The following is a 67607-nucleotide window of genomic DNA, read 5'->3' as shown; positions in this document are numbered from 1 at the left end:
CGGTTAGCAGGGATATTTTTTTCTTTTTTATTTTGCTGTTTTTGCTTTTTTCTATTTTTTCATATTTTGGAAATGATTTGTAGGGGGCAGGTGACCCGCCCCTGCCCAGGTCTTTTGCCATGTGCCGAAGGCACACGGCAAAGGCCGTAATACACACGGCAAATGGCTCACGGTAAACAGCGGCCGGCAAAGCCTGCCTTTGCCGAGAGCCGGATTTCGGGCACATGGCAAAAATTTTGCCGAGTGCATAATCTGGGTCACAGCAAAATAAAGTAAGGCGACATAAAACTGAACGGAACGGGAATTTTTGCCGTGTGTCGGCCGTAAAGCACACGGCAAAAATAAACGTAACAGCGGCTCTTTGCCGTGTGCCCTGTCGTGGCACACGGCAAAGACGGACTCTTTGCCGTGTGCCCTGGGCTGTGGCACACGGCAAATAGAGGCCACGGCCCAGCCTTCTTTGCCTCTTTGCCGTGTGCGCTGGTCCTGGCACACAGCAAAGAATGGCTCCTTTGCCGTGTGCCGGGACGTGGCACACGGCAAAGAATGGCAGTGGGCGCCCAGAATGGCACCTTTGCCGTGTGCCCTGGTCCTGGCACACGGCAAAGCTGCCATTCTTTTTCTGTTTTTTTTTGTTTTTGTTTTTTTACGTATATGGTACCCCAATTCAAATATACATTTCAGGCAATTCATATATACATTTCAGGCAAATGAAATATACATTTTAGGCAATTCATATATATACCAGATAGTCCATATATCACAATAAAGTTCCATACAAGCCATATATCACCATAAAGTTCCATACAAGTCCATAGAAGCCATACAAGTCCATACAAACCATATAGTCCATACAAGTTCATAGAAGTTCAAATGCAACACGATACAAGTCCATACAAGTGTAAATCAGATCCATGCAACTCACGGGGCAGGTGGCGGCAGCGGGGGAGGCGGCCACGTGGGGTTCCGCGCGTACTGCTGAAGGAAAGGTATCCAGGCAGGAGGCGGCCACACCGGTTGTGGCGGGATCGGCGGCGACATGTCTGGATTGACTGGCCCATCATTTGATGCTGCCGATTGAGGCTGCACATATAATTGAAGATATTGTATGCGTTAGACAAGATTTCACTCATTTTTTGCCTAACATTAGTTCTAAAATTGCTAAGTCGTTGTAGTTGTATCCTAGGTCAAGTCATTATTTCTAAAATTGCTAAATCAGTATGACAAATGAAACTAGAAGAATGTCAAGTCACTCACAGGCTTAGGTGTAGATGCATGATGAGGAATAGGAGTCGTAGTGAAGGGCGGCGGAGAAAGACCCATGACCGATCCTATAGTATGCATGAACTGAAGAGCCTGGTCCACCTTATGGCGTTCGGCCTCTTGTGACTACTGAAACTCTCACTGCATCATCTCCTTCTCGGCATGCCACTTCGCCTCCGCCTCCACCTGCTGTGCTTGGAGTTGGGCTTGAAAATCAGCTTGCATTTGTTCCTACAATATTTGTTTGCATGGTTAGAATACAAAATAAACATATATAACAATCTAGGAAAGAGGGATGAAATAGAAGGAACCCTCAGTGCCGCCATCTGGATCTCCGTAGTGCTTGGCCGTGTGCGGATGACCGGGCTTGAGCTGGTGCTCCTAGCTCGGATCTGCGCGAGAGTGGGAGTACTAGCCATGTCGACGAGGCTGTCGCCAATCCAGTACCGGCCATGCTTCTTGCCTCCTCCAGCCCTCATGACGATTTCCCCGTCAATGGGCTGCGTGGTCGGATCAAACTCTAGCCCATGGACCTGCGATGCCATCGAGTTGTACTCACTGAGGCGGCTGTGGACGGTAGTGTTGCTGTAGGCTTCAGGCGGGTCTTGCGGTTTGTAGGTCACGTCAGATGTGGCCTTCCCTTTGTGCGCCATAGCCCATGCCGCGATTGGACCACACGGTTGTCCTCCATGGGACGCCGACTGTGGGAAAAAGCCAGATGATTACAAATTATGTACAATTGAGAGTTAGAATAAAGAAATGAATTCACATACCCATGTAGTCACGTAGTGTCCGAGGTGACGGTTCCCCTGATGGTGTGGTGCACCTGGCATCATCAGACGCCGCTGTCGGGCCGACTCGTGCATCTCCACCCATCCTTCCGCATACCACCGGTCGATTATCATTTCCCATCGGGTCAGCCTGAGGTTTCTCACATCCTTTTTGCCAACCTTCACCCATTCGATGCGACGTTTGTAGTCGCAGTTAGCCTGGATGCGCGCCTCGTACAGCATATCCGCCACCAGCTTGTGACAGGCCGTGTTAGCCACCTCACGCACCACGGCCTACATTCCGTCCTCGCATCTGTAGAAATCCTGCACATAAACACGAACGAAGTCAACATTTCAAAAATGTCAAATTAATGACATATGTTGACAGATGTAGTGCCTAGAAGACTTACCCACAATTCTTCCAACACCCGCTCCGCCCTGTTCGCATACCTCCTGCCTCCCCGATCGCTTCTGTCGACGTGTTTGATGTAGTGCTCCCACGACGACGCCGGCTGAAGTTGGCCGTCAACCTCAACGCACCCAGGGTAGTGATCCTTGCATAGTAGGCCCAGGATCCCATTGGGGATGCGTGAGTGAGTACCTGCAATGACGATTATAAAGTTCCTACCAAAACAACAAAGACAAATTATTTGTGTCAATGTTGAATTCAGAAACATCAATACCAAATGTAGAAACATCAATACCAAATGTAGTGAAAACATCTAAACTTACATACCTTTTCCCATCTGGTCGAATAACCGGCCGTTGCTCGAGAGGTATAGGACGCCTGGGGAGCCGCGAAGGGCCTCGCATCCAGACAGTAGGTACCGGGTTCCCTCCATCCTCCTCCTCCTCGCCCTCCTCACCAGGGGCCTCTACGTCAGGTACCCTGTCCTCCTCCTCCTCCTCCTCCTCCTCAGTAGCAGCAGCAGGTGGAGGCGACGGTGACCTCCGGCGAGACCCCCTCCTCCTCCTCGTCCTCCCCATGCCAGAGTCCTCAGCAGGTGTAGGCACCGACGAACTGGCTTCACCCCTCCTCTTCCTCGACCTCCCTCCAGCCGTCCGGGAGGACTCACCACTCCCAGTGAGGTTCACGAGCATGTCCGAGAGCGACCTCATCATACCTCCGCGCACTGGCATAATCGATCTGTCACCTAAAATTATAAAGAGAAAATGAATCAGGACATATATTAGTGCAAGTAGTAAAAAAACAAACGTAAATAGAAAATAACATAGTAATACAGCTAGTATTGTATTCTTTACAGATCTTACATGTATTAGAAATACTCTTCAAGATCGGGATTATCTGGATCGTAAGTCTCATCATTGCTATCACGTCCGTCGACATAATCAACGGCGTGCTCCAAAGGAGGAACGCTTTCATCATCACTGTCATCTCCTAAACGTAGTCGCTCAAGTAATTCTATGTCCTTCACATTATGGACCTCATCCCCAGCATCCCCATGAACAACTCTTTCATTGTCTACATCCATTCCGATTGCTTCTATTAAATCTATCTCCAACCTCCCTTGTAGCCCATCCTCTTGAAAAAACTCTCTGGCACATGTGTTTGGGTCGATATTGTAGTCGTCATTGTTCGGGACAGGTAGTTTACTGTATGGCGATACCTTATACACAACATCCCAACCCTTCAGATGGTCATCGGTCTGGCTCGGGTACGACAGATAATACACTTGCGTGGCCTGTTGAGCCACAATATAAACATCGTCACCTGAGTACATGGACGACTGCTGAATTTCGACTAGCCCAATATCCGGGGTCCGTCTCACCACTTGAGGATCAAACCAATGACATTTGAATATGACAGGAGTTAGAGGTACGGACCCATGAAACATGAGTTCGTATATTTCTTTGATTCTTCCATAGTACTCGAGCCCATTGTCTCCTACTGTAAGAACTCCGGTATTTGTGGTTCTTCGATTGGGCCGACTCTACTCGTGTTTTGTTGTGTGAAAGCGATATCCATTCACGTCATAAGCTCCAAATGACCTGACCCTATAGGCACAACCATTGGCAACCTGCCGCAACTCGGTACTCATAGACGCATCGGTTTGGGCCTGCAAGTTCGGCATATTGTGTGAACATTCGAGCAACTTATAATGCCATACTATGAACGATCAAAATTGAACATTACCTTCAGTTTGAACGAAGACATGAAATCAGGCCTTCCATTTCCCGCACCATGTCTAAGTTGGGCTTTAGTTTCATTGAGGGTAGGAGCCCTTGATGGACGCCTGAATTGCATAACAAATTCCTAGTTCGAAATATGAAGGATAAGAATAGAGGTGGCACTAAATGAACGCTGAGAACTAAATGATTACTGAGAACTTACTGTATGTACGGCTGCACTTCAGAAAGGTTGGTCAACACATATAGCATGACAGTGCGCCACTCTTGTATATTTAAGGTCTTGACGGATGAAGCACTTGCACTTCCTAGTTGCCCTCGGAAAATGCTGAGGTTCGAGTTAGCTTCCCAGCACTGTAACGAGGGGGTGGGTCATGAACGCTAGGAAGATTATCAGCATAGTATTTTATTGTGAAGTTTGACACCTCCTCCAGAATGTATGCCTCCGCGATGGAAGCTTCAATTTTGCATTTATTTTTACATTTAGTTCGAAGAACCTTTTGACACCTCTCGATTAGATAGCACCAACGGCCCTGCACGGGGGCTCCCATTCGTGCCTCGTACGGGAGGTGCAAAATCATATGCTGCATCAGATTGAAAAAGCCGGGTGGAAAGTTCTTCTCCAGCTTACATAGCAATACAGGCACCATCCTTTCCATTTCTTCAATCATAGTACGAGATAACTCCATAGCACAAAGTTGGCAGAAGAAAAACTCAACTCTGCCAGCACTCGCCACACTTGATCAGGGAGGTAGCCTTGAACCATCACCGGAAGAAGCCGCTCGAGCCATATGTGATAGTCATGACTCTTGAGTCCATTGATTCGCATAGTGGACAAGTTCACTCCCCTCTTTAGATTCGCTGCATACCCATCAGGGAACATTAAGGTTTCAAACCATTCTAGTACTTCCCTCCTCTGGGGTCTCGGCAGAACGAAATGGGCCTTGGGCTTTTTCCATGCCTTGCCTGTTCCGGGAGGCCTCATGTTTAGATTTGGCCTATCGCATAGCATTTCTTGATCTACCCTGGCCTTGACGTTGTCCTTTGTCCTATCTGGAATGTCCATGAGTGTCCCAAATAGTGCCTCGCCGATATTTTTTTCAGAGTGCATCATATTAATATTATGTGGAAGAAGAAGGTCATTCATATAGGGGAGCCTCCACAAACCTGACTTCTGCGTCCAGGAATGTTGCTAACCATATCCCATAAAACCACCACCTTCTTCATTTACCACGAGACCATCTAACTGAGCACGAATGTCAGCACTTGTCATCATCTGCGGTGCTGGGTCTCTGACTTCGACACCTTTCGTAAAGTTTTTCTTATCTCGTCGGAATAGATGGTCAAGAGGGAGGAATTGTCGATGTTTGTCGAACAAAGAATATTTACCACCCTTCCGCAACCAAATGAACATCAGAGCAGCCTTGCAGACTAGGCAAGGGAACTTCCCATGAACACACCAGCCGCAGAATGACCCATACGCCGGTAGATCATGCAGAGAATAGTGGTACCAAACATGCATTCTGAAGTTTGTCTTTGTAGCTCGATCGTATGTCCAAACCCCTTCATCCCAAGCCCGGAGCAAATCATCAATCAGGGGCTCTATGTACACACTCATATTATTCCCGGGGTGTCCAGGAATTATCAACGACAAAAATATGTTCTGTCGTTGGAACATGACGCCGGGGGGAAGATTCAGGGGGATAGCGAACACGGGCCAACAAGTGTAAGGGGCAGCCGACATTCCATAAGGATTGAAGCCATCTGTCGCCAGTGCAAGCCGTACATTACGAGCCTCCAAAGCTTTCTGACAATGAATACCGTCGAAATGGGTCCAAGATTCAGCGTCGGATGGATGAACAAGCTTCTCAGGATTATATCGAGTCCCCTTTTTGTGCCATGCCATCTGTTTCGCGGATGCCTCAGTCATGAACAGACGTTGGATCCTCGGTATGGGTGGCAGGTACCGTAGAACTTTCACGGGGCCATGAGCTGCCTCTTCTGACCATCACCACAGTCTACCTCCACGAACGTAGATGATTTGCACTTTGGACAGTACTTTGCTTCAGCATGTTCTTTCCTAAATAGGATGCATCCTTTGGGATAGGCATGTATCTGCTCATATGGCATCTTAAGTGCACGAAGAAGTTTTTGTGCCTCATACATGCTCTTTGGAAGAATGTGACCTTCCGGAAGCAAGCTGCCAATTACTGTCAATAGAACGTCAAACGCGTCTCGACTCAGGGTAAATTGGGATTTCACGGTCATTAGGCGGCTAATGGCATCCAATTGTGAAACTTTGGTATGCCCGTGAAGTGGTTGTTGTGCTGCAGCCAACATTTCATAGTACGCCTTCGCAGTTGCTTCTGGCTCCTCCTCCCTACGTCCTTCATCAAAGTGTGCATCATGAAAATCATCTAACATGTCTCCTACCCCAACATCATCATCATGATCTTCGATGCGTTGCCTAACGACCTCGTCTCTCGCACGACTAGATTCACCGTGGCAGGTCCACCGGGTATAGCCTCTCGTAAATCCATAGTTGCAAAGATGGTTTGTCATGACTTCACGTGTTTGTCGCCGCGTGTTTGCACATTTGATGCAAGGACACCAAGTAGTCTTCTGTCCTTTGAGCTTTGCAAATGCTCCATTGAAAAAAGCCTCGGTCTTCTCAATCCACTCCCCAGACAAGACACCCCCAGGCTTCCAACCAGTATACATCCACGCACGGTCATCCATTCTCTATCATATCACAGATTTAAACAAAATAAAAATCATCTTTGCATCTACACGATGCCTACACTTTCTAATAGGTCAAGATAGGTCCTAATCCCACCCAATGATGCGTAGATGGGGTCAGTTTTCATGCTCTACTCCGATTCGAGGCAGAATTTCGGCAGCACCTCCCCGCTGTTCTCCAAACACACGTCCCCAAAGGGAGGTTGTGTATCCGGAGAACAACGAGAAGATGATGCTGAGACTCCATCTCGAATCGGCGTAGACCATGAAAACTAACTCCATCTACGCATCCTCGGGCTGTCCAAAAAACATGGACAATTCGAAACAGATACGGTCATACATATGCAAAGATGTGCATATTTGCAACCGTATCTCCTTCGAACGGGAGACGCCTAACTAGTTTACGTCCTATATGAACATGAGATGGAATGAGGGGCGGTTTGCACGTCCTCACCTAGGGCTCGAAGGCAGCCGAGTCGATGTCGCGCATGTCGGTGCCGACGCCTTGTCGACGGTGTGCAATAACCTCCCCTGGTAAAATCAAAACGAAGTAGTGCCAATTGAAGTTTCTAAACCCTGCAAGAAAAAATAACCTCTACACTAGAGTCCTGCACATGCATAGCTATGGCCACGGGCAAGGGCACGGTGGGCTCACGGCCACAGGCAAGGGCACGGCGGGGCATGGGTATGCGCACGGGCAAGTCGTGGGCACGGCACGGGCGGCACGGCGGGGCGGTCCGCGACGGGGCGGGCCGTGGCGGGCCGCCGGGGCACGGCGCGCGCGGGGCCGTGGGCACCGGCGGGGCGGGCCGCCGGGGCAAGGCACGCGTGGCGCTGCACGGCGGGGCGGTCCGCGGCAGGGCGCGGCGCGGGCACCGGGGAGGGCGGGCCGCATCGGGGCGCAGGCGCCGCCGGGCCGCGGCGCGCGGGGGCTTCTGGGGGCACGGTGCGCGCACCGGCAGGCCTCGGCGAGGGTGCCGCCGGGGTGCGACGCGGCGGGGCACTGGCGGGTTGCGGGGACCGAGCGGCGGCGTGGGCGGCGAGCGGCGGCGGCGCCGGCGGGCGAGCAGCGGGGAGGCGTGCGCGGGCGAGCGGAGGCGTGCGTGGGCGGGCGCGTGTGTGAGGGTCTGGGAGGAAGAGGGAGCCGGGGCAACGGCTAAGTGCCCGGGCCCCTTATTTGCCGTGTGCCTAGATCTAGGGCACACGGCAAATAGGCCTATTTGCCGTGTGCCTCTGACATGGCACACGGCAAATAGTGTTTTTTAAAAATCCTCTACAATTACAATTTAAAAACTTGTTTCACAAAATTAGATCCGAGGAACATTGAAAGGACATTGCCAATGACACTAAAAGTTTCATGTTTCATGACTTTATGCAAAAAACTCTATTAGTTCATGCGTTTCTAAATTTTCTGTATGATTTTATTTAACTGAAAAAAGAAAATTAGTAAAAAGAAGCGAAAAATTACCAAATTTTAGAATAAAGGAATATTTCTTGGGTATTGCATATACAAAAAAGTTTAGAAGTCGAAACCCAATTGGACCATAAGTTTCATTCGAAATCAGCAATGTTACTTCTAAACTCAACGGATCTTATACGCAGATTCTCGGATATTTAACAACCATACGATGAAACTTCAACGGATCCTTCTTAAAAAAATTTCATTGACTCCTCACATGAAATTAAGATGACATGCCAAATTTTATGATTTTCTGACTTCAGATGTTATTTATATAATTTTAAAATGATTTGGCCAAAAGATCCTTGTCATGGTTCGTGGACAAGATCTTGAAACTTTTCTTTGGTTCCAGGCAGAGGTCCTCACATTGACCTCCTGAATTTGAATTTCACTTTTTGGTTCATTATATTCTATCATTCAAAACACTTCCAGTTCAATCGCAAGAAATTTGATTAAACAAATTAAATCACTAATTATAGCAAAAGTACAAATAAAAATACCAAATTTTACCAGGGAGCAACATGTACTGTATGAACATAAGAGAAAAATTTGGGATGGCAGAATCAAATTTTTTTTGAAAATTTTGCCGTGTGCCTAAGGTTCCGCACTCGGCAAAACACAAATACACACGGTAAATATATGTATTTGCCGTGTGTATTTGTGCGGCACACGGCAAAGATTCGGCAGCCGTTAGGACCGACATGGGCCGTTTCGTTTGCCGTGTGCCAAATGTAAGGCACACGGTAAACAAAGCCAATGCGTTGCTAACAGGTGCCGAGCTATTTGCCGTGTGCCGATGTTTACCGTGACCGAATTCACGCGGCACACGACAAACGAGCCCTCCGCCGTGTGTCTATACTTTGTCGTGGGCTGAAATGCTGGCACACGGCAAATAACGCCTTTGTCGTGTGCCCGATATTCAGCACACGGCAAATATCTAGGCACACGGCAACTATCCCGTTTCCGGTAGTGTACAAATGCATTTGTAGGGGCGGACACGTTACCCGCCCCCTACGAATCGATTTTTAGCTACGAAAACTAGGGACGGATATCACACCCGTCTCTAAAAATACGTTTTTACCCGTCTCTAAAATGCTTTATGTAGTAGTCTCTAAAATGCTTTATGCTAGTTTATACAAATTTGTTGTTTTCACAAGATATTATTTACGCCCTGCTGATACAATTGTGATATAATTAAATTGCTCTTTTTTGGCAACTGATTATAATTTTCTTTGTCTTCACTCAGACTACGAACATGTCCCGAATTACTCTCTGGAGTTCGTGGAGAAGCGTATGAACAGTGTTGTTTTTCCAAAATACAGTGGGCCCGAGGCAGAATCACCACCGACCATCTACACGGTACCCTACGAGCTGAAACGTGGCAAAGTGTACGCCTACCTTCCTGCCGCCGTCCAGGTCGGCCCGCTCGTCAATCGGTGGATAAGAGGTGCCAGTGAGGAGTACAGTCCCCTTCAGGATTATAAATGGTGCTGCGTGCGCTGGCTCATCAGCCGTCACGACGCCCTGGAGCGCCCTAAGTTACTGAGCCTGTGCCTGGGCTCCTTGAAAATCCTGGAGCCACGCATCCGGGCGTGCTATCAACGGGAGGTCGAACCAGTGTACCCATTTAGCGATGAGGACCGTCTTGGAATGGATAGGGAGGACCAATTGGTGCTAGCCATGCTGCTGGACGGATGCTTCATCCTGCACCGCCTGCTCAAGTACGCGCGCATCGCTAGAAGAGAGGATGATGCTGCTGCTGCTTCTCCCTCATCATCTGTTAAGCAGAACCTGCTGCCGCGAACCATCCTTACCTGCCGCGAACCTGCTTCTGCTGCTTCTGTCATCGCTAGAAGAGAGAAGGGTGATGCTCCTTCTTCCACCAGCGCTGGAGCCGAGGATGAGTATGGCGACGACTTGACGCTGGTGTTCGGGAACTGCTGGGTCTGGCAGTTCGTAACGTATGACCTGCTGCTGCTCCAGAACCAAATCCCATTCTTCGTCGTGCAGAAGCTGTTCGAGCTGCTCCGGACACCCAACGAGACCAATAACGACGACGTCCTCGTGGCCGGCGCCCTACGCCTGTTCCGCTCCCTCCAGCCGCATAGCCTGCACCCCCGCCCCACGACCATCGCCTGCGGCGACGTGCACCACATCCTGCATCTCTTTTACCTCTCCGTCCTCCCTCACCCGGCCAAGGAGAAGATGCCTAGGCATGGCGACGCCGGCCAACGGGACGTGCCGCCGTCAGAGCTAGAGCAGTGGGTGCCATGCGCCAAGGAGCTGGAGGAGGCCGGTGTCAAGTTCCGAGCGAGGAAAGGCGGCTTCAAGGATGGCGCAACAAGCTTCCTCGACGTGAAATTCAACCGCGGCGTTCTCGAGATCCCGGCACTGGAGCTGTACGACTACAGCGAGACTCTGCTCCGCAACCTGATTGCCTTCGAGCAGACCTACCCGTCCACGGCCAGCCACGTCACCGCCTACGCCATCTTCATGGACTGCCTGGTGGCCTCGCCGGAGGACGTCAGGCTGCTCCAGCTCAGCGGCGTGCTGGTGAACCATATGAATGGCGGCGACAGGGACAGGGACGCAGCAGGGTTATTCGGCCGCCTCAGCCATGGGGCCCACCTGGCATCGAACGACAACTACCTCACCAAAGTGATCATGGGGGTGAACAACTACCAGCGGGCCAGGCGGCACCAGTGGTGCGCAGCCCTGGTGCGCAACTACTTCAGCAACCCTTGGGTGGTCACGTCGCTCGCCGCTGCCGTTTTCCTGCTTGCGCTGACCATCCTGCAGAGTTTCTTTGCTGCGTATTCCTACTTCAAACCGCCCAAGCAGTAGTAGTCGTAGATGGAGTACCATTTATCTTACTGTCGTTCGTGTCATAGTTGATAGTCCTCCCGTGTTATGCTTATGCTCGGTATACGTACGTTATGCTTATGCTGTGAGCAGTACATCATGAATAAAGCTCTTGGTGTTCAATCGTGTTACTCCTTGCTCATTGTGCAGAAACCCACGACTGTACTAAAATGTAAGACTCTATTACAAGAGAGCAGGGCTTTTATTCTATATATTTATATATATTGCTTACAAAATGCAAGGATCCGACCTCAGTTGCATTTGTACGTTGTTACGTACCCATGTCAATATTATTTGCCGCCTATGCAAGGAAAGATAACAGATACAATGACTATTATGATTAGAGTTGTCGGATTAATAGCCGGATGTTTCCGATTTTTATGAGAATTTCTAGAATTTCTCTATTTTTTTTTAGAGTGCCCACATAGGATCCTAAGTGGGTGAGTTCACGTGGAGGCTTAAAAAGAACCTCCTATTAGAAGTAATAGTAAGATAGGGCCTGAGAAGTCATTGTTAGAGATGCTAAGGGAAATCAGATCTTGAATCCCTGTGATTGATTCGGGGATTGCTCCCAAGAATAGGTTGTTGGAAAGGCCTATAAATTCAAGACTACTTAAGTTTGACACTGCTGATAGAAGCCTACCTGTTATCTTGTTGCCAAATATGTTGAAACTAAGTAATTTTGCAGAGAGGTTTCCCACATGGTCAGGGAGTCCTCCGGTTATCATGAAGGAATTAGAAGATAAGTCAAGATCCTGGAGTTGTCCACAATTAGAAATGGAAGATAGGAAGTCAAGGCTCCCTGTAAAGTTGTTATCGAACAGTTTAAGAACGTTCAGAGCTCGAATGTTCGCAAGTGTTTCCGGTACTGACCCAGACAATGAATTTTTATTCGACGACAGAAAAGATAGTTTTGATAAATTTCCAAGAGAAGTTGGAAGTTGACCTGTTAGTGGATTGTTTCAAAGATGCAGATATGAGAGCTCTCGCATGAAGCCTAATTCTTTGGGAATCTCTTCTGTCAAATTGCTGTATTCAAAGTCCAGTACTGTGTAAGACGGGTGAGATTGCTCAAAAAAGATAGGACTTTTACGGCGCACAATACTACTATATACCACTGTCTGAAAAGGACTCTATATAAACATCGTACGGTCTAGATTTATTCTATACTAGTATGAGGTAGTATAAAGGTATTATGAGAAAAATCATTTATAATATCATCTCCCTTTTATTTTTTTATTTGTCTCTTATCATTCTTTTATTTTTCATTTCTTCCCCAATCTATTCTGATCCTCATCCTTTTCCCTGTCGCATCACCTAGGGTTTTTTCAGGAGGCCCAACGACCATTCCGTCGCTCACCGCCGGTGAGGCGGCTCGTGCCGCGCTCAACGCACGGCCCCGGGCAGGAGGACGGGCCATCTCCCAGACGGCCGATGTTCCCCGCTCGGGAGGCATCCACCGCGGCGGATCAGCCCCCACCCGTCGCTCGCCACCCGGTGCTTGACCCCCGCCCGATGCTCGGCACCCGCCCGTCGCAAGCCCGTCACTCGAGAGTCATCCGCAGCGGCGGATCGGTCCCTGCCCGTCGCTCACCCTACGGTCGTCCCTCCAAAGTAGCGACGGGATCCAGATGCCTTCTCATGTTGAATCACAACATGCAAATTTGAGCTCTCCCAGTAATTTTATATCTGTGTGTCATGACCCAGGTAGGTAATAGGACTGCCATGGGCCGTTGAGTATGTTCAGGCCATGGGCCGGTGGGATGTATTGGGCCTGAGGTCATCTATGTACTGCTACATATATACCTGGTCGCTTTGGTGAAAGAGGCATCGACGAGAACATAATAACTGAACCTCTGAATCCCTCTCTGTTCTTCATCGAGTTCTTGAGTTCTTGCTGAGTTCTTCCCCCTAAATCCCTCCAATTCTGCTATCCTTCCCTTTCCAACTACCCAGGTTCACAACAATTGGTATCAGAGCCTTGTTCTTCAGAATCCCCCAAATTTCCCCCAAAATTTTTCCCCAAATCGCGAGAGAATCCACCCAAATTTTTTCCCCAAATCGAATCGAGCCATGGTGGAGATGGGTCATCTCTGCGCTTCGATGTCGAGGATGGAGGAGAAGTTGCGGCGGATGAACGAGATCCTGGATCGCATGAATGGAGTCGCGCCGCCCCCATCCTCAAGCACGACATCAGCGCCCTCCACTCCGACCTCGGCGCAGGTCGCCGCCACCGACGCGTCAGCTTCCGCGACCTCCGCTCCGACCACGATGGCTACGACTCCAACTGCATCGCCCACGCCTGCAGCACCCTCGGCCATGTCCACGGCTGCGCCGCCCACGCCATCAGCGCCCTCGGCCGCGTCCACGACTACCTCGCCGAAGTCCCTCGCCCCGACGCCGGCCACAGACCCTTCTTCGGCACGCGCCACCACCGTGATGCCCACGCCATACGTGCTGACGACCATGTCGATTCAACCCACCACCGCGGTCGCCATCTCATTTCGGCTGCCGACGCCGCCGTTCCTCACCGCCAAGAAGAAGATCGACAAGACGACCTCCACTCCGGGCAGGCCTGCAACCCCCCACGCTGGTGCCCCGAAGCATGTCCGCACGGCCGTCCTCGAGGCTGTGGGTGTCTCACGGGAGGCAGGTACCGTCACCAAAGCCAGACAGGCCTGCGCGCGAGCTCATGGAGCACGGTTCGTGGCCTGCCGAGCGGGATCGTCCGTTCGTCAACTGCGCCGCCCGCACCACCGCGCTCGTCTTCGTTCACGACGACGAGGCTCTGGAACACCGCGCCCTCGAGTACGATCAGGAAGCGCTCGTCTCCGTCGTCGTCGCCACGGACATGGAGTACTTCGCCTTCGAGTTCGACCGGGACGCGCTCGTCTCCGTCCTCAAGCTCTGTGGCTGCCTTGCGCCCGCCCAGTCGTCCCAATGGCTGCATGGCCCACGCTTGCGACTAGCACGTCATCGACAACTATCATCTGCAGCGACACCGAGGATACCACAGCAGCAGGCTGGACCAAGCCAGCCGCCCTCTCCATTGCTGCCTTGAAGGTGTTCGATGAAATGTGGAGTTATCAGCCCTGTTTGACAGCTGCCGAGTTAGAGCCTGCCCCACAATTTGTCTCCTTGCTTTATGCTGTGAAGTCTGCAATGGCCCAGTTCAGAGAGCAGGAGGATATGCGTTTTGTCATTTATCCCAAGAATGCAGAGGGGAGCAAGTTGAGCAGGAACTCTCAGCTTTCAATCTGGGTCCTTCCCATGGCCTCAATGAGCCAGCAAGTGTTTGATCGAGGGAAGTTCGAGAAGGGCTGCAACATAATCTCATTTCAGATGGCTGTGATACATGTTGGTACAGAATGTGTTCTTGAGCAAGTGACCAGATCATTGGGCAGTGCTGCACATGATTGTTATCCCTTCTTTTGCAGTGATGTTGAGCAAAGGATATGCATTCAGTCATTTGGGCCATATGCTTTGAGTTGCGGACAAGGAGTTCACCTTAGGCATCTCTGGCTAGATATTCATGTGAAAATCATAGGCAGTACAACAAAGTGGAATCCTTGGCCTCGTACTCTGCACTTTGGTTGCTCAGCTAGTGGACCTGATGATTTGCTGCCATGGCCATGGCCATGTCCAACAGAACTAAAGATTACACATGATGGGGCAGAGTTGTGGCCTGCAACTTTACAGCAAGCTTGGGATTTTGCAATGAGGCTAGAAGCTATCAGGTCATTGGTCTGTGTTGCAGAACGGTGGAAGTCTCAGTATAGTATTGTCCACTGCAGTGCATACTGGCAAGAGGTCATTGGCAGTAGATGTGATATCAGGCTTCAATCTTGGCCAACAGCTCCTGCTAATGGCATTGTGCTACGAGAAATAGTTGGACCAGACTATGGCATTTGTAGCACTGTTAGGTGGTGGATGGAGACTGAGCAGGCCCTGCACAAGGCTATCAACATGATGGAGCTGGTGATTCAGAGTAACTTGTTGAATTCTTTGTTGGGTGCCGTGAACAGGGAGAACAAGGGCATTATGATTGGATACTCCAGTACAAAGTTTGATCCAGTTGCAAGGTGGACTAATCATATCCAAGTGAAGCATTGTGATATCTTGACTAGCACTCCCGGAAATTCTGGATGGCACCATCAACAACATGTACTTGGGTCTCAATATATTCACTTCAGGGTAGAAGTGCTCCACATTATGCTGAAGTGGAGTCTACTGCAATTCTATGCTTCTCCTGGAGTTCCACGTGACAAGACTGCATGTTCACTAGTTAGGCTTACTGGGGACAGTGCTAATATTTCACTACTGAAAGCATTTGCTAAGCTCCTGAATATTTTTGAGGTATCTACTGATTGGAGCATCAATCGCATCGCAGCCAAATGTGTGATCAAGTATTGTTGGGGCACAACTGAAGAGGATAAGCAATCGGAGAAGCAATGTTCGTATGCATACCAAATCATGCTGCCTTGAGATCTAGGTGTTGTGTTGACATAGAATCGCGCCAACACACTCGAGTGCGCTAGAACGCGCGAACGATCGTCAAAACGATCAACACCCACGAAACCCTAGGCGGACCGGTCTGACCGGTTTCGCCGACCGGTCTGACCGGTGCAGGCAGGGGCTCGCTGGAAACCTAGAACAATGAGCTCGGGAGGGACCCCGTCGGAGCTCGTGATCGTAGGGTTGCTCTGAGGTCGGCAGGCCACTCAGAAAGTCTTCAAACGCCGCCGGGGCGAAGGAAGAAAGCAATCTAGGGTTGGAAAAGACTAGGGTTTGAGAGGTAAAAGTAATGCGATTTTTGTATTGATTCGATTGGGAATAACCTCAATCGGCCTTAGCCTTTATATTTATAGGCCGGGGAAGACGTACCCCTTCACGAGTAGGATTACATGAGGACTCTTTACAAAAAACTTAATTCTATTCGGACTGTACAGACCCGACCGGTCAGACCGGTCAGCCTCAGCATATGCCAAATTTGGCTGTCAACATATGCCCCCCCTGCTTTTTGGTGAGTTTCACAAGCCAAAAAGTAAGAACTATCCTGATTTACATGTTTTACACAGAGCATACAAGTCCTAAAACAAAACTAAGGGCGATATATAATATCGGCCGTCTTTGTCTTCATGCACTTTGCCATATGCTAGGATAAAATTTCTTCAAGTACCTCCCGTTGATAGCTCTAGGTAGACGCTCACCTTGCACCGTCTCCATCATATATGAATTACCGGAGATAACCTTGATAATCTTGTAGGGACCCTCCCAACTTGGCGACCATTTGCCAAACTTGTTGCTTTTCATCCCAAGAGGCAAAATTGTCTTCCAAACTAGATCTCCAACCTGAAAAGATTTAAGTTTTACCTTCTTGTTGTAGGCTCTAGCCACCCGAAGCTTGTCCTTCTCAATTTCCTTCAAAACCTTCAAACGCTTGTCGGTCACCTCATCAATATTATCCATCATCATATCATGATAATCAACAGCGGAGAGGTCATTTTGTTTTGCTAATCTATATGCGTCCAGATTCACCTCAATGGGTAAAACGGCCTCTTGACCATACACAATCTCAAAAGGAGTAACCTTAGTAGCACAATGTCTAGATATACGATGAGCCCATAATGCTTCGGATAACACTTCATGCCACCTCCTAGGATTTTCTTCTATCTTCTTCTTGACAAGTTTGATCAAAATCTTATTACTAGACTCAGCCTGCCCATTGGCCTGAGCATAGTATGGAGATGAATTGAGCAATTTAATCTTGTAAGATTCGGCAAAGGCACACACCTCTTTTGATATAAATGAAGTACCCTGATCCGTTGTCAAAGTTTGTGGAATGCCGAATCTATGAATAATATGCTCAGTAATAAACTCAATTACCTCTTTATGCGTCATATTCTTCAAAGGAAACGCTTCGGTCCATTTGGTGAAATAATCCGTAGCAACCAACATGAAGTGATGCCCCTTTAAAGATGGAGGATTAATTTGTCCAAGGAAGTCCAACCCCCAACCTCGGAACGGCCATGGTTTAATAATAGAATGCATCAACGCAGCAGGCACCAATTGCAAATCACCAAACCGCTGACATTCTTCACATCCTTTATAGTACTTGAAACAATCGGATAGCATGGTGGGCCAATAAAAACCGGCTCTTCTAAGTAACCACTTCATCTTAGGAGCCGATTGATGAGTACCCCAAATACCTTCATGAACCTCACCCATAGCAATCCGGGCCTGATCCAAGTCTAAACATTTGAGGAGCAAATCTTCGGCAGTCCGACGATAAAGTTCATCGTCAATTAAAACATACTTGAAAGCCAAACGCCGAATATTCCTCTCTGCGCCACGACCAGGATTTCTCAAATACGACATAAGAGGAACTCTCCAATCCTGGGCTTTGGCCAAGACAATTAAATCATCTTTTTTGGCCGAATTAGAACCAGCAACAGCATCACCGGTCAGACCGGTCTCTGGACCGGTCTGACCGGTCTGGGCGGTCAGACCGGTTTCGCTGACCGGTCGGACCGGTGCGTCCAGAACCAAACACTCGGCTTTCGTTTGCATCGGCTTGCGAATGTTGAAATATTTTTTCGTAACATTATAGCCAGATGCTTGTTGCGCCAGAGTATTTGCCTTTCCATTCTCCTCCCTCGGAATATGTTTGATAATAAATTCATCGAAAGAGGAAATAATATCGAGACATTTATCAAGATATGCATTTAGAGAACCATTATAACACTGGCATACTTTAGATACTTGCTGCACCACCAGAAGAGAATCTCCAAAGGCTTCAACATGCTTCACGCCCATGGATTACAAGAATTCCAAGCCAAATAGAAGAGCCTCATATTCAACTTGGTTATTTGTGCACTCTTCTTCCCATCAGTTTGAAAATTCAAAAACAGCACCATTCGGAGAAATAAGAACAGCACCAATCCCTTGACCATCATCACAAACCGATCCATCAAAGTACAACTTCCACGGTGTGCAAGTAATATAGCCGACTTCTAAATCATGCTTGTCATTAATCCGATGCTCAACAATAAAATCCGCAACAATTTGGTCTTTCATAGATTTTAAAGGTTCACAAGCCAAATCATACTCAACCAAAGCATAAGCCCATTTACCGATTCTACCACTCAAAATCGGTTTCTGTAACATATGTTTGTTCACATCGGTTTGACATACTACTATGCAAGTACTAGATAATAGATAATGTCTCAATTTGGTACAAGCATAATAAAGAGACAAACATAACTTCTCAATAAATGTATACCTCGTCTCCGCATCAATAAATCGTCGGCTTAAATATGTAACAATATATTTCTTCCCTTCGGTCTCTTGAGTCAAAACAGCCCCAATAACCTTGTCTTCAGCAGCCACATAAAGCCTGAAAGTCACTCCTCTCCTAGGCGCTTTGAGTATGGGTGGTGAAGACAAATAAATCTTGATCTTCTCAAATGCTTCTTGCTTGCCCAAGAACTTCTGTAAATCCTTCTTGCATGTAGGGGCTTCAACCTTCTTCATGGCTTCAACTCTCTTAGGATCAATCTCTATTCCCTTCTCATGAATAATGAAGCCAAGAAACTTTCCAGCCGATACACCAAAAGTACATTTGAGTGGATTCATCTTTAAACCATACCGGCACATCCTTTCAAGAGCAATTCTTAAATCGGCTAAATGATGATCTAAACCGGCCGATTTAATGACAGTATCATCAATATACACTTCCAAGATGACACCAATCAAATCATGGAAGATTAAATTCATAGCTCTTTGATAAGTAGCACCTGCATTTTTCAAACCGAAAGTCATAACCACCCACTCAAACAAACTGACAAATCCTGGACATCTAAAGGCCGTTTTAGATATATCTTCTTCGGCCATAAATATTTGATTGTAACCGGCGTTACCATCAAGAAAACTAATGACACGATGTCCGGAAGCTTCATTGATCAACATATCGGCTATAGGCATAGGATATTCATCCTTGGGAGTAGCTTTATTAAGATCTCTAAAATCAATGCATATTCTAATTTTCCCCGAATCCTTTTTCTCAACGGGCACAATATTAGAGATCCAATCAGCATAACGACAAGACCGAATAAATCCAGCATCAAGCAAATGATTAATTTCAGTTTTAATTCGGTCATAAATAATGGGATTGAAACGCCTAACCGGTTGTTTATAAGGTTTAAAACCGGCTTTAATTGGTAAACGATGCTCAACAAGATCACGACTTAAACCAGGCATTTCATGATACTCCCAAGCAAAATAATCAACATATTCCTTCAATAAATTAGCCAAATCGGCTTTATATTCAGCCGATAAATTTTTGTTTACAAAAGTCGGCCTAGGAATAGTTCCATCACCAATATCTACCTTTGCTAAAGGATCGGCCGATATAAACCCTTGACCCAGCTTATCTAGATCATCGGAATCTTCAATGGCTTCACACATATCGTTTGTGCGCGCCCGATATTGATCTAGCCTCTGCTGCAGCCTCTCTGCATTGGACCGGTCTGACCGGTAGGGGTGTCCGGTCTCACCGGTCGGCCCTGTGCGCCGAACGGGACAGGACCGGTCTGACCGGTCGGCACGGGCGGTCTGACCGGTCCCTTCTGGAGCTTCTATCGTACTCATCTGATTTACATTAAATGATTTAGCCGATTATCCATCGGCTTTAGTACAGCAGAAACAAAACCATCCTTAGTAGGGCTGGAAAAAAAGCTCGCGGCTCGCGAGCCGGCTCGGGCTCGGAGCGGCTCGGCTCGGCTCGGAGTGGCTCGCGAGCCTGGAACGAGCCGAGCCGAGCCTCTTTTCTCGGCTCGCTAAAAGACCGAGCCAAGCCGAGCCAGCTCGCTCTGGCTCGCGAGCCGGCTCGCGAGCTGAGCCACCTATGGACCACTTGTCAATTGTCATGTAATTTAAAATGTTTTATCTTCATTTTATCTTGTTGTGGCTATGGTACTGTTAAAATCTTGATATGGAACTGTTAAAATCTTTATGTGGTACTGTTAAAATCTTGATGTGGTTGCACTCTTGTATGTGATCTGTGAATCTATGAACTGTGATGCAAATATGCAATAACGAGCTGTGGCTCGCGGGCCGGCTCGAGCCGGCTCGCGAGCCGATAACGAGCCGAGCCGAGCCTCTTTCACCGGCTCGTGAAATTACCGAGCCGAGCCAGGCTCGACTCACTGGATGACCGAGCCGCGGCGAGCCGAGCCGAGCCTGGCTCGGCTCGGCTCGTTTCCAGCCCTAATCCTTAGTGCAACTGATAAAATCATAATCGGACAGGTCCACGCCCGATAAACACTTGACGTTGTCGTGTGCACTAATGGAATCTGAATCGGCTAAAGCAACAAAGGATGAAGTGTCCCCATGGACAATCTCAACCTCATCGCCGATCCACTGAACAAGAAACTGATGCAAGGTAGAAGAAACACACTGATTTGCATGAATCCAATCCCTCCCAAGAATCAAATTGTAGTTACCTTGCACCTCCGCGACGAAGAAAGCTGTAGCAAGCGTCTTACTTCCAATGGTGAGCTCCATGGAAGCAACTCCTTTGGCACTAAGGGGCTCGCTCCCTCCAACACCACTGATGGTCATGTTCGTCTTGATCAGGTCTTCGTCTTGGCCACCGATCTTCTTGTACAGCGAGTAGGGCATAAGATTTACAATGGCCCCACCATCTATTAGCATGCGAGTCACCGGCTTCCCGTTGATGTGTCCCCTCATATAAAAAGCCTTCAAATGATTGTCTTTCTCGCTTGGCTTCTGGAACACAGCTTCACGGGGCCCGAACTGAAGATGAGCCAAATCCTCCTCCAGAACCACGAAGTAATCTGAAGATAAATGCACCACATTGATCTCCATATTGGTGCGCTCTGGAGACACTTCGTAGTCTACCAATTCCTCATCTTCAGCTGTCGGAGGAACTGCTAGGGCTTCATCAACAGAAGGAACCGAAACAGGCGGCACCGATTTGGCTGTTGCATCTGCACTGGGCTCGACCGGTCTGACCGGTTGGTCAGAGCGGTCTGACCGGTCCTCATGACCGGTCTGACCGGTCGGCTGTGGCGGTCCGACCGGTCTGTCTGGCTGGTCAGCTGCCTTAGCTTTCCACACCTTGCTTTGAGGGAACATAGGCCTGTATCTGTTGAATTCCTCATCCCTCATCTTCTCCTTCTCCTGTTCCTTCTTTTCTTTGTTGCGGAGGCGCTGCAATTTCCTTTTTTGAGTATGAGTTAATCCCGAAGGGCACCATCTAGGCTAATGGTACTTATCCGCTGTGCTTTTGCTGCTACCAGCCTCATGATCATTGGCCATGACCGGCTTTTGCGAAGGAACGTCAACCGATGCATCTATATCCATCGGTTTCTTGCCCGTATCCTTTATGGGCACTTCGATTTCACCGATTTGAACCACAAAATCGGCTTTAAGCTTCTCTGAATCGGCCACAAGCTTCTACTCCTCTTTCCTCTCCTTGATGCGATATTCGAACTTTGGAACAGGAGCTTGGCCCGGCCTCTGATGATACCGGTCTGACCGGTCGGAGGTGACCGGTCTGACCGGTGCAGCCTGCTGCACTGGACCAGATTGGCGTGGTCCCAATCGGTCATGTACTGGTACTCTGGAGCTTTCCCCTTGATAATGTGGAGGATAAAGTATCGGGAAACACTGCATCCATATCCCCCCATGCTCCCATGCCGGATTTGTTGCATTTGAAGCCGGTGGCATCCACGGCATGGTAGCATACATCTTCTGAGGAGGATATAACGTGACAACATCACCTCTGCGCCTGCTGGATTCCCTCCTTGGGGATGCTGGACGATCTTGACGCGGTGGTGAACGCGGTCTCTTTCTTAACGGCCGATCGTTTCGAACAGCCTTTGTGTACTTGTTCAACAACTGGTTGAAGGTGGGCTTCTGATTAGCAGTTCTTCCCTGCACCTTCACTTCATTGGTCTTCCAAGTACCCACTTCCGGACGTTTTGGCTTGAAGGTCCGGGGACGGTCACCAGGGTGGTCTGACCGGTTGGAAGAACCGGTCTGACCGGTCGGACTGGTCTGACCGTTCGCAGACACTGGTCTGACCGGTCGTGCCTGATCAGCAGACCGATTTTCTGGTGGAGAGCTTCCTTGCCCCCTGAGTCTGGTATTTCTGACAATGATCTTCAAAGTATCCTTGCCATCATCAGCAACTTCACGAGCAAGGATTTTATCACTTGTATCCATCGGTCTTGGATCATCGATGACAACATGCTTTCCCTTAGCTCCTTCGGCTTGTTCCGGCCGAATGAGCACCTTTGGATTGTTCAATTTTAGCGTATGAACAGGGAAAGGAGCTTTGTCAATTTGCATCTCATAAAGTACCAATCGTACTTCATTAATGGCCGATTGTACCTGTCGACGAAAAACATTACAATCATTAGTAGCATGAGATGTAGAGTAAAGCCACTTACAATATGCATGTCGTCTAAGTTCGTCGGGAGATGGGATAACATGTGACAATCGGATGTTACCATTGTTTAGCAATTCATCAAAAATCCGATCACACTTAGAAACATAAAAAGTAAATTTCGGCTCCTCTTGCCGATTCTTTTGAATCGGCTTGAGAGACGGAACCGAACCGGGTTTGGCCTTTGACGGCCAAACAAATTCAGCGGCATATACTTCCTTACTATCATCGTCCGAACCATCCGAATTAGGATCAAGAACATGTGTGTTGGACCGATGAAGCTTGAAAGTATCTTTAAGATTTTTATACTTAAATTTGGTGCCAATAGCTCGCATTTGCAAATGATTAACCGTAATGTAATCAAAACCTTCAAATTTTTCCTTCAAGTAAGAACGCAAGCCATTAAACGCTAAATCCGCCAAATCCTTTTCTGAAAGAGATGAATTAAAACACCGATTTTTCAAAGCTTTAAATCTTTGAAAGTAATCCAAAACTGTTTCATCTCGAGTTTGTTTAATCGATGTCAAGTCTAGCAATCGAACTTCGGCTTCCCCACTATAGAAGTGATCATGAAATTTGCGCTCTAATTGATTCCAATTTAAAATAGATCCCGGCGCAAGTGAGAAAAACCAAGAGAAAGCGGTTCCAGTCAAAGATAAAGAAAACAAACGAACCCGCAAGGCATCATTAAGACCCGCTTCTCCCAATTGCAAGACATATTGGCTAACATGTTTCCAAGTCATACGAGAATCTTCACCATTGAATTTGACAAACTCGGGAATACGCCAACCAACAGGATATGAAATAAAATCAAACTCAGGAGGATATGGCTTTTGATATAAACGCGACCCACCCATATCAATCCCAAGTTTAGATTTAAGTACTCCGGCTAAATCTTCTTTAAATCTACTAAAATCGGCCTGATAAGCACCACTGGCCGAAGTATTCAGAGAAGATGAAACACGTTGCATGGTAGGACCGGAGTAAGCCATGTTAGTGTTAGAAATCGGCCCTCGATGAGGTCTAGATCCCTGCTGTGACGTAGCATGAGGCCCTGTATACATCACCATCTCATTAGTTCGGCTAAGGACAGCCGAACTAGGGTTAGGCGTGTACGGTACAGAGGGCACTGGTTGCTGTCCTGTCATACCGGTCTGACCGGTCGAGTAACCGGTCTGACCGCCTGCACCGGTCTGACCGGTCGAGGTGACCGGTGGGACCGGTGGCGCATGAACAGTGGACGGCAACAGAGATTGCTCTGGAAACGAGTTCGATGGCATCCCATAGAATTGATCTTGGGTAAAAGATGTGACAGCCGAATCTGATTCCGTGAATTGAGCGCCACCCTCGACAGTTTTACCTTTTTTTTAGCGATGCAATTTCATCATTAAGCCCAGCAAGAGTCTCTCCCGAAGCTACTTGCGCAGCAGATATTTTCGAATCTACCATGAGAGAGAATTGCCTAACTAATTTAGAGGGATCATTAGGAAGTACCTCGACCTTGTCTTGGTTTAACTTGAACGATGGCATCACGAACTCCCCGACCCTCTTGACTAGGCCTCTTCGCTCCTTCTTGAATCCCTGAAGAAACTGCTCCTTCAGGTGCTCTTCAGCGATGAGGTAGGCCTTGCACTCCTCTTCAGTGAGCTCCTCCATGGTCGCCTTGATGATGTTGTCGTTGTGGATCTCACCATGAGTACCCATCTTCTTGGAGAATCTAGACTAGATCGGTTTTTTGAAACCAGATTAATCTGTCCCCAGTGGAGTCGCCAAAAAGTGTGTTGACACAAAATCGCGCCAACACACTCGAGTACGCTAGAACGCGCGAACGATCGTCCAAACGATCAACACCCGCGAAACCCTGGGCGGACCGGTCTGACCGGTTTCGCCGACCGGTCTGACCGGTGCAGGCAGGGGCTCGCTGGAAACCTAGAACAGCGAGCTCGGGAGGGACCCCGTCGGAGCTCGTGATCGTAGGGTTGCTCTGAGGTCGGCAGGCCACTCAGAACATCTTCAAACGCCGCCGGGGCGAAGGAAGAAAGCAATCCAGGGTTGGAAAAGACTAGGGTTTGAGAGGTAAAAGTAATGCGATTTTTATATTGATTCAATTGGGAATAACCTCAATCGGCCTTAGCCTTTATATTTATAGGCCGGGGAAGACGTACCCCTTCACGAGTAGGATTACATGAGGACTCTTTACAAAAAAACTAATTCTACTCGGACTATGCAGACCCGACCGGTCTGACCGGCCGGCCCGACCGGTCAGACTGGTCAGCCTCAGCATATGCCAAATTTGGCTGCCAACATGTTGTAAAGCATAACTTCAAGAATTTCTTATCATCGGCTTGGGGGCAAGCCGATTTTCAAGGGAGGAGGAATGTCATGACCTAGGTAGGTAATAGGACTGCCATGGGCTGTTGAGTATGTTCAGGCCATAGGCCGGTGGGATGTATTGGGCCTGAGGCCATCTATGTACTGCTACATATATACCTGGTCGCTTTGCTGAAAGAGGCATCGACGAGAACATAATAACTGAACCTCTGAATCCCTCTCTGTTCTTCATCGAGTTCTTGAGTTCTTGCTGAGTTCTTCCCCCTAAATCCCTCCAATTCTGCTATCCTTCCCTTTCCAGCTACCCAAGTTCACAACACTGTGTTCCTTCATGTAAATCTCCTCAAGTCCTCATGTATGACTATAATTTGGTTGCAGTTTTGAATTCCGTCTGAGGGTCTCTCTTTCTTAAGATGGGGACTTGTCATTAGTCTCATCACGCATCATGTCAATGGCAAGCCATTCCAATTTTTTATATATACCTCACTATCTAACTACTCCCTTCAGTGGCGTTCCATGCGTGACGTGTTATGTCTTGTTAATTCCAGTGAGGTGAGGATAGAAGGTCTGGAGACCCTTGATTATCTTGACAATCTTAGCCACAAAGAACGCTTTACAAAACAAGGAGACGCCATAACATTTGAGTCAGAGGTGAAGTTTTTCCCAGTACTTTAAAGGATGGATGAAAAGGGGCGCACCCAGTGCAGAGAGCTCCCGCTATGTGCGGGGTCTGGGGACTTTAAAGGATGGATTGATCCTATAAAACTATTTAAATCTGCTCAAACTAGTGGAAACTTAAGTCTTGCAAGTAAATTGCTGCAGTTTCCTTGGTATAGTCATACATATAACTATGTGCTAGCCTTTGTGGATACTTAAAGCATAACTGTAGAAGATTCTAGCCTATAGTTGTCGTTTACACTGGATTTTTTTTTTTTTGTCTTAGGTGCTCAAGATTTCTAGTCTTTTGTTCAATTGCTATACAGGTAGATCGAGTCTATGTTAGCTCTGCAAATGTAGTAGCAGTTCTTGACCATGAGAAGAAACACTCATTTGTCATAAGAAAGGAAGGATTTCCCGACGTTTGTGAGATATGTTGCCCTTAGTTACCTACCAGAAAATTAATTGTTAACAGCATGACGGATTTCTCATTCTAATCCTATATGTATTCCTGTCAGTTGTGTGGAATCCGTGGGAAAAGAAATCAAAGACTATGCTGGACTTTGGTGATGACGAGTACAAGCAGATGCTTTGCGTTCATGCGGCCGCGGTGGAGAGAGCGGGTCACCCTGAAACCAGGGGAGGAGTGGATAGGGAAGCTGGAGCTATCTGCAGTTTCATCCACCGACTGCAGCGACAATCTTGATTACCCCGTCAGCATTGCCATAGGCACCGGTTGAGATTGCCCTTTGGTACCGGTTTTTTGAACCGGTACTCCGAAAGTGGTACCAATGGCTCGAGTCTTTGGTACCGGGTAAAATAACCGGTACCTAAGGCCTCTAAAATGAGATAAAATATTTTTTCGCTGGGTTTGAACCCACGACCTCTAACCTCGCACGCTGCCCCTTTACCATCTCAGCTACACAGTTGTTCTGATTAAGAAGGATATATATTCCTTTTAAAATAACCCATGTATGAGCCTAAGGTACCGGTTTGTGTTACCAACCGGTACCAAAGGCTCCTAAGGTACCGGTACCGAAGGCTCGTCTATAGGTACCGGTTGGTGGTACCATCCGGTACTAATATAAAAATTACCACCCGGTACCTATGGAGAGTCTTAGGTGCCGGTTGATAATACCAACCGGTGCCTAAGGCCCATTCAAAGATTCCATCCACCCCAAAAGCACCGGTATGGAGATGAATCGGTATCTATTATACTATATGTACCGGTTCATCTTGATACTGGTACTTTTGGGATGGACCTAAGGCTTATTTTCTAGTAGTGTGTACTTCCTCCATTTCAAAATGTAGGTCATTTTGATTTTTTTAGATTCATATATTTTGTTATATACCTAGATATATGTTATATTTAGGTGCATAACAAACACTATGAATCTAGAAAAATTAAAACGACTTATATTTTGGAACAGAGAGAGTAGTGTGGAAGTTCATATTTCATAGTGCTATATGGTGTTCGCATCATAAGAGAAGTGAGAACCTCCTTTGTACATCAGAGATAACAGATAAGTACGTGCACGTGCACCTATGATGAGTCAGCTGCTCGAATTGATCCAGAATCGGCAACGGAAATTTGTGACCTGGTCTCTGGAATCCAATGATAGCAGCGCCTTGCTTCAGGCATCTTATCTTACTATTATTAATTAAAGATTCTTTTTAAACCTTCACATAAACTTACTTAGGATCCTTTTAAGCTTTCACATAAACTTACCTAGGATCATAGATGGACACTCTACAAAAATAGAGAAATTCTAGAAATTCTCACAAAAATCAGAAACATCTGGCCATCAATCCGACAACTCTAAATTATAATAGCCACTGGATATAATATCTTTTCAAACAAATTACCCACCTCTGCGGTTACAAAAATAGACTAAAGTAACCCCATAAATATGTATTTAAATTACCCACCTCTGCCATTATGAAAATAGTCTAAAGTAACTCCCTAATTTTCATGTAAATCACCCACTTATGCCATTATAAAAATAATACAAATAACCCCAAAATTTTCATATAATTTATCCAATTATATCATTATTAAAAACTAAAGTAACTCCTAAATCTAAATTATATAATTATAGTAAACTATTAAAGTGCACCAGCATAAAATTCTAAATTACTATTTCTATTGTTATTAATATAATATTTATGTTATTATTTATATAAAATACTACCCATGATACGTGTCACCATATATTCATGTATGATGGAAGAGATAAGAATATCAATTTATAAACAAATGGTTCAATTAAATATATACCAAAGTGGCTGACTGAGTCTTGTTGTATAGCTGATAGGATAGGCGTTATCTGTTAGCTGTCCGAGTCTCTCGCCTCGCTCCGCCTCGTCCGGCCACGGCGCCCGCCATGCGCGGCGTCCGTTGAGCGTGGATGGTGTGCAGGCAGTCTGCATATGTACACCACTGAAGGGCAATACAATCTGCACGTTGCACTTCATCATCTTTCATGGTACCATTCGCCATCTGATCCTAATTCGCTTCCGCTCCTTCTCCTCTACTTCATCTTCCTCCTTTTCGCCATGGCGCCGAGCTCGGACTCCTCTGACGACACCAACCCCTTCGCCACAGAGACTGTGGCCATCTTGGCGGCGAGAGCGCAGCTGATCAACATCTAGTCTCATGTTCCCGTGACTCTTGATCTCTGCGACTCCAACTTCGACACCTGGCGCACCTTCTTCAACATCGCGTTCCGCAAGTTCGGCCTCGTGGATCATATCGACAGCACGGTCGACGCTAGTGCCATGCTCGCCGACACCGAGTGGATGCAGATCGAGACTTGCATCGTGTCCTGGCTCTACACCACGCTCTCCGTTGAACTCCTCTCGGCGGTCATCCAGCCCAACGACAACGCCTACACCGCCTGGTCAGCGATCGGCTCCCAGTTCCTCGACAACATCGTGCAGCGCCCTGTCCAGGCACGGCATGCACCTCATGCCCTCAGCTAGGGCAACATGACGGTGACCGAGTACTGTGGCCAGATCAAGGCTCTAGCAGACACGCTGCGCAACGTCGGCTCGCCACTCACCGATCAAGAGCTCGTCATCAACCTCCTGAGCAGGCTGAATGACAAGTTCGCTAACTGCATCCCCACGATCTCGGCTTCGCGGCCTCCATGACGTTCCTCCAAGCGCGGTCCTTCCTTCTCCAGCAGGAGGTCTGGTCCGCCAATCGGGCGCAGAAGGCCATGTCTATCGCTCTTCTCGCCGCATCCCGATCCGCCAATGCCTCCACCAACGTGCCCGTTGCCGGATCGGGCTCTTCCCCTACGGCTGCACTCGCCAACCCCACCGCCGGTGCTGCCGGCAGAAACGATCGTCCACGCAAGCACAAGAAGCAGTTCGTCCATGCCGGTTCCATCTCTTCCTCCTCCGGCGGCCAGAACACGGGTGCCCTCACCAGCGCGTCCCGCGGTGCGCCCGTGGCGTCCTGGGTGAACCTCTGGACTGGCTTCGTGCAAGCCTCGCCACTCACCCACCTCCAGACAACCCCGCCGGTTGCTGGCGTCCTCGGTGCGCGTCCCGGTGCTGCACCCCAACAGTCGCTGAATGCACAGCATGCCCCGGCTGGCGCGATGCAGCTGGCCCTGTATCAGGCGCTCACCAACCTGTCATTGCAGTCTTCTCCACCAAGCGCCACCGATTGGGTGTTCGACACCGGCGCCTTGTCGCACATGGCGGGCCATTCTGGTATGTTGTCCTCCATCTCCCCATCATCCTCTCGGATCATTGTTGGGAATGGGGCCTCCTTGCCTGTGCAGTGCACTGGCCACGACTCCCTTCCAACATCTTCCTCTCCCTTTACCCTTATCCTGCGAGATGTTCTTGTCTCTCCTTCCTTGCTTCATTTTCTGTCCGCTGCCTTACCAAAGATAATTCTATCTCTGTCAAATTTGACCCTCTCAGTTTCTCCATTAAGGATCTTCGTAGTAAGGCGGTTCTCCTCCGCAGTGAGAGCTCCGGCGACCTCTACCCTCTGCGCTCCACCACTTCACCGCCCTCCATCGGTTTTCATGTCACCGTCGACCTGTGGCACGCTCGCTTGGGTCATCCAGGACGCCCTGCTTTCACTCGAATCATGCAAAAATTTAGATTTTCATTGTACGCCGACTAATAAACATTCTTGCACCTCTTGCCGCATTGGCAAACATGTTCGGCTTCCTTTCAGTGAATCAAATACTGTTTCCCCTTTTCCCTTTTGTCTCTTGCACTGTGATGTATGGACCGCCTGTTACTAGCAATTCCGGCTTCCAATACTATCTTGTCGCGCTTGATGACTACTCTCAATACGTCTGGACGTTCCCGCTTCGCCGCAAGTCCGTCGTCCTCGCCACGCTTGTTTCTTTTCATGCCTTTGTGCAGACACAGTTCGGCAGGCTGATCATGGCGTTCCAAATGGACAACAGCCATGAGTTCGACAACGCCGCTTTTTTCTCCTTCCTCACCGCGCACGGTATCATACTTCGGCTCACCTGCAACTACACTTCGCAACAGAACATCCGCACAGAACACATTCTGCGGACCCTCAATGACAGCATACGCACCATGCTCATCCATGCTAGTGTGCCGCTCTCTTTCTAGCCCAACGCGCTGCACACTGCAACCCATCTGCTCAACCGCAGACCCTGCACTTCACGCGGCAATGTCACACCCTTCTTCCTCCTCTTCGGCTCAGAGCTGGACTACTCGCACCTCTGGGTATTCGGTTGCCAGTGCTTTCCCAACACCACCGTGACAACACCCCACAAGCTCTCGCCGCGCTTTCTTCCCTGCGTGTTCTTGCGCTACCCTGACAACACAAAAGGATATCGATGCTACGACACCACCACACGGCGAGTTCTAACGTCAAGGCACATCATCTTCGACGAGCATGTGTTCCCATTTCGCCAAGTTCAGTCACTGCCGCCAGCTCCGATGACATTGCCACCTCCTCACATTGAGCAGCTACCATTCCTGGCTCCTCGATGACTCCCTGCGGGTACGGTGCCACCCGTGGCCATGCACACATCCTCGCCAGCGTAATCAGCTGCTGCTCCAGTGGTGCTGGAGCAACCGGCACCTCCTGCGACCTCGTCCCCTTCCTTGCCAGCTACAGCCACGACTTCATCAGCACCTCTTGCTCTGGAGTCCGTCCCCGATGAGCCCACGCCAATCCCTCCACCACCACCCATGGGCTATCCCATGGTCATGCGGCGCAAGGATGGAATTGTCCAGCCTAATTTGCGCTAGCCAACACTACGGAGGTCGACGATGTGCCGCGCACGGTCCACGCCGCCCTGTGCGACCCCGCCTGGTTCGCGGCGATGCAGGACAAGTACCACATGCTCAAGGAGAACGACACTTGGGAGCTGGTGCCTCGACCTCGTGGTGCACATGTCATCACAGGGAAATGGATCTTCAAGAACAAATTCCATGCTGACAGCATGTTGGAATGTAGGAAAGCACGCTGGGTCTTGCGTGGCTTCTCGCAGCGCCCTAGCTTGGACTTCGACCAAATGTTCTCCCTAGTGGCGAAACCGGTGACGCTACACACTGTCTGCATTTCGCGGCTGAAAGTGATCGGGTGCTCGTAGCCTAAGAGGGGGAGGGGGTGAATTAGGCAATCTACAACCTTAACATATGGCTCCAACTAGTTTGCGCAAAATCTTAAACTAAAACATGCTATCTAGATGTGCAACTACGATTCTTCTAATATGAAACCATCATCCCAAAAGAGTTTAGCAACCTATAGCCAATTCTAGTAAGATACTACTCTAAGAAAGTAAAGGCACACAAGTTGCAAGAAATAAATACGGAAGCTTAAAGAGAGGATGAGAGGAAGCAAACTCTTGACGCGAGATTTATCCCGTGGTTCGGTTGGGCACAAAGCCAATCCTACTCCACGTTGTTGAAGCACTCACAAAGAGTATTGCTTCCTGGCAATGAAGTCTCTTACGGGGACATCAAGTCACCACGGTCACCTTGATCCCATTTTCCACTAAGGAACTTCTCCACAAAGGATGGGGGTCTCCACATCCCCCGCACAAAGCCGTCCACGCCGCTCCACACCAAGCCGGAGGGTCGTAGACTTGCCGGAGAGCCACCAAGACTCCAAGGATGGCCGGCACACCGAGATACAAGTATGGTTCACTCAAGAACTAGCTCACAAGGCAACAACACCTTGTACTGTCACTCACTTAAGAGCTAATCTAGCACTAACACTCTCAAAGGTGTGCTAAGGACTAAAAATTTGATCACTAAGCACTTGGAAGGCTTGGAGATGTTCTTCAATGTGTGTGGGGTGGTTCAGGTCTCCAGCAACTCCAAAATGGCCGGGGGAAGACATATATAAAGGCTATCAAGCCCATGGAGCCGTTACTCAAACGGCTAGTTGAAACGATGCCTATGCATAGGGTGGCATCGGTTCAACCGGTCACCCTGTTTGAGTCCCATATAGCCATTGAGCAGCTCTGACACGTGCCTGCTGCTGACGTTATTGCACCGACGCATTACACCGATGGGGCATCGGTTAAACCTGAGGTCCGGAGTCCTACTCTCCCGGCAAACGGCCCCGGACCCGCTCCCCACCCGGGGAAGGTCCGGTGACGCCGCGTGTCCCGGAGGAGGTAGTACTCAGCCAAAACAGCTGGGGGTCCCGGACCTCCCGTGGAGCCCCGGACCCCCGCCAGGGTCCCGGACCCCATATACTATCCGGACCCCTCGGCGGGGTGGAACCGACACCCCACCTGGGGCTGGTCCGAAGCCACCACATGTCCGCAGGTGCGGGCACGCGCGCGAGGCCGCATGGCTTCCACTGGAAGACTCGCCTACCCACCGCATTCAATGCGGTAGGCGGAAGTGCGCTCTGCCACGGCAGAGCCCGAGGTGGTTTTTGCCAGGTTGCACTGTTGGTCGCGTGTTACCAAGGCGTACAGTGCAGTCGCTGGCGCCACCCACGCCGCGTATGAAAGTCTACTATGCCAGTTGGACACGACGGCTCGGCTTCGCCCATTATGACGCCTACATGGTAGCCTGGACAGATTACGCCGCAAGCTACATTGCCCCCAACGGGCGCCTCGTCGATGGGACAAATAAAGACTTCTCTCGGTCAGAGAGTCTACAGGACGATGAAGCGTATCCGAGAAGAGATTCACAACTGCTGTAGCTCCATTGAAGCTTTCTGCGCAGTATACTATACATCCTCGTTAGACCCACCTGTCGGGGTCTGAATGCCTGTATACATGCCCCCTTGGTCTATAAAAGGGAGACGCTCGCTAGAGGAGGCGGCATTCGAGTCCCGGCGGGGAAGAGGATAGACTCATTCTTACTAAGAGCAATACATCTCACAATGGACGTAGGGTATTACGCTCCGGCGGCCCGAACCACTCTTAACCCGAGTGTCCTTGCGTTCTTGCCTCCAAGCTAGATCAGCCTAATCGCTTTGCGCTTCCCCGAGTACTCCCCCTCGGGGATTAGGCGGGTGCGTTCCGCCACCCGGCTGTGGGTACCCTCAAAAGCCCACGACAGCAGCGGTGCGCGACTGGCCGGTTACACCAGGTCGACATAAAAACGCATTTCTCCATGGCGATCTAGCGAAGCAGGTGTTCTGTTAGCAACCGGTGAGCTTCATCGACACCACACAACCGGACGCAGTCTGTCTCCTCCGAAAATCACTCTACGGCCTGAAGCAGGCGCCACGGGCCTGGTTCCAATGCTTCGCAACTCACCTGCACTTGCTCGGCTTCATTCCCGCCAAGTCTGACGGCTCCCTCTTCGTACTTCACCATGGCGCAGCTGAGGCGCACCTGCTGTTGTACATCGACAACATTGTGCTCGCTGCCTCATCACCGGAGCTTCTACATCGCATCATCGATCAGTTCTGCCTTGAGTTCACGATGAAGGATTTAGGACCCGTCCACTTCTTCCTCAGCATCCAGGTACGGCGGATGGCTGTCGGCTTCTTCCTGTCCCGGGCACAGTACGCCGATGAGAAGCGCGCCGAGATGATGAACTGCACGCCTGCCTCCACTTCGTTCGACGTCAAGGCGAAGGTGTCCTCCACCACAGGCACGCCGGTGCATGACCCGATGTTATATCGCAGCAGCATCGGCGCGCTCCAATATCTCACGCTCACGCGCTCGGACCTCACCTACGCCGTGCAACAAGCGTGTCTCCATATGCATGATCCTATGGATGTGCACTGGATATTGGTGAAATGGATCCTCCGCTATGTTCGTGGCACGGTTACCAAAGGTCTGCAGCTCCGGCGGTCGACCTTACCGATGGTCGTCACCTACTCGGACGCGAACTGGGCAGGCTGTCCAGACACGCGCCGCTCAATGTCAGGCTTCTGCATCTTCTTCGGTGACTCCCTGGTGTCGTGGTCCTCCAAGCGCCAAGCCATCATGTCACGGTCCAGCGTGGAGGCCGAATTCAGAGGAGTGGCGAACGCCGCCGCAGAGTGCTGCTGGCTATGTCATCTTCTCGGCGAGCTTCACATCAAGATTGACAAGGCGACACTCCTGTACTGCGACAACGTGTCCGTGGTCTACCTCATGAAGAACCCAGTCCACCATGGCTGTACCAAGCACATCGAGCTAGATGTTCACTTCATCCGGGAAAAGGTGGCAATTGGTGAAATCCGCACTCTCCATGTTCCGACGCGGCAGCAAATACCTGACATCATGACCAAGGGCTTGCCAAAGGCGGTGTTCGAGGATTTTCGGTCCAGTTTGTGCATCGCCGATGACGCACGAACTGCCCGGAGGTGGGGGTCAAAGTGGCTGACTGAATCTTGTTGGATAGCTGATAGGATAGGCGCTATCTGTTAGCCGTCCGAGTCTCTCCCCTTGCTCCACCTCGTCCGGCCAGGACGCCCGCCATGCGCGGCGTCCTTTGAGCTCGGCTGGCGTGCAGCCAGCCTGTATATGTACACTACTGAAGGGCAATACAATCTGCGGATTGCACTTCATCCTCTTTCAGAGTCATCAATCATAAGTTCTGAAAGAAAATTAATTGACATGATACACACACGGCATGACATTTACAACAGAAAGAGAGAGAGAGAGAGAGAGAGAGTAAGCTCAGTCAGTAGATTCACATTCAGCCTCTACATACTACAAACTAGTACGACTTCATTTACTTCTCAAAGATATCTGCAAACATTATTAAAAAAATCTATGACAAACAAATGATTCACTGAATTATAAATCTGGCATTTCAAATAGAAAAAACGAGCAGCCATGCTATCAGTTAGTTGATGAAGACTCTGCAATTCAGATTAGAGCACCAAAACCTCTGCAAAATATTACTTCAGTAGTTAAGTAACCACAAGCATCCCCATGCTAAACTTGTAGTCATCAGTCTAGAACCAAATGAACAGGGGGATGGAAAGGATTCATGATCAGAGGTTAAATGCCGTGCAAACCCCCTTCATGCAATGAGCAATTATAAACATTCTATCGGAAGGGAAAACACTGATCACAAACTCTAACCAAACTAAGCGTGTGGGCACGGGGTCACGAGGACGCCTGACGCAGGTGGGCACGGGGTCATGGGAAGGAGGCGCCGCCACAAATGGAGCACCCACGATGAGGGCCGACGGCTTGGAAGAGAGGAGGCACATGGCACCTGCGAGTTGCAGAGGACGGGCGGCAGCCAAGAAGGGAGGAGGCGAGCTCGTTGGGAGATGCACGAGGGGCAGTGGCCTGGGAGGGAGAAGGGACACGGAGGGGATATAGGGGCTAATTTGCCAAAAAAATAAAAAGTGTTCTCAATTTATATTAAGCTACTAATGGATGGTTGGATCTTTTGTATACTATACATACTACCAATTGGCAGTATTGTGCGCCGTAAAAGTGCCCAAAAAAGGTGGGATAGAGCCAGTTATGAGATTACTACCTGAGGTACGAGAGTACTCTATCCTGCTTGTGATGAGTGAATTGTCAACCGTGCGGTGTGATCGTGCGCTTGGTCTTTGGATTGCAGGTACACGGGCATCGAGTGTCGACGGGGAGCTGCCGTGGAGGTGTTGTGGCCGATGGACCGTGCGGTGGACGGCGGTGAAGGGCAGCCGGGACCGGAGCTCGGACCGGGCGGCAGCTGTGGCGTCCACTCCTGGATCGAGGGCGCAAGCGGCGACGGAAGGCGGGTTTCTTGGTTTGCGCCACAAAACCAAGGAGGCGGACGGCGGTTGAAGACGCCGAGTCATGGAGGCACGGACGTCGGTCTCGGGACTGACGGAGGCGACGGGCATCGACGGCGTCTAGGGCCTCGCTGCGGGCGAGGAGGTGACGAGCGTCGGGTGGCGTCTAGGGCCGTCAGAAGGCCGAGGCGGGAACGGCGTCTAGGGCCACGGCGCGGAGGCGGGAATCTTCCTGCGCGTGAGGTTTTGGCGGTTTTCTCAAAACCGGCCACCTACCCGGGTTTCGCGGACCCTCCAAAACCACGGACTGGATCTTCATCAAGACGGTGGCATCGCGGAGAAGACTTCGTTTCAAAGAAAGAACCTCGGCCGTCGGATGAGATCGTTGTACAGGGGGTGCTGCAGGCCAACCGGTCTAACCGGTCCCTAGCACCGGTCTGACCGGTCTAACCAACCGGTCTAACCGGTCCAGCGTACCGATCTGACCAGTCCCGTGGGTATAAATACCCCTTCACTTGTGTTAGGTCTAGTGCGGCTTTTGTATTATGTCCGTGAATTCTCTATTTCCCCAGGCCGCCGCCCCTGTGTTCCTCTTCCTCAGTTCATCTCTTTAGGGTAGATTTGAATGTTGTTTGTGTGAGAACTCTTGTGGATTTGATTGGGAAAGGAGGCCCTAACCTCCTCGTGCCCTCTGGGCGGTTTGAATCAATCCATCTCCTCGTTTTGTGCCTTGTTTGATGAAATTTCGATTTCGTTTTTGGTGCACTTGATTGCGAGGAGTCCATGAGTTCTTTGCTGTGATTCACGTGCTTCTAACCCTGTCCTAAACCCTCTGGAATCACTAGCGTGTTCAAATTCGATTTCTTGAGTTCTTGAGAAAACCCCAATCCCTTTTGATCTCCTCCATAATTCTCACGATTTGTTGATCTTTAGGACGAGATCTTTTGGGAATATGTTCACGGGGTAGGGGCGAAGCAATCCCCCAAGTTTCATCGGTTTTCGTGGTCGTTTGGTCGAGATTCACCGTTTGAATCTAGGTTTTCGGGGGTTTTCTGGGTGCCACCGGTCAGACCGGTAGGCAAGACCGGTCAGACCAGTCCAGCGCACCGGTCAGACCGGTCCAGGCAGATCAGTTCTGCAGTTTTCCCGATTCGCTTCCGATTTGCTTCGTGGTTTCGCTCGCTCATTCGAGGCCTTTTGTGTTGGTTTAGCTTTTCCATAGCTATTCCAAACTTTGGCCAGAACGCTTGAGGGCTTGGGTGATTTTCGGGATATAGGCCGACGGTATGAATTTCGGAAGAAATTTTGATCGGCTCCCATTTACCCCCCCTCTGGTCGCCGGCTTCGGTCCCACAATTGGTATCAGAGCTTGGTTGAGGTTTTCAATACCTTAACCGGTTCGAAAACCACTCGGCGACCATGGCGAGTCTTGGTAAGATCCCGGTGTTTTCCGGCGAGGACTATGCCTACTGGAAGATTCGCATGAGAGCCTTCTTGCAGAGCATGGGAGCCGAGGTCTGAGAGATTACCAAGAACCAGCTTTACGAGGTGCTGGCTGTTCGGACCACGCCTCTTCAGGTGACCCAGCACGAGGCTAACGCTAAGGCTGTCAATGTCTTGTTCGCTGGCGTTTCTCGTGCGGAGTTCTCACGCGTCCAGGGTTTTCAGGAAGCCCATACAATTTGGACGTGCCTTGAGAACTACCACGAGGGTACACCTCAGGTGAAGGCCAGACTGTTCGAGACTCACCGGCGTGAGTATGAGAACTTCACACAGGAGCCGGGTGAGAGCATTGACCTGATGTTCAGTCATTTTCAGTCGATTGTGAACAAGGTCAATGCGAACAGATCTGCTGGTGCCCTTGAGTACACAGAGCACGAGAAGGCTTTCAAGTTGCTCTACGCACTTGACCGCTCTGTGTGGATCTCAAGGTGAACACGATCATTGAGTCTGCAGGCTATGAGACTCTGACCGTGAACGAGCTTTTCAGCAAGCTCAAGGCCACGGAGGTGGATAACCAGACACGAGCCAAGCTCAATGGTGCCCCTCCATCCAAGAGCGTCGCTCTTGTGACTGGCCCAGGTGGTTCGAGCTCTAACGCTAACTCTGATCTTGGCTTTTCTCTTGCCTCTTTGCCTTCTATTTCAGATGAGCAGCTGGAGACGCTGGGCGACGACGACTTGTGCCTTCTGATCAGCAAGTTCCAGCGCGTCTACCACAACAGGCAAAGGAAGAAGAACCCCGGGTGCTACAACTGCGGCGATCTGAACCACTTCATCGCCAATTGCCCCAAGAAGTCCGGCGGTGGCCAGAACAACTCCTTCGACTACTACCGCCACCGTGACCGCGACGACAAGGAGTCGCTCAAGAAGCGCTTCCAGTACAAGGCCAAGAAGTGGGAGAAGGCCTTCCTGGCGCAGTTCAGCGACCTTGACAAGAGCTCCGACACCGACCGCTCTTCTTCACCGGCCTCCGACGACGACGACAATAAGAAGAAGAAGCGGGACAAGGAAGCCACCGGCTTCATCGGCCTTTGCTTGGCGGCCGGTCGGCGCAAGAGCTTCTGCACCATGGCGGGCGAAGCCGATGGTACTCGTGCGTCTTCGGGTGGACATGCTACACCGACGCACTCCGGCTCTTCTCCTGGATCCAAGAGCGATTAAGAGGTAAACTCCACGATTGACCTGCTTGATACAGAGGTTAGGGAGTTGTACGCTGCTCTCGACAACCAGAAAAGGCTGCTTAAGGAAGCAGCTAGAGAGCGTAGAAAGCTTAGGGCTGAGCTGGCTTGTGCTAGGGAGAAGTCTAGTGAGGATGAGTGTGCTGGCTGCATATCTCACATGAACGATCTTGTTGCTCTCCGTGCCAAGCATGATGAGAACGTCGCGAACTTAGATGTTGCTAAGATTTCACTTGCTGACGTGTCTCATGAGCTCGCTAAGGCCAAGCATGAACTAGAACTGGTTAAGGATGCTCCTATTGTTAGCGATGTGCTTGAATGTGAGGAGTGTCCTATCTTCAAGTCTGATCTAGCTTCTTTGCAGTCCAAGTTTGCTACTGTTGTGTGTGAGCTAGAGGAGATGAAGTCTAGGCCAGTTTTGCTTGGTGCTTGTAAGCTTTGTCCCACGCTTAGGTTGGAGCTAGAGGAGAAGAACGCTTTGATCAAGTCTTTTGGAAAGACTAAGGTCATAGAGTCTAGCCCACCTATTGACTGCTCTGTTTGCCCTGGTTTGATATCTGATTTGGATAATCTTGCGGTAGAAAAAGCCAACCTAGAGAATGAGAATACCTATCTTAGGGCGATTCTTAGTTGTGTTTCTGCTAGTGAGCTGCAGTTGGGCATGATGATCAAGCAGTTCAAGCGTGGTGATGGGTTTGGGGTCGGTTACACATACACGAAGTTAGACTTTGACAGGTTGTATGGTAAGATTGGCAAGGCTACTGGAAACACTGCTAGCACAAGCACGCAGCCTTCGCTTGTTGACCCCGCGGATGGTGTGCTTAAAGAACCACCGAAAGCACCTCCGCAGAAGCAGGTTTGGGTTCCAAAGCCCAATGAGCTGAGGAACTCCCTCGACACGCTCCCTGCTGCCACAGCCCAGGTTGCCCAGAAGAAGAGGGTTGCTCCTCCCCATCCGCAGGCTAGGCCTCCACCTCCCAAGCGTGAGGTGAGGTACCACTACGAGTTCTGTGATAGGGAAGGTCACCTGGAGGAGTTTTGCTTCAGGGGGAAGCGGGCTATGAGGAGAGAGCAGGAGAGACGGAACGCGGACATGTACTCTGCTCGGGTGCATGGTCCTTCTCGGCGTGGTGATAGGCGAGATGCTAGGGCGCGCCGTGTAGGTGGAGGTTAGGCAGACGGTGGTGGTTACCGTGCTCCAGCGGGTGGTCCCTTTGCCGGTCGTGCTCCTGGTCGTTTTCAGTACGGCTATGGACCACGGGACCGAGGCTTTGGAGGAGGTTTTGAGGATCCACGCTTACCTCGCGGTGGTGTTCGTCAGTCACGCGGTAGACGGGACAGGGGATACGCTTTGTCTGGTTTTGCTAACGCTTCTGTAGAGCAAATGGCTCGACACTGGTTTGCTTCTCACTTTGCTAACCCCAGTGTTGAGACATTTGCTCACCCTTTGTCTCACTACTGATGTGCAGGTCGGAGGCTTGGAGAACAGGTGGATCATGGACTCCGGTTGTTCGCACCACATGACCGGAAATGACAAATGGTTCTCCAGCCTCACCCCGATGCGCTCAAAGGAGTACATTGTATTCGGGGATAATGGAAGAGGAAAGGTACGTGGACTTGGCGCTGTTCTGGTTTCTGATCGCTTTACCCTGAGAGAAGTTGCTTTGGTTTCGAATCTTGGCTTCAATTTGCTTTCTGTTTCGCAACTTCTTGATGAGGGGTTTGAGGTTCGCTTTAAGGAGGGTTGTTTGCGTGTTTTGGATTCCAGGGGAGATTTGGTTTGCCGGATTACACCTCGCGATCGAGTTTTCTTGGTTGACTTCTCTGGAACTCCTTTTGGCCCTTCTCATTGCTTGATGGCTGGTCCTTCTTCTGATCTGTGGAAGTGGCATAGGAGACTTGGACATTTGAGCTTTGACTTGTTGTCGAGACTGAGCTCACTTGGCCTGATCCGAGGATTGCCCAAATTGAAGTTTGAAAAGGACCTTGTTTGCCATCTGTGTCGCCACGGGAAGATGATTGCCGCTTCTCATCCGCCTGTTAATCAGGTGATGACCGCTCACCCTGGAGAATTGCTACACATGGACACAGTTGGTCCTTCTAGGGTGATGTCTGTTGGTGGGAAGTGGTACGTGCTTGTGATTGTGGACGACTTTTCTCGCTATTCTTTGGTCTTTTTCATGAGAACCAAGGATGAGGCTTTCGAGTTTGTTCGAGACTTGATCTTGAGGTTGAAAAACGAGCTACCCCAGGCCATGAGAGCGATTTGCAGTGATAATGGCACAGAATTCAAAAACACTCGTTTTGACGCCTTTTGCAGTGATTAAGGGCTTGAACATCAGTATTCTTCTCCCTACACTCCACAGCAGAATGGAGTTGTAAAGCGGAAGAATCGGACGCTGGTTGAGATGGCGAGGACAATGCTCGATGAGCATAGGACTCCTCGTAAATACTGGGCTGAGGCGGTTAACACCGCTTGTTACGTGTCCAACCGCATTTTCTTGCGTGCTTTCATGCACAGGACTTCTTATGAGTTGCGGTTTGGACGCCAGCCCCATGTTGACCATCTCAGAGTTTTTGGTTGCCGGTGCTTTGTGCTGAAAGATGGAAATCTTGATAAGTTTGAGTCTCGCTCGTCTGACGGTGTCTTTCTCGGTTATGCTTCTCACTCTAGAGCATACCGTGTGCTGATTATTGATACTAACATCGTCAGAGAGACTTGTGAAGTCACTTTCGACGAGACTGCACCGTGCAATTCTTCTGTCTTTGAAGTTGCAGGAGATGATGAGCTCGGCACCACCATCTTTGAAGATGAGGAGGAAGAAGCTGCAGATGGCGAGGCTGAGGCTACCACGCGTGCTGTGGACCCAGCTATTTCTGCCACGAGCTCGGACGATGACGATGGCCCCGACCCGACTACGTCTACTTCCCGGGGGCTGATCGAGGAGGTGACTCAGGCTTCACCAGCTGCACCTGAGGAGACACCAGCTTTGGTTGAGGAGGAGGCGACTTCGACACGGGAAGCACCGCGACACATTCAGTGTCGCCATCCACCTCAACAGATGCTAGGTGATCTCAACGAGCGAGTCACCAGGTCCAAGGTAACAAGTATCGCTGGCTTTGCTCATTCAGCGTTTGCTGCCTCTTTTGAGCCCAAAGATATTGGACACGCTCTTTCTGATTCTAATTGGGTCAATGCCGTGCATGAGGAACTTGAAATTTTTGAAAGAAACCAAGTTTGGGTCTTAGTCGAGCCTCCACCTGCTTGTAATCCCATCGGAACGAAGTGGGTTTTCAAAAACAAGCAGGGTGAGGATGGTTTGGTTGTTCGAAACAAGGCTCGTCTTGTTGCCCAGGGGTTTTGCCAAAAAGAGGGTATTGATTTTGAGGAAACTTTTGCCCCTGTTGCTCGTTTGGAAGCTATTCGAATCTTTCTTGCATTTGCTGCTTCCAAGGGTTTTAAAGTTTTCCAAATGGATGTTAAATCTGCCTTCTTGAATGGTTTTATCGAAGAAGAGGTTTATGTGAAGCAACCCCCTGGTTTCGAAAATCCCAAGTTTCCAAACCGTGTTTATAAACTTCAGAAAGCTCTTTACGGTTTGAAACAAGCACATAGAGCTTGGTATGATAGATTGAAAACCTTTTTGCTAGCTCAGGGCTTTAAAATGGGATGTGTTGATAAAACTTTGTTCCTCATGCGGTCTGGCACTGATTTCCTTTTGGTTCAGATATACGTGGATTATATTATCTTTGGTGGCTCTTCTCACGCTCTTGTCTCCAAGTTTTCTGAGCAGATGTCCAGGGAGTTCAAGATGAGAATGATGGGTGGGTTGCAGTTCTTCCTCGGGCTGCAGATCAAGCAAACTCCTCAGGGCACTTTTGTCCATCAAGCCAAGTACACTAGAGACTTGCTGCGGAAGTTCGACATGAGTGACTTGTCTCCTCAGCTGACTCCGATCAGCACATCTACGGCGCTTGATGAGGACTTGGACGGTGAGGCGGTGGACCAGAAGGAGTACAGGAGCATGATCGGCTCGCTCCTGTACCTGACGACGACGCGACCGGACATCTAGTTCGGCGTCTGCCTTTGTGCGCGCTACCAGGCTTCTCCGCGCACCTCCCACAGGCAGGTGGTGAAACGCATCTTCAGGTATTTGAAATTCACCCCTGAATTTGGTCTTTGGTATTCTGCGGATTCTTCTCTGGTTTTGGTGGGCTTTTCTGATGCCGATTTCGGTGGGTGTCGGTTGGATCGCAAGTCGACATCCGGCACTTGTCAATTTCTCGGTACATCTTTGGTGTCTTGGTCCTCTCGCAAGCAGGCTAGCGTAGCGCTTTCTTCCACAGAAGCTGAGTATGTTGCCGCTGCTAGCTGCTGCTCCCAGATCCTTTGGATGAGACAAACCTTGCAGGATTATGGACTGAGTTATGATAGGGTTCCCATCTTTGTAGACAACATGTCAGCCATTAGCATTGCAAAGAACCCTGTCCTACACTCCAGAACCAAACACATAGATATCAGATTCCATTTCCTGCGAGATAACTATGAGAGAGGACACATAGACTTGATCCATGTCCCTTCAGAGAGGCAAACCGCAGATATCCTCACCAAACCGCTAGAGCAGGACACATTTGCTCGCTTGCGAGGGGAGCTTGGGGTTTGTTACCCCTTTTGATCGCTGACTTTTCTTTGGTTAGCTTTGTAGGTCTTCCTTGCTCTTCTTTTTGTTTTCTAGGTTTGGTAGTTGCATTGTGCATATGCATTGTACATGTTTGCATTTTGCATTGTCTCACTTGCACTAGCATTCTTGTATACATTGCTATGATCTTCTAGTGCCTGTTAGTGTGAGTTGATAAACTTGATCATGTATAGCTTGCTCCATTGTGTATATGACATCATCTGAGTTAAGCTATTTTGATTTGAAAATCTGAAAACATGATCACCCTGTCTTGGCTACTAGCATGTTAGGGAGTGTTGATATGCTTTGCTATCTTATTCATGCTAGTGTGGCCTTTCGTTCAGCAATTCATACTTGAAATGATCTAAACCTGATAAAATTGCTTGAACTATTCTTGAAATGGACTGAAAAGATCCAGGTGGGATTGCTTGTCGCACTGATCGAGCTTTCGGGACGGCTCACTTTGCACTTGTGAGAACCCGGGCAAGGCTGTGCATGACTGAAATGAGTGCTTTAAGCTTCTGATTGTCTGTGACATAGGCTTGGCCTCGTTGCTAAGTAAAGCATGACAAGCTTTCAACCCCTGACATTAAGAATTGCTTGATATGAAATTGATTGAAAAATGAATGTTAACAACTTGTTTTTGGCTGAGTTTGGATCACCTATATGAGTATGATTAGCACTGCTTTCCATTCCCTACTTGTTAGTGCTAGATCATGGGTGATGCTTTTATTTCTCTTAAACTGAACTTGCCTAGCTCTAGATTGATTTGATATACCCTGTTGAGCTAGATGCAGGTCTGGTTTATGGATGCACACGTGCTTGAGACTAGATGTTGCTCATATCTTTGTATCCCTGAATGCTTTCACTTACACCTCTTGCATTACATTCATTGCATAGCATCTGTTCAGGGGGAGTTTTTGCTTCAGGGGGAGCTTTAGGTCTTTTTAGACTTGATGTGTGCATGTGCAAACAAGGAGGAGAATTTTGAGAGAAGTGATCGAACAAGGGGGAGACTTGTTTGATTTTTGAAAAACTTGTTGTGCACAGGGCTTTGAGAGTGCATCATTTTGGGAGAGTTGCACTTGTGAGAAGGAAAAGCTTTGCTTGAGGAGTTTCTGCTTTGTTCTTGGCTCTGGGTTTTCCTCGTTTTCCCTCTGCTTCTTGCATGACTGCGTCGAGCGTTACCTCTGCCTTTGAGGAGTCATGTTTTGGCTGTTGATCGATTGCATCGAGCTTTTGCCCTTGTCTTGGGGGATCGATTTTTGCTTGAGTAAGTGACTGTTCTTGCCCTTCTGAGCTTTTCGTCACTTGTTTGTGCTTCTTTGTTCTTCTTTGGTTTCACTTCTCTTGGTTTGTTTGTGGTGTGTTGGCAATGCACTCATCAAGGGGGAGATTGAGGTACGAGAGTACTCTATCCTGCTTGTGATGAGTGAATTGTCAACCGTGCGATGTGATCTAGCGCTTGGTCTTTGGATTGCAGGTACACGGGCGTCGAGTGTCGACGGGGAGCTGCCGTGGAGGTCCTGTGGCCGATGGACCGTGCAGTGGACGGCGGTGAAGGGCAGTCGGGACCGGAGCTCGGACCGGGCGGCAGCTGTGGCGTCCACTCCTGGATCGAGGGCGCAAGCGGCGACGGAAGGCGGGTTTCTTGGTTTGCGCCACAAAACCAAGGAGGCGGACGGCGGTTGAAGACGCCGAGTCGTGGAGGCACGGGCGTCGGTCTCGGGACTGACGGAGACGATGGGCGTCGACGGCGTCTAGGGCCTCGCTGCGGGCGAGGAGGTGACGGGCGTCGGGCGGCGTCTAGGGCCGTCAGAAGGCCGAGGTGGGAACGGCGTCTAGGGCCACGGCGCGGAGGCGGGAATCTTCCCGCGCGTGAGGTTTTGGCGGTTTTCTCAAAACCGGCCACCTACCCAGGTTTTGCGGACCCTCCAAAACCGCGGACTGGATCTTCATCAAGACGGCGACATCGCGGAGAAGACTTCGTTTCGAAGAAAGAACCTCGGCCGTCGGATGAGATCGTTGTACAGGGGGTGCTGCAGGCCAACCGGTCTAACCGGTCCCTGGCACCGGTCTGACCGGTCCCTCGGGTATAAATACCCCTTCACTTGTGTTAGGTCTAGTGCGGCTTTTGTATTATGTCCGTGAATTCTCTGTTTCCCCAGGCCGTTCCTCTTCCTCAGTTCATCTCTTTAGGGTAGATTTGAATGTTGTTTGTGTGAGAACTCTTGTGGATTTGATTGGGAAAGGAGGCCCTAACCTCCTCGTGCCCTCTGGGCGGTTTGAATCAATCCATCTCCTCGTTTTGTGCCTTGTTTGATGAAATTTCGATTTCATTTTTGGTGCACTTGATTGCGAGGAGTCCATGAGTTCTTTGCTGTGATTCACGTGCTTCTAACCCTGTCCTAAACCCTCTGGAATCACTGGCGTGTTCGAATTCGATTTCTTGAGTTCTTGAGAAAACCCCAATCCCTTTTGATCTCCTCCATAATTCTCACGATTCGTTGATCTTTAGGACGAGATCTTTTGGGGATATGTTCACGGGGTAGGGGCGGAGCAATCCCCCAAGTTTCATCGGTTTTCGTGGTCGTTTGGTCGAGATTCACCGTTTGAATCTAAGTTTTCGGGGGTTTTCTGGGTGCCACCGGTCAGACCGGTAGGCAAGACCGGTCAGACCGGTCCAGCGCACCGGTCAGACCGGTCCAAGCAGATCAGTTCTGCAGTTTTCCCGATTCGCTTCCGATTTGCTTCGTGGTTTTGCTCGCTTGTTCGAGGCCTTTTGTGTTGGTTTAGCTTTTCCATAGCTATTCCAAACTTTGGCCAGAACTCTTGAGGGCTTGGGTGATTTTCGGGATATAGGCCGACGGTTTGAATTTCGGAAGAAATTTTGATCGGCTCCCATTCACCCCCCTCTGGTCGCCGGCTTCGGTCCCACACTACCCATGGAGAGAAAGGTAAGATGTGGCAGCTGAGGTAACCATATTTGAACAACATCAATAAAAAAATTTGACAGACAAAGATATCGATTGCAAGTATTGGCATGCTGCAAGCCCTAATGGAATCTGACATAGGAAGTTATTCAAACCAAGGGAAATAAGACTCAAACTTTGATTGTTTGGAACCGGTCCATTTAAATTGTTGTGCATTAAAAGCATGGCTTGCATCCTAGACAAGTTAAAGATGGTAGTGGGTACTGAACCAGAAAGTTGAATGTACTGTAGTCTTAGTTCTTCGAGCATGGGCGGGGACGCTACACTGTGGTATAAGACCTGATAAGCTGTTGTTTCCCAAGTAGATGAATCACCCTTTCGAATACAAAAAAAAAATATAGTACATTTGCATCCATAAAGTAGCTATAGCTTGATCCCACCAAGCATGTTTACATTGCTTTCTTCATCAAGGCGCGTAGGTATGTGCCTTTAACTTATCTCAAAACATGAGGGACCGTAGGCTATTATGTTCCCTTGCTGCTTGCATTTGTCCACTATCTCTGCCGCTTGCTTCAATTCATCCACGATCTCTGCCATTGTTGGTCTCTCATCCACATCTTCCTTGAGACAACGGACTGCAAGAGCACCGATCTTGTCAAGGCACTCTATGCAATGATGACACTGAGCATGGCCATGAGATAAAATGTTTGTGTCATACATCTCCCTTCCATTGCCCTTCTCCTTACAAGACTTGACAAAGTCCATAGGGAGGCTATTGATTCTATTTTTGCCATACTTGACCGCCTTCCGGGTGATCAACTCGAGGAGCACCATGCCAAAGCTGTAGACATCACTCTTCTTCACAAAAAGTTCCGTCTTCATATACACCGGGTCTACGTAGCTCATATCTGCTGCCACAGCCATGGCATACCTATCGATTGACAAAAGCTTGGACGATCCAAAGTCAGAGACCTTGGGCATGAGGTTATCATCCAGGAGGATGTTGGCAGATTTGACATCACCATGGATGCGTTCATGATCAACATGAGAGTGGATATAGGCAAGTGCTTCTGCAGAGCCGATGGCAATCTTGAGGCGTGTCAGTAGAGGGAGCACCTTTTGCGTTGCGACATGAAGCAGGTTGTAGAGGCTCCCATTAGGAATGTACTCAAAGACCAACACAGGGATATTGGTCTCCAAGCAGCACCCAACAAGGCGGACCAGGTTTGGGTGTCTGTTCCGGAACTGGAAAGTGATCTCATTCACAATGTCATCCCCTGGCTGAAAGTTGTCTCCACCAAGTTTATTGCCTTTCATGATGGAGCGTTTAACCGCAACTTGTTGCTTTTCATCAGTGATTCCCATGAACACCATGCCGAAAGACCCCCTTCCAATAAGGGTTTTGTAGTGGTTTGTGAACTTATTCAGCTGAACTTCTGTGAATATGTTGATGTCAGCTGCGCCCTTCAATATTTTACCACCGTTTTTGTCGAAGAAGGCAGTCTTCATTCGCCGCTTTCGATCCACGTGAACAAACCATAGCAGGAGCGATAGAAGAAGGCTTGCTACAAGTGTTGCTGCAAACGCAGCGTGCACCCATTCATAGGAATTAGTTGCGAGGAATTATATTCTAGCATCATTTAATTGATTTGCATGCCATGTATCTGTGAATCCGTCTGAAAATTGTACATGTCAACCTTCTTTTACGCTTTTCCTAATTTATCTCGTTTTTCTTACAATGATATCTTTACGACCAACAAAATCTAACATTTTAGTAATGAAAGATGTAATCAGCTTATGGTGAATTTATTTGTGCTCACCTAATATTGCAGCAGCTGGCGCCGGAAATATGGGACGACAGTCCTCTCCTTTTCGGCCGAATTTGCATTGACACCTGTACTTACCATCTGTGTCAATGCAATTGCTGCCACTTGGACAGGAATATAATTGAAGTTGGCATTCGTTGATATCTGCATATAATATATGAACACTCAAATAGTCACTTGTTGAACAACATTTTTATAATATTTGCCCATAGTCACAAAAGAACGTCGTTTCTTTGTGATTATTACAACATTTGTTCACTACTCACCAGCACACAACGTATATGAAATGTAGGACAGAACATGTAAAATTTTGACTATTTTAAAGAAAAATATAGAACCGCACAGATCAAAAGGTAATTCCTATTTTTCCAAAAAACGGTGAAACTACTCAACGTTTTCCAGATATGCTGGTACTGATGAACCCTCACGTATCTGATACTGACTCCCATATTTATTGAACACCAATACTCTGATGCATGCCCAATAAGTATCTAATACTTCAATATTATTTAAATAAATAAAATAATCTAGATTCTTTGTTGATACCGACTCTTTCATGACACTTTGTAACCCTCTCCCCTCATTATGACCTATAAGGAACATGATCCCGTTTGGCCATAGTTTGTGATTTTGGTAATTATGTGACAACATAGTCAATGGGACTAACATATTTGTGAGCTCTAGTTTGTACGATATCTATGTCCTATTAATGTAGTCCAAACCACACCCAAAATGTCCAATTCGTTGTCAAGGCGTCCAAATCATAGTAAAAATCCAAAAAAAATATATTTGAAGTATCAAATGACAGCCGTGACAAGATGGACAAGTAGAGGCAGAATGCATGCGTCGGTTAAACAGACGGCATACAAAATGAGAGCGACAGTGCAACAGATGGTGTAACGCTAAGGAGACGGTCTAGCCTTCGTGGCAAGTCAAAGGTTCCCCGAAAGAGTCTTGGTGGCCGAGAAGCAATACTCTTAATTGAGTGCTTCAACAACATGGAATAGGGGTGACTTAGTGCCTACTGATACCACGGGATACATCCTTGTGTCAAGAGTTTGCTTCCCTTCATCTCCTTTTTATGTTTCCGCATTTCATTCTTGCAACTTCAGTGCCTTTACATTTTTAGTGCAATATCTTGCTAGGATTGGCTATAGATTGCAAAACTTATTTTTTTTAGATAATAAAATAGTCATATCCCGACCACTATATCGCAAGTTATATCCAGCCCTTATTACAAAGTAAACTTGTTTTGAGATGAGGGTTTTACACTAGTTAAACCATAGTTGCACATATAGATAACATGATCTAGTTTATATTTTGTACAAACTAGTTGAAGCTATAGATTAAAATTTTAAGTTTGTCTAATTCACCCCCTCTTCCTCTTAGGCTACGAGCATGTATTCCTTTTATGCCCATTAGTATATACCCTCTATTCATGTAAGATGGATGGATTATTTTTATCAAATAACGTTAATAATAAGCTATATACTGAAAAAATTAACTAACTTGTGCACCCATGGGGGATGTAGGGATTTCCCATGTATCCCTCGGAGCAATTGCATCGGTATCCACCCCCTTGTCTGGCGTCGATGTCGATGCAGTAACTGTGGGCGCTGGCACAGGCAGGTGCTGTCCGTTTCACTGCCGCCCCTGTGGCCTCCGCTGCCATCTGGCAAGACCCGTTACCCCTGATAGCCCAGTCAAGCACCAACGGAACCGTTCTATCCCCAACCCGGTTGAGGAAGCTCTCATTTCCCATGCCGTTGAAGTCTCTTCGGCTGAAGTTGTTGTACCTGAATCAAATCAATATTCTGTAAAGCTCTCGAAACTGTGTCACAAGATATAAGGACTCATATAGTAGGGCGACGATATCTTATATACACTCCTTCAATTTCAAATTATAGTGCACTCTAGCTTTGTCCTAACTTAATCTAGTTTAACTTTGATCTAGTTCAACAAGAAATAAAACACACAACTGCAATATACCAATAAATGCCCTACGACCAACGATATATTTCATTATGCATTCAATGAAACCAGTATGGTGTTATAGATGTTATGTATTATTTTTCCTTTAAGCTTGATCAAAAGTTAGAGAAATTTGAATCAGGATGAAGTTAAGTAGATGAACTTTTTGCGAAAGGGTCTGTAGCCTAGTGGTTATAAGAGCCTCAGTAGCACCTGAGGTTCTGAGTTCGACTCCCCATGGGAGCAGAATATTTTGAGATTTAACGGCGTTGTGCATTCAGTGGTAGGCGACGTTCCCGTTGACAGCGAGGCGTCTATGGTGACTTCGTCAATCTCGAGGATTTGCCGGCTCAATCTTCGAAGATGCTCATAGGGGTAGGGTTTGCGTACGTGTGTTCATAGGGGTGTGAGTTCGCGTGCATTGTGAATGTCTTAGTTGTACTGTGTAATCTCAAAAAAAAATAGATTAACTTTATCTTGGGACTGTAGGAGTATACCCGATCTAGGTACGTACCAGTTCTTCTCGGCCACGAAGGCGTAGTTACAAGGGCTGTACTCCCACGCATAATTATTGGCCTGGTTGTTCCAGGTGACATTTATCTTTCTAAGGTTGCGCGGGATTGAAACTTGGCAGCAGCCCAGCCCCGTGCACGGGTCTCCGTCAAAAGCCGAATCATTGAAGCTCAGGCAGTTGGTGATGCAGCCGGTGTAGTAGTAGTTCCAGTCAGCTCCACAATCCAGAAACGCCAGTGTATCACAGCCGATGGCCGTGAAGATGTTGTTTGTAGGCGAGATAAGAAACGGCGGCACGAGTAACAAGCTGTTTTCTTGGTAGGATTCTATGGTGTTGGTCGAGTTGTAGCAGGTGTAAGAAACGACGGTGAAGACATGCATCTCACCAGTCTCCACCGAAATGTTGATAACCTCGACGTTGCCGGTGTATGGTCTCGGAGGGTCGAAGCTATGGTTGCAAGTGATGGTGAAGTCATCCATGCCTGGCCAAGAACAGTTATTACCTATGCCGAATGGGTAGGGAATTTCCACGTCGCCGCACTTGCTTGGGCAGTGTGGCCGTGGTGCTGTGTTGGAGTCACCGGCAGTGACTGCCGCCGCCGGCGCCAGCTGCAGAGAAACTACTAGGGCGGAAGCTGTAAGGAGAAACCGCATCACTAGGACTGGCATGGCTTCTACTTTGAGGGGCATGTTTCATTCTAGTTTCTTGCTTGTGAAGAAGCTAGCATGCATGCGTTTATGTAGGCGCCCGATACATTTGAGAAATAGCCGGGAGGCTCACAAGTCACAAGTCGCGCGAACCTTCCTTACCGTCTCACCTACACAACACATGTGCTGTAGTTAGATATGCTTTTCTTTTGAAGTAACCTATAGAGGACCATTTAGTACCGAACCAAGACACTGACTGATATTAAATGTCACCCTTTAGTACCAGGTGATGTTATTGACCGATACTAAATATCCGTGCCATTTTAGTACCGGTCCAAAATACGAACCGGTACTAAAAGGTGACATTTAGTACCGGTCAGTGTCTTGGCCTGTTACTAAAATTGCTTTTGGGGCTTTCAAATTTGGACCTGGTACTAACATGGCTCCGTGCCCACTTTAGTAACGGACCAAAAGTTAACTGGTACTAACGTGCGTGACAAAAGCTCATTTTTCTAGTAGTGTACTGTGAACAAACTGGCAGCAGCTCTGCACCAGAAAAGAATAGAAGGCACAATAATAAATCAGCACATAACCAGAGTGTCAGTAATTTATTTCGATAAGGGATAAACCGGCCTCTATATCCACCTAGTGGATATATACATTCAAAGATTACAAAAGTTCGTAGACTCTAAACCTTAAATGAGGGTTTCAAAATACAAGAAAGAAAACTCTAAAATAAAGAAAGAAAACTAAAAGACTTAAGTTTCTGTTTTCTTCTTCGCTCCCGTTTCATCCTTGTATATTCTTTACGCAACACAAAACCATCACATCTCTCATCTTCCTAGAAACTTGATGTTTAAATTATCTGATGCCGCTAAAGTAACACAGAGCCAAACCGAAAGTAACAAGCAAGCACATCAACCATTGGAAACCAAACAACGTCGTGGCGTTCTTATCACACCAGCACCGTAATTACCTCTCGCCGGAGGAGGAGCGGCGCTCCGCCGCGGGTGTTGAATACACCCAGGGTGCTATATATATATATATATAGTTTCTTCTTTATAAAGATCTTAGGACTCCTGCAGCACTAATTGAGTGACTACTACATACTTGGACTGCAGCAGTTGTCACATGCACATGGTGTAACTGTAAGGTGTCTCGATGAATTATATTCCATCCACCGTGCTGGGGTGCTTGGTCATGGCTCTCTGATCTGTGTAGCGAGAGGGCAGGGGCATGGTGTTTTTTGAAAACACAATACAGATGTAGACACTCATCATATACACGCACGCAATCCTACTCCTATAAGTACTTCCAAGAGACTGAGTCCGCAGATCCTCGAGATTGATGAAGCCATCAAATGCACTTCGCTTTCGACGGAATCGTCGCCTGCCACTTATATAGAATTGCGCTGGTTAAATCATAGAATAAATCTAGAAAAATACGAGTACCCTTGCCGAGTCCAGGACTCGAACCTAGGTGGGCAGATTCCAACACACGGAACCTTACCAGCTGAGCTACGCTCAATTCGTAGTCCAAATTACAGTTGCTTAAGCTTAATTAAAAGTTATATAATTTGTTCAAATACAAAATTACATACAAAACATATACGCGCAAAAAAATCATAACAAATTAAGTTGTGCAAACATGTTCAAATACAAAAGATCTGTATAAAAAGATTGTTGGAAAATGAAACTCATATGATAAAATTTGTGAAAAAAAAGGAAATAGAAAATGGATAAATTTTAGATGAAATATTAGAAAAAATATTCGGACATAAAGTTTTGAAACAAAATTTTGGAGAAAATTTAGAAAATATAAGAGTCGAGCGCAAAAATTAAAAAAAATAGGGCCACATGTAAGCTCCACATCAGCAAAAACATTTCTGCTTCAAAACTTAAAAATGGTGATTTGGAATTCACGTGACAAGATTAGCAAGTTTGAGGATCTGAATATGCATTTTGAAAGTTTAGGGACCTAGATGGTACTACAAGCTAATTAAGTTCGAAGATTTGCGGTTCATTTTGTTCATTTCGAAAGTTCACGTCCATGAACATATATGTATAGATAGACTTTGGTGGTCACCTTGCCTCTCCCGTACGGCACTGTGACCTGACCGATGCATGCATTTATGGCTCCCATGTCACAAGTCAATGTCTTGTTGCAGAGTCCGAACAAAAACTACCCGTTTCGTACGTGCCCGTGGAAAAAGAACAGGGATATCGATTATAGCTCATCGGACATTTCACAGAAGACAAAATACTGTATTTTAAAGTGACGGAGGGTTGGTGGGTGTGTGCAAATCGACGGGCAATGAACTGCTTAATAAGATGGAAACTTTGAAATGTGCAGACACTAGCTCACACGCAGCATCTCCATAGCAGTGAGCCAGTGACGACTGAATGAGGCTCAAACCCAGTGGCACAAAGACATGCAAGATCGAAGGCCATGGAAGCCAACAGTGCAGCGAAATAGGCAGAAAACACGTACTCGATCGGTGCAGCTGCCGGCAACACAGCGCAGATACAAAGCGTATTTCAGATTCTCTCTGTAACAACACTCGAGTATTTCAGACTATCTTGATTTGCATATAGCGGCCACTGGATCGTCTATAGCAACGTTCTCAAGCTTGAGAATCTGGAGTCTTGCGACAACGTTTTCAGCTGTGTCGGATGACCATGAATTAGTCAGTCGTCAGTCACATAGAAACGTGCGAAGATCAATCAAGCTACAGAGGACTGATTGGTTGGCTTGCTGCTAGCTTGCAGACAGCCAGGTAACATGCATGCTACAATGCCGTACTGATCAACTGAATGTGAGAGCTCCTCCCCAGCCAACTCAAAAGATGGGGCATTTGATTACCATTTTACTACCAGTAGATGTAGATATTATAGCTGATGCAATTATAGCACCATTAGAATCACTATCTAGCTGGCATCAGCATGTACGTGGACATTTTGTTTTGTCCAAGTCAACCACCAAGTCAAGGTGAAGGACGACCAGTGTGCCAATTAGTCTTGTGCTGGGACCAAATACAGACTGATTGGATGACATGACTGCAGGCTCATTTGTGATGATAACGATGACTCCATGTGCAATACAGTTCACCAATCACAATGTGGCGTGAGATGCCGATACTAAGCAAATTAATAGGCTAACTGTCAGGCTGTTCATTTGCACCACAATGGCCCTAACCAAAACGAGAAACAGAAGAGAGAAAAAATAAAGCTTCTTGAGATGTCCAAGAAAAACTAGCAGTTTCAAGTTCTGGTTAATTCTGCACTTCTTCACAGTACACAATCCAATATCACACCAAGAGAGAGACGTATAATGTAATATCATAGGTAAAATCTGAAGGAATTTGAGACAAACCAATCTTCCTAGGTTACCAGCGATTGATGAGCCCGTGTGGCTTGTCTCTTGAGGTTGAGGTCAGTGGAGAGACAGGTAACTGAGACGAGCAAGCTGATCCATGGAGGGGCACCGGGCACCCCCTGCAAACTCCTGCTGCATGAGATTCAAGCCAGTGGCAGAAAGTTAAGAAGCTGTAAAAGACACCTTATCAGGACATTCACACCTTTTTTTCTACATGCTTATACAAATCAATAAAGTTGCTGCAGCCATAGATGATGCATTTGAACATTTTAAATATAAAATTGTTTTCAGTCAACCGGGCGAGCATATGTAGACTTCATTTGCTGGATGTTGAATGAGCCTGTGGCCTGCTTGGTGTGAAGTTTGGAGACCAGAGTCGAGAGACAGCAGCTGATATATCTGCTCTCCTGTCGTAAATTGATCAAAACTTCGGGTGTTGGAAGGAATTAGCAACTAGCCATTCTTAGTATTAGATAAAGGTCTTTTTTTTCCAAGCAAATTCATGGTAGATAATATAAATATAGACACCATCAGAATTTGCAACCAAGCAGGAAGCATAACATGAATGGATCAGTTTGCCTGAGAATTTCATTCATCTCAAGCTGCTAGACTCTGCTAGCCTCTTGTTTGGGGACAAAGGCCAAGCATTTGTCCCTTGAACAAGTCTGCATTCCTCATAATTCCTCACTACAGGCAAAGCATCGAACACTTGGTGTGCTATGCGCAACCACACAGACACACAGTCAATTTCAAACCGAGACAATGTGAAAGTGATCGGGTGCTCTAGCCTAAGAGGGGGAGGGGGTGAATTAGGCACTAATAAAAACTTAGACCTATGGCTCCAACTAGTTTGCACAAAACTTAAACTAAAACATGCTATCTAGATGTGCAACTAGGTTGTTCTAGTGTGAAACCCCTATCCCAAAAGAGTTTAGCAACCTATAGCCTTTCCTATCAAGAAACTATTCTATGAAAGTAAAGGCACACAAATTGCTAGTATGAAATGCGGAAGCTTAAAGAGAGGGATAGGAGATAGCAAACTCTTGACGCGGGTGTTTATCCCGTGGTTCGGTTAGCCACAAAGGCACACCTACATCCACGTTGTTGTAGCACTCACTAAGAGTATTGCTACTCGGTCACCAAGTCTCTTCCGTGAACACAATCACGGTCACCTTAGCCCCGGGTTCCACTAAGGAGCTTCTCCACAAAGGATGGGGGTCTCCACGTCCCCCGCACAAAGTGTCTTCGCCGCTCCACACCAAGTCGGAGGGTCGATGACGTTGCCGGCGAGCTTCACGCTCCAAGGTGCCGGCGCACCAAGCTCTTGTTTTGGTTCACTAGAGAACCACAGCACAAAGGTTTAAGGCCTTGCAATCTCACTCACTAAGAGCTAATCCTTTACACAACACTCTCAAAGTGTGCTAAGGGCTAAGGATATGATCTTGATGTTTTTGTATGGCTTGGAGATGTTCTTGGGTGTGTGTGGGATGTCCAGCAACTCCAGCAATCTTCAAATGGCCGGGGTGAGGCGTATATATAGGCCACCAAGTCTTGTAGCCGTTGCTCCAACGGTTAGCTGAAAATCTGCGTACCACCGGAAGAACCGATGCCTCTTGGCGGGGTAGCGTCGGTTCATCCGGTCACTCATAACACGAAGTAGCCGTTGGACTCCTGTCGGCTGACGCAGAGACCACCGGTTGAACCGATGCTTTGCACCGATGCCTCACCGGTTCAACCGGTGCTGAAGGAATCTTCTCCTGGACGCTGACGTCATTACACCGGTGGTATGCACCAATGCCCCGTCGGTTGAACCGGTGCTGAAGAAACTTCTCCTGGGCACTTGACATCGTCTCTGGTACAAAGAACGGCCAATGCACCGATGCCCTTTATTGGACCGTCGGTTCAACCGGTGCCTGTAGGCTGACTTGGCTTCGATTTCCTCCTGCACCTAAACATCGTAGCGTCGGTTCTTCCGACAAGCGTCGGATGCACCGGTGCCCCTGGCGTCGGTTCTTCCGGTGCTCCTGATCCGAAGAGCTTTCAGGGCGCTGCCCTGAGACCCGCGAGGGGCGGCTCCCCCTCGACCCCCGTCCGCTAACCGGGTAGCGGAACCCCCGTAGGGGCTGCCCTTCGGGCCTTACTACGCCTATTTTATCTTTCTCTTTGTCATCACTTGAACCTAAAAACCTGATAATGATCATCTTAACAATCATATTAGTCCAAGTGTTATGTTGTCATTCGATCACCAAAATCACTCGAAATGACATAAATGGTGCCATGTTCGTTACACAATGGCATTGGCATGCATAATGGATCTATCGGAGGAAGAGATGAATACCTGGAATGCTTGGCCGGAGATACGAGGCGATGAGCAGCGCCGGCGAACGAGCAGACCCGCTCTCACTCTGTAACAGTCTGAGAAGAAGAGGAACAGAAATTGGTTGCCGCCCTGGTCCACGCCACCGCCATCTGGGTACGGGCGTCGCCTCCGTGAGCCATAAGCGCCACGGAGCCTCATCGCTTCTGGCCACCGGCGAGCCAAACACCTGGGCCACTGCCGGCGCTGCCGCGGCAGCTTCTCTGCGGGAGAGAGAGAGAGAGGGCCCGTTTGCCGGGGTACGCTGCTGCGAGAAAGTGAACTCGACGGAGGGTAACGCCGGAGGCATAGATGCAAGGGTACCTCCTGATTGGAATCGAAGCTCCGTTGCCGGATCAAGCCTTGGGATAAGAAACAGGCTCCATTCATCTTAACTACCCTAGCAATCCAACAATATCGCAGCCCCCCGAGGCGGGCAAATAAAAGAGCAGCCGCGCGATGAATGCACCAGGGCTCCGATCATGGCGCCACCGCGAGCGTGCATTCCGTCTATCCGCTGTTACTTGAGAAGAACAAACCCACCTCAAATATTGCGGAAAGAAACTCGATCATGTAGCAGGCAGAACAGAGACAAGGTCAGTTCGCAATGCTTGACGAACCAACTGCCTGATGCTCATCTCCCCAACGAACCTAGATACTTAGATAGGATGTGTGGGTCACTTTCCAGTGAAGACTTCTAGGAGCATTGATTCCTTAACCGAACACATCGCTCTTGCACGATGCCTTTCTGAGAGATCTGTACTCTGCTCAAGGATTCCACAAACAAAATTGAATCAGGATTCATTCGACAACCTAATGGATGATATATCCATGTCTAAGTAGAGCAAAGAACGGTCTGCAACCGGCACTGCAATAACTCCATCCTCCAAGGCTCCAAACACCGTAACGAGATCTTCTGAAAACACAGTCTGTACACAGTCTGCAACCGGCACTGCACTCTGCATGTTTGCTGATATCGATTTGGCGTAGTCCTTCTTGATCTTCTTCAATCTTACCACCACTTCTCTCATTGACATCCTTCGGTTAGGTGAGTCACTTGAGCATTGCAAACCCAGCTCAAATATCGATGAAAGTGTGCCATTCAGCTCACGGATAGAAAGTGCTTCATCTTGCAGCAGCCGGTTGTCCAGAACAGAGGCAAGCCCAGTCGCATATGCATCATACACCCACTGCCTAATGCTCAGCTCTCCGGTGAACATAGGATCTGTGGGTCGCTTTGCAGTGAAGACTTCTAGGAGCATGATTCCATAGCTGAAAACGTCACTCTTGCGTGATGCTCTTCCAAGAGATCCATACTCTGTTCGACAAATTCAGAAAATAAAATTTAAGCAAAACATTTGAAGGGTTTGACTAATATTTAACTAAAACTAGTAAGTATGCATGGCAAAACAAGTGCCATACTGGCATGTCTCCGCAGTGTTTGCATTAGCAAGAGTAGAGAATTGCTTTACGAGAATGGCATGAGGCTCGTTGTGGACAAAGCGTCGAGCACCTCGAGCGCTACCAGCTGCCAGCACCAGTCAGCCCAGATGCTAGCCGGCGAGAGAGATGATAATGATATGGCAAGTGGAAATGCGTGAGGCTGGCCAGGGGATGGTGGCCGGAGCCGAGAGAGCAGAGCACCACTCGGCGGGCAAGCTGTAGGCGCTTGACGTTGGCCGCAGCCAGCGGCGGCAGCGCCTGGGAGAATCAGGAAGCAGCGAAGGCTTGACGAGCAGAGCTCTCACGCCAAGCCAGCGAGCGGCGGCGCGGGAGGTAATGCTGAGGCGAAGGCGCCAGGCGCGTGGAATCCACGGAGGGACAAAGCTGAACGCACGGCGGCGGGAGTAGCGGACGTCGCCGGTAGAAGCTAGAGCACGCCACGGTTGCTCATTCTTGAACAGAAACGCTATCTCTGGATTGCGATCTATGCTTCTCAAAAAGAAAACATATTTCACAGATGACAGTGCATGTTCGGAACGAGTAACGAAGCAAAAAATTAGAACGTTGTTGCTGCAGTTCTCTAAGTGAAGGAACGAATAGAGCTGTTGACAATTGGCCATCACAGGACGGCACTCTGCGCGGTTGCTGATGTTGATTCGGTACAGTCCTTTCTGACCTTCTTGAGTGCCACCGTGACATCTTTCATTAACATCCTTCGGTCAGGTGAGTCACTTGAGCAGAGCAAGCCGACCTCAAATATTGGTGAAAGAAAGTTGTTGACGTGGCAGGCAGAGGAAGAGGCACCTAGTAGTAGCTGATCGTCCACGACAGAGTCGAGCTCAGTTGGAAATGCCTGACGAACCCACTTCCTAATGCTTAAATCTCCAACGAACATAGGATCCGTGGGTCTTTTCCCAGTTAACACTTCAAGGAGCATGATTCCGTAGCTGAAAACATCGCTCTTGCGTGATGCCTTTCCATAAGTTCCATACTCTGCTCATGAGAAACCAAATATAGAATTCAAGCAAGACCCACCAGCATTGGTATCCAAAAATATATACCAATCAAAATTCAGAGTCACTTGCCATCAGAAAAAAAAAATCAGAGTCACAGCGTGGAGTATGGTCGTACCTGGTGCCATGTACCCAAGTGTTCCAGGCATGCTTGCAGTGCGCCACCATGTCGGCATCAAATAGCACGTTGCTAGGCTTCAAGTCACGATGCAGCACCACCTCATGATGCTCATGGTGCAGATACCCCATTGCCATCGACACATCTAGCAAGATGTCCAGCCGCTTGAGGAATACCAAGTGCTCTCTTCCTTCAGAGTGTATGAGCATCTCTAAGCTTCCATTGGGCATGTACGGAAACACCAGTGCTCTGAACTCCAGGTTGGAGCAGACGTTCAGTATCTTTATCAAGTTCCTATGCCGAGCCATGCGAAGTGTGCAGCACTCAGCATCAAAGGTTCTAGTGGCCAGTTCCTGCTGCACGTCTAGAACTTTTATTGCCACCACCAAACCGGTGCTAAGTTGACCCTTATAGACCTTTCCAAAGCTCCCAGTTCCCAACAGATTGTTGTTGCTAAAATTATCAGTAGCAAGGACGAGCTCATGGTACGACAGGGGCCCATTCCACATAACATTGCCAGGATCAATGACATTATCTTCAACTTTTCTCTTGCTCTTAAGTTTCTTTCTAATGCTTTGGAAAATGAATAGAATAACACAACCAAATGCTATGGTGACAGCAGGTAGCATAAACCTTAGGAAGTGTGTAGTATTTGAGTGAGGTCGTTTCTCATGACAAGGAAAAAATCCCAGACGGGGTAAACTGCATAGCCCAACATTCCCAATCAAAGATTGCAATGAGATGTTTGAGAAAACACCACCCTCTGGTATCTTTCCTTCTAGATTATTGAAGGAGAGATTCAAAGTTTTCAAAGGGGTGAAATTTGCAAGGAACATGGGAATGGTACCGGAGAGATTATTGGAGGAGAGGTCCAACCACTGGAGGCTACTCAGCTCACTAAACGACACTGGGATAGAGTCCTCAAATGAGTTGTGTGATAGATTTAGGGAAGTGAGCATGCTTAGTTTCCCAAATGATTCCGGGATGCTTCCAAACAAAAAGTTAAAAGAGAGGTCAAATATATAAACTTGTTTTAACGCACTAACATCACTCGATAGTGGACCGGAAAAGAAATTATTAGAAAGGTCTACATATATAACTTTATCAAGCTGGAACAAACTTGCCGGTATATGAGGAATGTTGAGTACCTTCTCCTGGCTATGATGAGTGAATTATCAACCGTGCGGTGTGATCGTGCGCTTGGTCGTTGGTTGCAGGTACACGGGCGTCGAGTGTCGACGGAGAGCTGCCGTGGAGGTGCTGTGGCCGATGGACCGTGCGGTAGACGGCGGTGAAGGGCAGCCGGGACCGGAGCTCGTGCCGGGCGGCAGCTGTGGCGTCCACTCCTGGATCGAGGGCGCAAGCGGCGACGGAAGGCGGGTTTCTTGGTTTGCGCTACAAAACCAAGGAGGCGGACGGCGGTTGAAGACGCCATGTCGTGGAGGCATGGGCGTCGGTCTCGGGACTGATGGAGGCGACGGGCGTCAACGACGTCTAGGGCCTCGCTGCGGGCAAGGAAGTGACGGGCGTCGGGCGGTGTCTAGAGCCGTCAGGAGGCTAAGGCGGGAACGGCGTCCAGGGCCACGGCGTGGAGGCGGGAATCTTCCCGCGCGTGGAGTTTTGGCGGTTTTCACAAAACCGGCCACCTCACCGGGTTTCGCGGACCTTCCAAAACCGTGGACTGGATCTTCATCTATGTGGCAGCATCGCGGAGAAGAATTCGTTTCGAAGAAAGAGCCTCGGCCGTCGGATGAGTCCATGTATCTTTTTCGGTTTTGCCCCTACGGGCCTTCTAGGTTATTTTCAGCTCTAGGGGTAGTTTAGTCTTTTGGGTTGAGAGTTGTTAGGGTTAAATACCCTCTCACCCCTTCTCCCTTTCTCTGGCTCTGTTTTTTCTTTCCCCTGGCGCAAGAACAGATGAGTTGCCTCCCCTCCCTGGCGCCCTCCTCCTCCTTCTCCTCTCTTTTCTTCCTCCTTCTCCTCTCTAGGGATTAGAGGTATGGATTCTTGAGGATTTTGTACTGAGATTGATCGTGAAAGGAGGCCCTTCCCTCCTTGTGCCCTCCGGGGTTTTGAATTCATCTCGTTCTTGTTCATCTTGTGCCTCGTTTGATTGAATTTCGATTTTCTTTTGTCGATTCATGAGCAAGAGTTGATGGCTTGATTCTTGATGATTTCATGACTCTTTGGAGTGATTAAAAATCATCTAGCCTAGTGCTATACCCTTTGGAATCACGAGTCCTCCCGAATCGAAGTTGTTGCGTTCTTGAGAAAACCCCAATCTTGCTCGGAATTTCTTCGATTCCTCCCAAACCATGGAGTGATTCGTCGATTCCTTCTGTGGACGTGTTCACAAGTCCTTTGGGATCATGCCTACAAAATTTTGTGAGATTTGGACTTGATTTGGCCACTCGATCATCGAGTTTTCAAAAGAACGCGGGCTAGAAAAATCGTTTCTGGGCACGGGCAAAGTTTTTCCCTATCACCGAATGAACCGACGTTTTGAAAATACCCACGTCGGATCAACCGGTGAGTAGGATTCTCAACTGTTAGGGTTTTGCTATTTGGCCCTTTGCACCGACGTATAGGGCTGTTTTGTGTTAGTGTAGCTCCTCCATAGCTACTCTACACTTCACCTAGGACTTGAGGGTTGGGTGCGAACTTGGGGATCTTAGGCCGAGCTTCCGATTGAGAGAATTTTTCAATCGGCTCCCATTCACCCCCCCTGGTCGCCCTCTTGGTCCCTCAGTATAGTTGAATTGAATTGATTCATGGGCAAGAAGACATATTCTAGCATGCTAAGATTGCCAATGCTATCAGGTATGGAGCCAGCTAATTTGTTACCATCGAGATAAAGCATCGGTAAGTTCCTAAGCTTACCAATTTGTGTTGGGATAGGGCCTGATATGTCATTGTAAGAGACATGAAGCTGAGCAAGATTTTGCAACCCTGTTATAGATTCTGGGATTGCTCCTGTGAGTTTGTAGTTTGAAAGATATATCATGTCTAGACTGCTTAAGTTAAACAATGATGATGGAAGCCCACCAGTTAGCTTGTTGTAACTTACGGTAAACTGAAGTAATTGTGCAGACAGATTCCCCACATGGTCAGGGAGTCGTCCGGTGAAAGAGTTAGAATCTAGGTGAAGGACCTGGAGTTGCACACAGTTGGAAAGGGGAGTCAAGAATTCAAGATTCCCATTCAAATTATTAAATGTCAGTCTAAGCGAGTTCAGGGCTGCGTTGTTCCCAAGTGTTCCTGGTACTGAGCCAGACAATGAATTATTAGTCAATTCTAGGAAAGACAGTTTTGATAAATTTCCGAGAGAAGGTGGAATTGGACCTGTTAGCAAATTGTCTCCGAGATGCAAATATGAGAGTTCTCGCATCAGGCCTAGTTCTTTTGCCTTGGATAATGAAGCTAGTAGTCTACTACAGTACAGTCCAAGCTGAAACTTTGACGAGTACTTCCTCTACATATAAATGTTATTAAAAATAAATAGAAACTAGTTTTCATGATATGTCTAGTATCAGCATTATGGTTTAATAATCTGCGAAAACAAAGAAAAACATTTGGTTTTCGACAAACCTAATAAACAAACTAGATTCGCATGAAAAAGCTAGGAGAATAATGGCATGCAGTGGCCACTACTTTGCCTTGGATGCCACATGCTCTTGTGCGCCAGCTTGCTAGCTAGTTATATCTATTATCTTAATACAATAGTGTTAAAAGAAGCCACCACATTCGCCGAGAGGGTTTAGAAATTCCCACGTTAATCTAAAAAAGAGAAGAATATACACCGTTGGATTTTATGAAGATCTAACGGTCTATATCTATTATATTAATAAGGGAGTGTTAAAAAGAAGTCACCACGTTCGCCGAGAGGGTCTAGAAATTCCTACGTTAATCTAAAAAAGAGAAGAATTTGAACCGTCGGATTTAATGAAGATCCGACGGTCTAAAGTAATCAGAAGAGTCCATACCAATTCAATTAAAATGCAAACGTGTAAATTAATGTAGAGACCATATCCAATTAAAAACTATTACGTGGTTGAGTCTAGAGTTCGTATTGCATTAGAATATGGCTTAGCTGCCGCATGCTTAAAATGTTCCATATTCTATAAAGTGTACGCGTGCATATGCACTTGGACATGAATCAGTCAATAAATGAAAATATAGGATTTGGAAAGAAAAATAATCTAGCCAAGTAAATAAATAGATGGCCACAACTAGCAGGTTCCACGTAGCAACAAAACCAACGAGACCTATGAGCTTTCTTCACGCCCACAACTTGATACAATCATGCAATGCTGAACATGGACAACACACAATCATCCAACTGATAATGTGAGCCTCATGTGTTCATACTGTCACTATTGACCTCGATTTCATATATGTACGTGAGCTCGAGCTATAGTGAGACATTGATTTCTGTGGTGGTTAATTAATAAATAGCTCAACTTCGACCCAGTGACCTAGAACCTACATTTTGTGGGGAGAGAGAAAATTGAAAAAAAAAACATACAAAGAGAAGAAGGTGGGAGAATCTTGCTTGCACAAAGGTCAAGACGCAATATGAGAGTGGTATATGGGTAGGGCCGTAATGGATCTAAAAAGAAAAAAGTCTAAATTACTCCTCTGAACGAGCCAAAGTTTGGATAACTCCCTAAACTATTATTTGGTTCATTTTAGCCCCCAAACTATGCATTTTGGTTCAAATTACCCTCTAATATAATTTATCTTTTTCATTTCTCTCTGCATAGGTGGAGTCTTAAGCTAAAATTTTACAAGATAGTAGTACACATCATAACACATCTTAGAAAAATACATCATATTTTTTTTTATTATTTTGATAGGTGAGTATATTAATAATAAATTAATCAGTAGAGTTCAAAACTATATGAAAAATAATGATGATAAATTTGTAACAACATTTTTTAATATGCATTGTGATGTCCACTACTACTCTACAAAATTTGAAATTAAAATTCAACTTGTGTATGGAGAAACAAAAAGGATAAATTGTATTATAGGGTAAAATGAACTAAATAGCAAAGTTTAGGGGGTAAACTGAACCAAGTTATAGTTTAGGGGGTTATCTAGACCTTGGCTATAATTCAGGGGAGTAATTTAGATTTTTTTTTCCATCTAAAAATTAAGCCAATACATTTTAAGGATCGGGTTAAGAGTTGTGTTGGATTGTGAGGGGGTATTAGGACCATAATTACTGAATGAACTAATCGTATTACTGAATTACACTTAGTAAAACTGTCAGCAATTGTATGCAATAGTTATTATTGAACTTTTTCCTGTAATTTACGTGTAGCTACCCCTAAGGTGTAGAATAACATATATAGATATAGACTAAATTAAATAGAAAATTTCATGATAGAAAAGGACAAATGATCAAATCGGCACCCAAACTATAACAATAGATGTACCACAAATGATGAATTTAACCAAATAATAATATATCATCTTTTGTCCATTCGGAATTATGGTGGGAGAAAAAAAAGAATCACTCCACAAAAAACCACACAAAAGTGTGGTATATTATCGCGCTGCCATGCATCATCGTGTCTTAAATGTTTGTTTCCATGCCATCTCTCACCTCGCCAGCCACCTAAACTAAGACATCAAATTTGAGCAGCATTGTTGTTCGCACCATCAACACGGAGAAGAGCATTTCTCTAACCGTCTACAAAGGAGAATGGCTCCAAAGCAGGTGGCCCAAAAGGCAATACTTTAGATCTAAAAGTCACCACATACCACATCCATCCGATATCAGGAGTTAGAAATCAACATCGACATGAAGAAGAGCGCTTCTTTAACCGCCTACAAAGGAGAATGACTCTGGAGCAAGTAGTACAAAAAAATGCTTTATATTTAAAAGGCCACCACGTACCACATTCATTTGATGTCGTCCGGGAGTTAGAAATCTGCATGTTAATTAATGAGGAAAATGAAAGATCAACAATTTTTATTATTTATTTGGTGAATTAATTCCATCAACACTAGAGAGTTATAAGTATAAAAAAAGATTAGATTAAAAAGAAGTAAAGAAAAACAATCAATTTTGTTATGTTATATAGAGTTGTTAGTAGGTTTACCTTAAGTTATTCAAAAAAGCACATTACATGTGGTGTAGCCTTGAAATGAAAAAATAATAATTTAGCGGTGTCTGGATTGGCTAAAATAGGGGCACTAAAATTTATCCCTAGGTGCCCTAATGAGCTAAATATAGAGTTTAGCTCTAATCAGGACTCACGGGCTCTAACAACCAACTAAGCATTATCTGGGCAATTAGATTACCAATTGGCCCATATTTAGCTCTCTTATTTGGCATCCAAATAACAGCTGAGATCCAAACACCCCCTTAATACTTAAGTGCTAAATGAATCCAATAGACACACTATGGGTTTATAAATTACCACAATAATAGGTCAAAAATCATAAAATATCTCCATCATTCATCTTAGTGGATCCCTATCATAACGGATCAATTTTTTATGATACAAGGCTAAAAGCATCTCGATCAGGATGACACACCTATGACGATTACCTTAAGTGCGTAGTATATAAGTGCAGAGTGAATTAGTATTCTTAGAATCGTCAAGGTGCAATGAGGGGAGTCAAAGAGATCTGTTGTGCCCTAATTTCTAGAGCCAGTCTAGAGAAAGACCAGTGGAGCAAATGCAAGAAGCTAAATAGAATCGGTGAATGAGCTTGCAGAAGGTAGAGAGGCTTCCAAGCTATGGGAGGGTGCACGAGGCATTGGTACATGTCAATGAAATAATTTTAGAAGTAAATGCTTTTCGTGAAACCACAGAAACAATAAACAAAATAAAAAAGTATGAAACAACTAAAATTAAAGATCCATAATGAATCCAAGAAGACAATAGCATTAAGTGAAATAAGCATCCTAATTTTCATACAACAGTAAAAGTAATCAAATAAGACTGTATATCAAATACATAAAAGTAACTCCTAGAGATTTTTAAACAAGTTATGCAAATCAATATATTTTCATATATATTTTTTGTGTGACTATTTTCATAGGTATCAGGAAGAAAAAGAAGTAAACAAATGACCAAATCTAATTCATAATAACTACATGTTTAGACAAAAAATGGAAAAAAAGTATCAAATACAATATTAAGAAAAGGGACACTAACGAGCAAAGGAGGATTGAAAGAATATAACATAACCCCTGCTTTTAGTGTTTTGCTCTTAATTTCATAATTTGTTCTAATTGAGGTACATGGATAACGGGATAAGGACTAATCAACCAAGAGAAGAGTTTGTAGAAGCCCCATCAAAATAAGGCATATGCATCTAAACTATGTTTATACATAGATATTACCTTTTATCATGTACATGTTTTGTTCAATAAAATAAGATGATAAAAAAGTGATATCATAAACTGGGCTATTTTGAAAAAAAATAATAACAATGAAATAATGAAATAATGAAATAAAATTATTTAAATATATTTAATTTTAGTTAAAAGGATGCCAAATATTATCATGGAATAAGCTAGCTACCCGCGCTATTAGCGCGGGCCACCTTGCTAGTTATTATAAGATCTTAATACAATAGTGTTAAAATAAATCACCACGTTCGCCGAGAGGGTTTAGAAATTCCCATGTAATCTAAAAAAGAGAAGAATATACACCGTTGGATAATGTGAAGATCTAACGGTCTATATTATTCTAAGAATTCATATCATATAAAAAATCCATATCACATAAATATCCACATTGAATAAATTTTTTTATATTTCCTATTGTTATTAGAGTCGGACTCCATTGTTTTAGCGACATTAAACTGTCTATACTTGGAAAGGTTGCATGCTTCGTTTCTGGCAAGGTTACATCAAGCAAACAAAGTTTGGTTGCTCAAACTAGGGCTCTATACTGCTTCGTTTATGGATAGGATTTAAAAAATAAAGAAAGGTCACATCATAAAGACATATCCGTTTCTATCACGTACACTCTCACGTACATCAAAGCTTTTGCTCGGTACAAGACCGACTCTGTCATCTATATTAGGCTCAATATATAAATAGAACCTTAAAACAATTGGTACAATTAGCTTTGTCTTGCACAGTTTTTTTTCTAGCCGAAAAGAGTTCTCCGTCGTTTCTCAACCTGATCTCTCGAACAGTTGGTCTAGGGAGGTCTAGAAATTCCCA

The 67607-nt window shown here is 47.4% G+C and overlaps 5 protein-coding genes, 1 long non-coding RNA gene and 1 pseudogene across 6 annotated transcripts; 4 read left to right on the top strand and 3 right to left on the bottom strand.

Annotated features, from left to right (window-relative positions):
- Positions 1-7544: 7544 nt before the first annotated feature.
- Positions 7545-11372, top strand: LOC120645990. Its single transcript, XM_039922688.1, has 2 exons — positions 7545-7866; positions 9626-11372. Exons 1-2 carry the CDS (start codon positions 7545-7547, stop codon positions 11221-11223), a joined length of 1920 nt encoding a protein of 639 aa, XP_039778622.1. The 3' UTR covers positions 11224-11372.
- Positions 11373-12548: 1176 nt separating this feature from the next.
- On the top strand, positions 12549-25276 carry LOC120645276. Its single transcript, XM_039922082.1, has 4 exons — positions 12549-12855; positions 12949-12970; positions 14042-15735; positions 25022-25276. Exons 1-3 carry the CDS (start codon positions 12676-12678, stop codon positions 15724-15726), a joined length of 1887 nt encoding a protein of 628 aa, XP_039778016.1. The 5' UTR covers positions 12549-12675; the 3' UTR covers positions 15727-15735; positions 25022-25276.
- On the top strand, positions 25020-26442 carry LOC120645989 (annotated as a pseudogene).
- A 4596-nt stretch (positions 26443-31038) lies between these two features.
- Positions 31039-34545, top strand: LOC120645988 (uncharacterized mitochondrial protein AtMg00810-like). Its single transcript, XM_039922687.1, has 2 exons — positions 31039-31168; positions 33509-34545. The coding sequence occupies exons 1-2, from the start codon at positions 31039-31041 to the stop codon at positions 34543-34545; spliced, it is 1167 nt and encodes a 388-aa protein (XP_039778621.1).
- An 11781-nt stretch (positions 34546-46326) lies between these two features.
- LOC120645275 (wall-associated receptor kinase 2-like) lies at positions 46327-51172 on the bottom strand. Its single transcript, XM_039922081.1, has 4 exons — positions 50462-51172; positions 49486-49772; positions 47971-48120; positions 46327-47727 (listed from the first exon to the last, which is right to left on the bottom strand). The coding sequence occupies exons 1-4, from the start codon at positions 51148-51150 to the stop codon at positions 46640-46642; spliced, it is 2214 nt and encodes a 737-aa protein (XP_039778015.1). The 5' UTR covers positions 51151-51172; the 3' UTR covers positions 46327-46639.
- Positions 51173-54246: 3074 nt separating this feature from the next.
- LOC120645274 lies at positions 54247-58784 on the bottom strand. Its single transcript, XR_005664203.1, has 3 exons — positions 58262-58784; positions 56822-58157; positions 54247-54615 (listed from the first exon to the last, which is right to left on the bottom strand). It is a non-coding gene; the product is annotated as an uncharacterized LOC120645274 (long non-coding RNA).
- Positions 58785-58901: 117 nt separating this feature from the next.
- LOC120645986 (putative receptor-like protein kinase At3g47110) lies at positions 58902-65099 on the bottom strand. The gene is made up of 4 exons (XM_039922686.1): positions 65079-65099; positions 62174-62885; positions 59428-60557; positions 58902-59273 (listed from the first exon to the last, which is right to left on the bottom strand). The coding sequence occupies exons 1-4, from the start codon at positions 65097-65099 to the stop codon at positions 58902-58904; spliced, it is 2235 nt and encodes a 744-aa protein (XP_039778620.1).
- Between the last annotated feature and the right edge of the window lie 2508 nt (positions 65100-67607).

The sequence above is a fragment of the Panicum virgatum genome, chromosome 8K, assembly GCF_016808335.1.
Source record: "Panicum virgatum strain AP13 chromosome 8K, P.virgatum_v5, whole genome shotgun sequence".
Classification (NCBI taxonomy): Eukaryota; Viridiplantae; Streptophyta; class Magnoliopsida; order Poales; family Poaceae; genus Panicum; species Panicum virgatum.
Note: the sequence above shows the minus strand (reverse complement) of the source record. Positions and strands in the feature narration are given on the sequence as shown.

What these genes read in the sequence shown, in the direction of transcription:
- LOC120645990 (XM_039922688.1), top strand. Translation starts at nt 7,545, where the DNA reads ATGGCCACGGGCAAGGGCACGGTGGGCTCACGGCCACAGGCAAGGGCA. An exon ending in CGGGGGCTTCTGGGGGCACG is followed by an intron (nt 7,867 to 9,625) that starts GTGCGCGCACCG and finishes GTCTTCACTCAG; the next exon opens with ACTACGAACATGTCCCGAAT.
- LOC120645986 (XM_039922686.1), bottom strand. Translation starts at nt 65,099, where the DNA reads ATGCTCTTCTCCGTGTTGATG. An exon ending in TGCTCTTCTCCGTGTTGATG is followed by an intron (nt 62,886 to 65,078) that starts GTGCGAACAACA and finishes ATTTATATGTAG; the next exon opens with AGGAAGTACTCGTCAAAGTT. An exon ending in CTTGCCCATGAATCAATTCA is followed by an intron (nt 60,558 to 62,173) that starts ATTCAACTATAC and finishes AGGAGAAGGTAC; the next exon opens with TCAACATTCCTCATATACCG.
- LOC120645276 (XM_039922082.1), top strand. Translation starts at nt 12,676, where the DNA reads ATGTTCCCCGCTCGGGAGGCATCCACCGCGGCGGATCAGCCCCCACCC. An exon ending in CCTACGGTCGTCCCTCCAAA is followed by an intron (nt 12,856 to 12,948) that starts GTAGCGACGGGA and finishes GTCATGACCCAG; the next exon opens with GTAGGTAATAGGACTGCCAT. An exon ending in AGGTAATAGGACTGCCATGG is followed by an intron (nt 12,971 to 14,041) that starts GCCGTTGAGTAT and finishes CTGGAACACCGC; the next exon opens with GCCCTCGAGTACGATCAGGA.
- LOC120645988 (XM_039922687.1), top strand. Translation starts at nt 31,039, where the DNA reads ATGCAGGACAAGTACCACATGCTCAAGGAGAACGACACTTGGGAGCTG. An exon ending in TGCTGACAGCATGTTGGAAT is followed by an intron (nt 31,169 to 33,508) that starts GTAGGAAAGCAC and finishes ACCATGGCGCAG; the next exon opens with CTGAGGCGCACCTGCTGTTG.
- LOC120645275 (XM_039922081.1), bottom strand. Translation starts at nt 51,150, where the DNA reads ATGCCCCTCAAAGTAGAAGCCATGCCAGTCCTAGTGATGCGGTTTCTC. An exon ending in CATCCCCCATGGGTGCACAA is followed by an intron (nt 48,121 to 49,485) that starts GTTAGTTAATTT and finishes TATTATATGCAG; the next exon opens with ATATCAACGAATGCCAACTT. An exon ending in GCCAGCTGCTGCAATATTAG is followed by an intron (nt 47,728 to 47,970) that starts GTGAGCACAAAT and finishes CTGCGTTTGCAG; the next exon opens with CAACACTTGTAGCAAGCCTT.